The sequence below is a fragment of the Anopheles merus genome, chromosome 2R (genome assembly GCF_017562075.2).
Source record: "Anopheles merus strain MAF chromosome 2R, AmerM5.1, whole genome shotgun sequence".
In the NCBI taxonomy this organism is placed as follows: domain Eukaryota; kingdom Metazoa; phylum Arthropoda; class Insecta; order Diptera; family Culicidae; genus Anopheles; species Anopheles merus.
In genome coordinates, this window is record NC_054082.1 from 58,073,024 (window position 1) to 58,145,112 (window position 72,089).

Here is a 72,089-nt window from a genome sequence, read left to right on the forward strand (position 1 = left end):
GAATTAATGTTGGAGAAAGGATGGCTCCCTGAGGAACTCCGTTTTCGATTGTTTTAGTGCTAGATTTGTTCGCTCCAATCAGAACCTCGAAGGTACGGTCTGAGAGGAAATCATCGAGGAATGTGATCATGTTACCTCCGAAATTCGATCTGGCTAGCTGGCGCATGATTGCGTATTTCCATGTCCGATCGAAAGTTTTGGCCAAGTCGATGATAGCACAGTCGGCATGATGTTTATCGGATTTTACTTTGGCCAGCAGTTCTTCGAGTTGCACAAAGTAAGTTTCCGTGCCTAATCCGCATCTAAACGCATGTTGACTTATGCTGAGGAGTTTCCTGCCTTCCAGTTCTTGGGTAAGACGTCGGTTTACCATTCTTTCCAACACTTTTCCGATGCAGTTTAGTAAGCTTATTGGTCGGTAGCTATTTGGGCTGTGTTTTGATTTGTCGGGCTTTAATATGGGGATGGTTTAACTTTCCTTCCAGTGAGGAGGAATTTTGCCACTCTGCCAAATGTGGTTGTATAGCTTTAAGAGTAGGTATTTTCCTTCAGAAGGAAGGTTTTTTAACAGTGGATAGCCAATGTCGTCTGGTCCGGCTGAGTTGCCTTTGCACTTTGCAAGAGCCCAATTCAGTTCGGCTATGGAAAAGGATCTGTTGTAATGTATGTTGGGTCTGCTATTGAAATCTAGTGGGATGGACTCGGTTGTTGCTTTGATAGTCTTAAATTCTGGCGAATAACTATTTGTGGCGGATATGGTGGCAAAAAGAGTGGCAAGTACCTCTGGTGTTGACTCAACTGGGACTATTGTGTCGTCATCGGTTTTGATGATGATATGAGCGATGTCTTGCTTGCGTTCTGTAAGGCATTTTACATTTCTACACATGTCTTTTCCTGACATTTCGGGATTTATGCTATCTTTGATTCTATTCCATGATTCTTGTTTTGCCTTTTTGATTTCTTCTCTTGCAATGCGGTGGGCAATTTGAAATTCCTCGGAGAAGTAAGGGATATGGGTGTGGTCTTGATTTTTCTTGGCATTCTGCAGTTTTCGGAGCGCTTGTAGCGGGCGTCTCGATCCCTATTTATAAACATAAGACACACACCACTATACTAGAATAAGGTTAGATGCCGAACGACGAAGGAGCACGAAGTAGGAAATAAAATATAGTTAGTAAGATCTCAACCACTAAACCATAAAGAGTTAGAGCGTTACCAAATACGATCATCCGAAACCCATCGCGAAAGATAAACCTCCCAAACGCTTTACGTCTCCTTTTTATGGCTTTAGCGACAGTGTCATTCCACCAGTGAACGCTTCGCTTGCCAGGTTTGCCCTTTGATTTTGGTATTGATTTCGCTGCTGCATCGTTTATGATTTTAATGATGTTTCCTTCTGTAGGCTGGGGGTCTGAATGTAGGTGTTTTAGTACATTGATTTGGTATGGTGTCCAATCGGCATTTTCATATTTCCACTTTGGTCGTTGTTTGTTTTCCGGAAGCGATGGTTTACTTTTCACAATGATCGGATAGTGATCACTGCCATGTGTGTCCGCCAATACGTATAGTTTAAGTTCGTTAAGAAGGGAGAAGAATGAGATGATATAGTCAAGGAAGGATTCTGTACCTGTTGAGATACATAGTCGGGTTGGGTTAGGGTTAGAAATGAAAGAGAGATTATGGTTAGTAAAAATGTTATTGAGTCTATTGAATTTTCTGTTAGTTTGAGAGATTCTAAGATTTTTATCTTCTGCATTAAGATCTCCTGCTATTAGCAAAGGGTGGGAAAAAAGGTTAAGAAAAGAGTTAAGTTCGGATTGGTTGAAGGTAGCTCTAGGGTGCATGTAGAGTGAGACGATAGTCATGTTTATGGGAGACTTTATGTTGACTGCTATTGCGGAAATATTGGTGTTGGTTTTTATTAATTTGAAGGGAATAGATGTATGTACACCTATTGTAACACTGTGATGTGGGTTAGTTGGAGAAAGCTTGTAGGACCAATTGTAGTGGTTAAGTGGAGAATGGTTGGTATTAGGCGGATCGCGAACTTCTTGAAGTGTTATGATGACAGGTTTGTATTCGGTTATTATTAGTTGTAGTTCGTAGAGGTTATTGATCATTCCTCTTATGTTCCAGTTTAGTAGAAATGGTTTGTTGGTGTCATTAGTAATATTGATTGTGGAGAGCATGTTGATGGTTTAGGTTAGTAAATTATTGGGGTAAGAGGAAAGGAAAATAAGTTCAGTGGCGATGTTTTTTCTTCGATGGTTTGGCAGTTGGTGATCGTTGTTCGGAGGGAAGAGTGGGAGAAGCGATGGGCGAGATGACTGCGATTTCGTTGGATGCCATGTTTTTCACTGCATTTCTTAGTTCTTCTTCCGATGAGGCGTTTTCCAGGTTGTGGTTTCGTTTGCGGGATTGTGCTGAGATGACGGATGTGGCCGAATTTTCTGATTCTGTGTCGGATGTAGACATCGTTTCTTGATCATTTGTTTCGTTGTCGGTTTCGGGTTTTCCGTTGCTTCAGCATTGTTGTTGTTCTCGCATACATTGTTGGATTGGATCATGCTTTGATTTTCTTCGATTTGTGTAGTGGTTTCGTTCGTCGAGTTATTCTTATTATTCTGCAAATTTCCGTTTGGTTCTTTCAGTTTCTTCAGAAGAGCTTCGATGAGCTTGCTCTGGGTATCCATCTTTTTCATCTGTTCAAGGATCGTTTTCTTCAGTTCGTTCTGTTCTTCTTCGAGCCGCTTGATTTTTATGTCTTTTTCATCCACCGTTGTAGTTTGTTGCGCAAATGTGATTCGCTGCTGTACAGCACTTGTTCGCTGATGTTGGAGGGCCATTTGCCGAGCTTCTTTGTAGGTGCAGTTGTGGTCGACTTTTATTTTTATGACTTGTTCTTCAAATTGGAACGCAGGGCATTCGCGAGAGAACGCGCTGTGTTCGCCTTTGCAGTTCACGCAAGCGGGATGGGTCGAACATTCTCCGTTTGCTGCGGTTCCGCAGTTTCCACACACCTGTCCCTTTGAGCAGCGTTCATTCCGTTCCGTTCCGTTCATTCCGTTCATTCCGTTCATTCCGTTCCGTTCCGTTCATTTCGTTCTTTCCGTTCATTCCGTTCTTTCCGTTCATTCCGTTCCGTTCAACTCGTTCTTTCCGTTCACTCCGTTCCGGTCTTTGCCGGTTCAATATTAGCTGGTATCGCGAAAGAATTGGTATAAAATTAACAGTCGTTAAAATTTAACCAGAGTCGTTAAAAATTGCTAGAATTTGGCATCGCGAACGCATTGAGTTCATTTGTTAATTTTAACGACTGGTCCTATGCCGCCGTTAAACAAACGACTGTCAAGAGCGTATGCGATACAAATTAACAGTCGTTTAATTGTACTGCTCGAATTTTTTCCCCGTGTTTGCCTATATGCCATTTCGAGCAGTCGTTAACTGTTTTGACGATCGTTTATTTTAACAGGAATGAACAACAAATGAACTCGGTTAAACCAAAATGAACTTTAAACGACTGTTAAAAAGAGTTCATTTATTCGCGATGCCGGCTATTGTCAGCAAGGTGCTATCGTTCGTGCGTTCCGTTTTTTTTTTTAAAACCGGCTTTGTCCGGCTGTTGCTTGCTGCATGCAAGATAACTGTTTACTCTTTCTCGCACACAGTATTTGTTGCCTGTGCACTCTCCCATGCTCACAGGAATATTCATCGCACTTTGTCGCGTACCGTTTATAAAAATCGTGATAAGCGAGACCAAAAATGTTATTTGGTGTTATGGTGCAATTTGTAACATCTATTATACTTTTTGTTATTATGTAGCTTATCCTAACCAGACAAATAATTATTATAAAATTTAAATCTGTACTCATATGGCAGAACGGGTTGGAAGAGATGTATTATAATATGCGATTATGAACAACGAAAAATAAAATGTATTTATTTTTTATGCCACGATATCCGCTTGATCTTGGCACTCGGCATGATTCCAATATTAAGCCATTCGATTCCAAGCATTCTGTTCCATTCGACAACCGTTTGAGTGCCGTGATGTTGTAAACGATTTATGTGAAAAAAAAAAAAAACTATTTGTTCTAAGTAGTAAGTGAAATTCAAATAATTAGTCAATCTCGTGATACAATCGTCAACTTCTACCACTCAATAATATCGGCATGGGTAAAAGTCTCGAATGGATCGTGCCCCAATACGCTGGGATGATTATTCTGCTATGGGCATTTAAGTTACTGATAGCCAAGCCTATTAGTGGTACAGAAAGGCTTTGACCGAAAATGGTCGTCGCATCTAAAAAGTTTAAAAAATGCTAGATAATAAATGCATGCTTTATATTAGCACAGCTGGTACAGCTTCCTGGACATCACGTTGAACCCATCTGGATTTGGTGCCCTTTTCATCGCCACTGTTTAAATAATCTTTTCTGGTGAAAACACGAAAAAATAATTCACTGCTTTCAGTACACTGATGTACACAAAGGTACAGATTCGGGAAGGGGTCCCGCGGTCTTGAGATAAAGTGTGAAACCCTGTAAGACAACCGGAAGAGTTCAGGCCACACCGTTCATACAAAAACAATTGTGACACACTTACTGAAAACACTAGAAACACGCATAATAAGCAAATCAGGCGTTACTACAGCAAACTAGGTGAACCGAGAACGCATGGCAGCTTATAAGCTCAACGACGAAAACATCTATTCTTTAGCAACAATAGTTGAAACCTTCTTTCGCAATATAGTAAAACCGCAGCATAAACACACATCGACGAACACCTCACACCACTTCAATTTATAAACTGTTACCAATAACAATAACATTTAATTAGGACAAAAACACATTCCAAAACCAAATGTACGACCAACTTATTTTCAGTATAAATAAAACCTATTCCGATCATGGCAGATTAGATTCGTTCGGACTGCCAAGATAGGACGTTACGCTTCCTAATACTTCGTGCACCATCTTATTTCAAGAGTTTAGTTATGTCCCCCTACCCAAGGTATGGCTTCTAAACTTCAACATTTCCAGTAAGGGAAATTCCTTCCGGGTTTCCATGACTTGCACGATCAATTCAGTCCGCTTCGAACAGTTCGTTCCACCTCGGCTCATGTCAGTAAAAACTGACTCCCCGAAAAAACGGTGCTCGACGGCCCCGCGTACGTTCGATCACATTACAATATCAAATAATGATTATTTTTATAAAGAAACGACAACATATCATAATAATACATTAAAAAGCTAGATAATTGAGAAAACTCATTTCTTGCCGCATGCGGCGAGGTTCTGACATTACCTCTCTTGCGTGGTGAAGTTTAAAATAAATCAAAATAAAATACTTACAGCTTGTGGAAGTCATACGCTAAAAAATCGGAAATTGAAAGCTACGGTAAATTTCAGGGCTATAATAGCAATGAACCAAAAGTTCAGTTGCAGTTTAAAGTTGAACTTAATGGTTAAAATGATAAACAGATACTGCAGCGTTTGTGCACGAACATATATGTTCGAAAATCACACTGCACTTTATCATTTTGATTTTGTTTAAACTCATGGTCTGAACACAACACTGAATATTATTTTAATAAATGTATATGTTGCAAAGAATCCCGCCTTGTTTTAAACAAATGACATCAAATACGGTGTATTTTAAATTTTTAACTAAAATATATTGTATTTGCAGAATTTTGATTATCTGAAATGTATCTTTGTATTCGATAGGAATTATCTTAAATTAAATTTGTTTTGTCTTTTTGCTGAATTGGGATTTTGTATGTTTAACATTATCCATATAACCAGTGCCTGCAGAATATGAGCAATTTTATAAATCCTAATTCTTATTTTGTATAGTAATACATGCATTCAACATTGTTGTGCAACGAAACGTAAATGTGCTAGTGGTTTTGTTGAAATGCAACTGCACAGCTTTGGAAATAGCTTTAGTAAGAAAAAACGTGTTTCTCAAATAAACATTACTAATTCTCGATGCTCACTGCCTCATGTACATGGGTTAGCTTTAATAAGTCTATTATCAAATAGGAAACATTTGGTTTGTTTAATATCTACCAAAGAGGAACATTGGAATCTTTTGAGCTATTCATTTTTGTATGTGTTTCTTGCTTTGTATATATAGTTTATCCCGAATGGAAACTAATAGATTAATCGAGTAAATATTATATAGACGTATAAATCCTTATTCAAAAGACTAGCATGCGGCATATGGAACAAAACAATGCAATCATATTGTAGTTCAAAATTGTTCGTAATACCTCGAGTCAAGCAGTCATTAACCTGGTGGTCTTAAAATAAATATATAACTTCCATCCATGAAGTCATATAGTTTAGTGACTTAAAGAAAATGTAAAAGATAATTATATGACTGATAATTTTAAAATTACTCATCTATTAACCGTATGGTTGAATAAGACGATCAGCCCTAAAAGTGTTCTGATAATTTGCAAATTCTGTCGTAAATTAATGTCTTTCAATTGGTTCTAACTAATAAAAAGAGAGTCTTTTAGTTTTTGAAAAAGCATTTGTTCTACATAGTAATTGATTCACGACTGTTTTCATTGCTTTCGTTTAACGTAGACGTGTTCGTTGCTCCAGAGGCAGAAGGTATAGCTATTAACGTTGCTGTTGACGAGCTGGCCGAGGAGGAATCATTGCTGTTTATCAGGGAAGAGTGTTTGGGAGATTGGTTCTGTATTTCAGGAGGTATTAAACCTTCCTTCACTCGCTTCTTTTGTTTCATGCGCCTATTTTGGAACCAAATTTTTACCTAAGTGAAATAAAAACAAAAATTATTTCATGAACACTGATTACAAATATGCAGCTGCGTGAAATATTTCATTTCTTACTTGTGTTTCGTTTAAATGTAACGCATTTGCTATTTCTATTCGCCTTGCCCGAGTCAAATACTTGTTGAAATGGAATTCTTTCTCCAGTTCTGTTAACTGCTTATTGGTGAAATTTGTACGGCCTGTGCTGTTATTGTTTATCAGAAAACTTGATTGATGAGGTGATACAGTACTAGGGGCTACTGAAATGAAGAAAGAATCATTGAAATCATTATTTGTTGGTATTATAAATCCCAAGGAAGCAAAAAGTAATGCAGGCAGTGGCGGATTTTTCTATAAGCGGACTGAGCGGCCGCGGGGGCCCCGGCCTAAAGGGGGCCCCGAGCTAAACTTCCACATGTTAATTCACTTTTATAAGCGATTTATTTTTTGTTATTTATGCACAATGGACGGAAAACTAAATCATTCTCAAAGTAGTACATTCTAACAAGTAAGTGTGTGGAATGTGTTGATAACGTTTATAGCAATTAAAAGTTGTTACGAACTTTGGAGATAATTTTTGATGGCCAAAACATATTTTATATACCTTTGCACTCTTCCATATTAAAACAATAAATCCTCTCCTGATCTACTGAAGGACGAAAAGACTAAAAATACGTGCAGGATAATCATTGTCGGACGCTTGGATTTCAGGCACATTTTATTTATCTGTGAAACAGGAAATCACACAAGTTTTGTATAGTGGCTTTCACTGCTCATGTACATGAATGAGCAAACAAATGTATTGCAAACTCTGCTCTAAAAATACAAAAGTATAAGAAGTAAAATTCAGATTTTTTGTCAGGTTTTCCAGATAAGCCATTATCTAGATATGCCTAGATCTGTACTGAAATTCGGAAAGTCTGGAGTTTTGATAACTACAGTTTATCATTTTATTGTTCATTGATTCATTTCAATATAAAAGAGTCTTAGCTTAGTAAAACGACCTTATGCGTTCTTGTGTTGAAAAACTACTACATACAATGAAATGCTTCTTTACACCAAACACTAGTAACACTAGTATAGCTAGTATGTGAATATATTTCTTATTTTTGCACTACCGGAAACAACGATGACATGTTTGGTATTCGTAACAAGACATTAAAAAAATGCGATATAATTTTGTGGACTTTTAAGGAAACCAGGGGCCCCAATTATATCCCCCGCTTAGGGCCCCGAGAAGGATAAATCCGCCTCTGAATGCAGGCTACAAAGTTCAATGTGAAAAAATACTTCGTTGTCGAAAAACATTAAAAATACATTTATGTATATACATACCAACTGTCGTGTGATTAGGAACTCTTAACGGGTCGAGTACATGCGTAGGAATATGATATTCTGGTGTAGTTGATAACTGTAAAGACTTTGTCACTATAAAAGAATAAAAAGAAAAATAGCATTAATTTTATTAGGACTACTACTACTACTAAAAACTACTTATTTTATTAGGAGGCTTATTTATTGTTGCAATCGAGATGTCTTGACGTTGACTTAAATATTGAGTAGAAAAAAATGGTTTACTTTAAAACTTAATCCCACTTCTAATTAAGCTACGCTACTCAGGATTGGGATTGGGATTGGGACTGGGATTGGGATTGGGATTGGGATTGGGATTGGGATTGGGATTGGGATTGGGATTGGGATTGGGATTGGGATTGGGATTGGGATTGGGATTGGGATTGGGATTGGGATTGGGATTGGGATTGGGATTGGGATTGGGATTGGGATTGGGATTGGGATTGGGATTGGGATTGGGATTGGGATTGGGATTGGGATTGGGATTGGGATTGGGATTGGGATTGGGATTGGGATTGGGATTGGGATTGGGATTGGGATTGGGATTGGGATTGGGATTGGGATTGGGATTGGGATTGGGATTGGGATTGGGATTGGGATTGGGATTGGGATTACTACTCGTAACCCTCGCAATGTTTGACGGGAATGTTTGACGGGAATGTTTGCCGGGAATGTTGTGGGCAGCCGTGCATGCCGACCCCTGGATTGGGATTGGGATTGGGATTGGGATTGGGATTGGGATTGGGATTGGGATTGGGATTGGGATTGGGATTGGGATTGGGATTGGGATTGGGATTGGGATTGGGATTGGGATTGGGATTGGGATTGGGATTGGGATTGGGATTGGGATTGGGATTGGGATTACTACTCGCAACCCTCGCAATGTTTGACGGGAATGTTTGACGGGAATGTTTGCCGGGAATGTTGTGGGCAGCCGTGCATGCCGACCCCTGGACTTCCCGCCATGCAATTGACAGCGATTTGCGAGGGCGCGCGAGGGCTCGCACGCCATACAAGTTCACCGTCCAAGAGCCCTCGCATCAAAGAGCTTGCCAGCCTTGGTAGTTTTTTCACCCCTAGTTTTAGCAGTTATAATTATAGCACCCCGAGAGCAGGTATAACATTGAAAATTATAGCTTACTAAACACCTACATTTTGAGATTTTATTTTGCAAAAATCCACAAAAATTGGAGAAGTAATCTTTTCGGCGAATAACACCTCAACAACAAAAACTTATGTATGAAAAATAAAGATTATTTAATGACCTTATGATTTCGAGCAGATGATACCACTCCCAACCCTCGCAATTTTTGACGGGTTATCTAAGCGCAGTTATTAAGTAGAACGTCGATTATCCGGGGGCGGATTGACCGGCGGGTGGCTTAACCGTAGAGTTGGCAACCAGATTTACACACGTAAGTTGGCAACCGGTATACCCGGGTATTCCACACGTTTTGATGCAAAAAATTAACGATTTCATAGGTAAACAATTTTTCTATATTTTAATGCTGTAAGCAAGTAATGCCGACCATATATTCTCTTCTATTTCATTTATTCATTAAGTTTTTTTTCATTTTTTGATAAAAATAACGGTCAAATTGAAATTTGGAATCGCTTGAATTTGACTCGAAAATAAGCAAAGTACGAAAATAGGAAGAAGAGAAACGTCATTCTCCATACAAAATGTATAGAATACCCGGGTATGCTGGTTGCCAACTTACGTGGTAAAGTAAAAAAAAAAAATCAAAATAAAATACTTACAGGCTGTTTAAAATTACAATTTATGCACCAAAAAATCATAAATTAAAAGTTGGGAGGTTACGGAAAATTTCAGGTCAATAAAAGCAATGAATCAAAAGTTATAGCAGTTCGAAGTTGAAAAAAATACCCGGGTATCCGGTTGCCAACTTAAAGGTTAACCGTGCGCATAAATGTGACAGCTGGTCATACGTACAGCAAACATTTGCTGCGATAGTCAAGTGGGCAACCAGCTTTTTGTGCAGCTCTGTAGTGTCTAGTGGTGTTTTCGAAATTTATTTTTGTTGATGAGCAGTGGTTAAACCTATAGTTATTGATAAAAAAATATTCTACTAATGATTTATCGATTGATCAAGGTGAATTAATCATAAAACTAGTGGATTTTTTAAATTTTTATATCAATTTGACATTTCTTGGACCATTATTCGTGCAAATCGATTAACCGGCAACCGGCCGGTCCCGAGGTGCCCGGATAATCGACGTTCCACTGTATTACCATATTGTCCCAGTATTTTGAAATTTCACAGCATGTTTACATATGCCAATTTCGCCCTGCGTGTCAAAATAGCTTCTCGTAAAACGTCAACATTTATTTAACACTTTTTTCATCTTTTAAGTTTTTTTTTTCATTCTATGTGATGATTTTAATCCATAGATAAAGGGTGGAGGCATACATTAATGAAAGAAAAATTGTGTTTTGTGGCATATTCAAAGAAATATTCAGTAAACTGCATAACATGCTAATTTTGCCCAGCTTTCCTCTACCTCGCTGAGACGAGGATAGATCCAAAGGTAGATCCGAAGAAGGTTAATAAAGGATCTCCAACCCCTACACCAACTAAATATGTCCCCGTAGTACGGCACGGTAACATGTGGTAACCCTCTCAGTGGATGTACAGACCCGAATTGCGTTCGACGAGGTCTGCGCTTCGAAATAGTAGTACTTCAAGAGGTGTGCTAGAAAGGCGTGACGGTGCGCCAGTACCGTAGCAACTGCACGATCTACCAGAGCGGTGGTGAGACGTGCGAGCTCGGTGTATGGTGCTAGGTGCGATGCAACAGAGAGTGATCGGGTGGTGGCCGATCAACGAACGAATGTGCAGGATGAGGATTCATGGCAGATTTTTCAACCTGAGCGTTATAAATGTGCACAGTCCGCACCTTGGGAGTAACGATGACGAGAAGGAAGCCTTCTTGCAGTTGGAAAGGGAGTACGACCGCTGCCCAAAGCATGACGTGAAGGTCGTGATAGGAGACCTTAATGCTTTGGTCGGATAGGAGGAGGCATATAAATCAACGTTTGGATGCTTCAGCGTCCACCAGCTGGCAAACGAAAACGGTCTCAGGCTGATAAACATGGCCTCCTCCAAGCACATGAGCATCCCCACCTTCTTCCAGCATACACGCCGCCAAAGTTACACCTGGAGACACCCTAGCGGTAGTTAAATGTCTCAAATCGACCCCGTTCTGATTGACAGGAGGCACTTTTCGGATATTATCGACATTAAAACGTATAGAGGCACAAACGTCGACTCAGACCATTTTCTGGTCATGATAAAACGGAGTCTGCCCACTCCAATGCTCAACCTGGATCGGTTGAAGTGTGCTAATTTGGCGGAGGGATACGCGACACCGCTCGGGGAAACGCCACCAGCCGACAATAACATAGCCGCGATGCCGCTCGCAGACCATTGGCGTATGGTGGAACAAGCCATCAGCACTGCAGCCGAACAAGATCGTCCGCTTATAGACGAGTGAGGAAACAGCAAACCCTGCTCTTCCGGGCCAAACCGTGCCGTTTTGAAGAGTCAGATGAACAGCTGCTGGAGCAGCTTTCTCAGTTAAGGGCAGTGTTGTTAATTGTCGACATTTTTTATGACATTTAACGTCGGGGGGCCAACTCGACGCTAAATAAAACGGCCACGTGAACGCAGGGCCAGTCACCCAGTCTCACGGAATAAACGACTACAGAAAGCATCAGGGATTTACGAAACGGACCTAACGATACCGACCCTACGCAATGCCCCCGGACAACGATCAAAATGGGCTCATGGAACGTACGCACTCTTAGCAAAGCCCGAGCCTTGAAACAACTTGATGACGCTCTAGCCACACTGAGCATGCACCTCGTAGCTCTACAAGAGATTCGGTGGCTAGGGAACGGTGTGCACAACAGGCGTGGTAAGCAATGCTACGACATTTACTACAGCTGCCATGAACTCCACCGCGTGCTCGGAACGGGTTTTGCCGTAGGTCGCCAGTTGAAATCCGTAATCATACATTTCAAGGCTTTAAACGATAGGCTATGCACCTTGCGCATGTGAGGCAAATTCTTTAATATAAGCCTCATAAACGTTCACGCCCCTACCGAAGGAAAAGAGGAAGAGGAGAAGGATCTTTTTTACGGCCGCCTCGCTAGAACTATAGATGCTTGCCCCAGGCATGACCTCATAATCATCCTGGGGGACTTCAACGCAAAAGTCGGTAGGGCGCCAATGCACCGCCAATACACTAGCTGTCACAGTCTGCATGAGCACAGTAACGATAATGGTAGTAGATTGGCCCAGTTCGTCGTAGCGAACAATCTGGTTGTAGGAAGTACCAAATTTACGCGGAGGGTCATCCACAAAATGACGTGGGCGCACCCGGATGGAGAATCCTTCAACCAGATCGACCACGTGTTAATACCCGACTGTCGTCGAGTCTGTTAAATGTCAGAACATATCGAGGAGCCAATATCGATTCCGATCACTACTTGGTTGGCTTAGTGATACGTGATCTCTTGGGGACATTATGGTCCAACAGGAATTCAAAGCCGCTTTAGAAGAGTCTCTACTACCAGAAAACAGATATGAAACTACGAGCGAGAGGTGGAACGCTCTAAAAACAAAAATAATAAACTGTGCAAGAAATATACTCCCCCCACTCCCACCAGGCGGCAGAGAGCCTCGGGATGCAGATAAACGAGGCAAAGTGCAACTGATGGTGGCAATATAAGTAATCAAAATCTAAGTAGGCGTGATGTACAGATAGGTGAACGCACTTTTGAAGTCGTCCAAGAATTCAACTATCTTGGGTCAAAGGTCAGCAAGGACAATAGCATGGAAGCTGGGTTGCGCGCAAGGATGCTGGCTGCCAACCGGTCATTCTACAGCCTGAAAAATCAGTTCACCTCAAATAACCTGTCGCGACGGACGAAGCTGGGACTATATAGTACCTATATAGTACCGGTACTCACATACGCCTCTGAGACATGGACACTGTCCAAATCTGACGAAACCCTCTTAGCCGCGTTCGAGAAGAAGATGCTCAGAAGAATACTTGGCCCCGTATGCGTGGAAGGACAATGGAGGAGCCGCTATAATGACGAGCTATACGAGATGTACGGCGACCTCACTGTCGTGCAGCGTATCAAGCTCGCCGGACTCCGGTGGGTTGGCCATGTTGTACGCATGGAAACGGAAGACCCAGCCCGTAAAGTCTTTTTAGGGCGTCAACGAGGACAGAGGAGGCGTGGTAGGCCCAAATTGAGGTGGCAAGATGGCGTGGAGGCGTCCGCCATTAAGGCCGGGATAACGGACTGGCAGACGAAGGCGCGAGACCGTGAGCGGTTTTGGACACTCCTGAGGCAGGCCAAGACCGCAAAGCGGTTGTAGCGCCAGATAAGAAGAAGAAGAGACAAGTAGCTTGGTCGAAACGTGATGAGACACTAAGTATGAATAAGGTTGACACATAAATTATACCGACATCTAGTTTGCGCTGGTCGTCGCCAGATGCGCTAGTGAAAATAGAAATTACACTAGCGAGTACGGACAATGTCCCCCGGCCTTTAGACTGGCATTGGGAGTTAATGTGCCACCTCCTTTACACTTTTCCTCCAAACTTTTACACTACTCATTTTTGAAATTGTTATGGTGAATATTTTGCCTTAGTGAGCCATCCTGTATGCATCACGGCTCTACCTGATGAGTGCACGCATCTCGTGAGATGCCGTTAGGTTCGGGCTTATGACGTGATCCCCGAAGGATCACTCTCTCGACGGCGCGCCTCCAAATAGGATAGTGAATAAACGTTTTATATGTGTTAACTTATTCGCGTGCATTCGTCCACCTCTTATTTTAAATACATGACGGCAGACCTTAACAGAAATAGCTTGATATTTAACGATTATTAGTATTGAAACAATCGAAATTATCACATTTTTTTCCGCAGCAAAAATGAAATTGCTCGTTTTACGAGATTTTATTCATTAAGATGGGTATTTGTAGATCATTAAAACTTGCTCGTTATGCGAAAAATTCGTTATAAGGGGTACTCGTTATGAGCAGTTCCACTGAACACCCTACGGACAAAGAGCGGGTAATTTTTAACATGGTGTGCGTGCACCCGCAAAGCCACCCAAAAGGAAGACTTTCAGGCTATTGCATTCGGTATTCGAGAAGATCCACTCGCACGCTCATTATGTTCATTTTCGTATCGTTTTGCTAGCGACGTTCCGCTTCGAGTAACTCATCGGCAGATTCCAGTCGACGAAGTAAAAATCGGTTCCGTATTGCTTGAACAGGAAGGTGCATTCGAGAGATTTTCTGCCGACAGCACAAGCTGTCGGAAACGCGCAAATTTAACCTCACAAAGAATTTAAGCCACTGTCTACGTGTGTAATTAAGTTTAACATAAGTTTATCAACACTCTCATGACTCATGTTTACCCCATTTCCAACAAAATTATGGAAAAAATGATTTTAAAGAAGTGCTGAATCCGTTTGTTTACACTCACTCCGACCGCTGGTTACTTCGACCAACTGTCAAACACACAGATGCTAGAACAAAAATGTCCACGAAACCTTAATCGATTCGAATGGCGAAAACGATACCAATTTTTCTCCCGCTCGACTCGAGTGCTTCCGACGGAATCGAATGTCATTCGAGTGAAATAATAGGCCTGTAAAGCTAAACAAAAACACAAACACGCTTAGATTTTTTTTCACCACTTTATTGAAACTTTTACACATTTACATTACATAATTTCACACATTTACGTACGTTGACACACAATATTTTCCTTATAAAATAGATCGCTCTATCGGTGAAAACGTTGAAGTGGCCGACTAGCTGCGTAAATCTTGTTGCACACGTTGATTACTGTAAAAAAGGTACGAAATGAAGCTGCGCGATGTACATAACATGCATTACAAATCATTCGCGCAGCTTCATTTCAATGCGCACAACATTTGAACACTTCACAAAATTATAACACCAAGCGTCCAGGACTTAGACTGACACACGTGCGGCTGCTCGCTGCCGATCCTTGAGCTGTACTGACGATTTCGTGTTGTAGGAAGAACGAGAGCACACAGAGGAACTTTCGGTGCAGCGGTGCAATCGAGACACCGATACCAACACGCCGCTGCGAGCAGATCAATCTGAGCGCGATGGCGGAAAGTAAACGCACACATTTACACATTTGTAACTGTGTTAGTGCCAAAACTGTGTAGAAACCAAAACGCGCTCTCGCATCCTTGTGTTTCACACCGTTTCCCCTTGCTTCTACATACCCCTGGCCTGTAAATCGCGCTCTCGTTGTTGGTAGGGCAGTCTTTCCCCGAGTTACGCGAATAATGCGTTCCGGAGACATTCGTGTTACTCGGATTTTCGCGTAACTCGAATATTACGTTTTACAGCCAAAATATACTTTATTTAGCTTGATTTTTGATTGAATTTAGTTCATTTATATGATTTATTACTTATTTGATGCAAGTGGTGTAAAAAATTTATTAATTTGTCTTGTTTGTGATCTAAAACTTTTGAAAAAAAAAAATGCAAATTATTGTTCATTTAACAATTGATGGAGAAAATTGTACTGATTTGACACCTGAACTGTAAAAAATAGCGTAACTGGAATTCGAATGTCGCGTAACTGAGGCCAATACTGTATTGTATTGGTCTCCCGTTTTAAACGGGTAACCAATTTGAAGCAATACAACCAAGCAATGCAATCAATGTAGAACACGATGCGTTGTGGATTGCATACGCACAGGCTAAAAACTGTTATAGGCGTTTGCATTGCAGATTGCGTTGCTACCATGTAAAGTACTCTTTAGGATTTTCTGCACGAATTGTTTCAGATAAATGATAAAGTGTTTAAGAATACCACATTCAATCTCAAATATCCAGAAATCCAGAATCCATCTCAAATGTATTTTCTCTAGAAATGTGTAATTCGAGTTACGCGGATTCCTCGGGAACGTTAAACCGCGTACCTCGGGAACATACTGTACTTCACACGGTAGCAACGGATTTAGCAATGCAACCGTTTGGAACAGTGTTTAGCCTGTGCGTATGCAATCCAGAACGCATCGTGACGTTGATGTCAATTGGACATAAATCGAAGATGCGTTATTCAAAATTTACTTATATTCAGGGGTTATTGATTGCATCGCTTATTGCGTTGCTACCGTCTAAAGGGCCCTTTATTGTTTATTTGTAAATGTTAAGTGATTGGCCATAATTGGCCTTATCACTAATCTTATGAACTAAACTTATAATAACATAAAGCATCACGGTACAATGTAACATCAGCACAAAATAAATAACAAAGAGTATCACAACAAGAAAAACAGGTTAACCTAGGGAATTCCAGTCGAAAGAGTCATAGTGCGCATTAAATCGGATAGCCATCGCAGTCAAAGGTTCATTATCGCTATATGCACGTCTAGTTTGGTCAACTCTTAGTAGCCTAAAGTTTCTTAAAATACGAGCAGGTACGTGGAAATTAACTCTAGCTAAAAGGTCCGGTGAATCTATCTCTCCTAGGATGATTTTTTTCATGAACAATATTTGCGCCGATTCGCGACGAGTAGCGAGAGATTCGAGTCCAAAAATTAAACACCGGGCATGATAACTAGGTCTCGCTGCTACGTTATGCCAGAGTGTGAACCGTAAGACCAAACGGGTGATTTTTTTCTGCACTGACTCAATCTTATTCGACCATAACGACGACGATGGGCACCAAACTACTGAGGAGTATTCTATGATGGATCTGACTAATGATTTGTAGAGTGCGACAAGACAATGTGGGTCGGAGAATTCTCTCGACTGCCTGCGTATAAATCCTAGCATTCTGTTCGCTCTATCAATAATTTCGTTATGATGCACATGAAAGTCAAGTTTACGGTCAAGAGTAACTCCTAAGTCTTTTACTGCACTGTGTCGTTGTAATTGTGTACCGGAGATGCAGTAGTTAAACACTATTGGACAATTAGAACGGTGAAACGACATGGACAAACATTTATCAACAGAAATTTGTAGGTCGTTGTTCAGGCACCAGTCGAAAAAAGAGTCGATCGATGCTTGCAGGACAAGACAATCACCAAAACACCTCACAGGAAAAAAAAGTCTAAGATCGTCAGCATACAATAAACATTCAGATTCCCTTACTACAGTAGTAACGTCATTGAAAAATAGAGAAAACAGCAAGGGTCCAAGGTTACTACCCTGTGGCACGCCTGAACAACTCACGAATTTCCTAGATGTCATACAATCAACTTTGACGCGATATCGACGATTGGTGAGGTAAGATTCGAACCACTCCACTAAAGGGGTAGAGAATCCAAGACGAGCAATTTTCGCCAACAACAAGCGATGATTCACCCGATCAAAGGCAGCCTTAAGGTCGGTATAGATGACATCCATCTGGGCTCCCGAAGCGAATGAAGCATGGCAGTGAGATACAAACTCCACCAAATTGGTGGTCACACTGCGGCGAGGGAAGAACCCGTGTTGGCGTGTTGATATCAGCGAGCGGCAACAGTTCAAGAGCGAGTTCTGGACGACGACTTCAAAAACCTTAGCACCTGCAGGCAAAGTAGTAATGCCACGGTAGATTTCCACTAAGCTCTTATCCCCCTTTTTATGCACAGGAAACATGTAGGACGATTTCCATGCTACTGGAAACATACGCTGATTGAGCGAGAGTGTGAAGATACGAGCCAGAGGTCCGGCCAAAACTTCGCTGCATTTGGCAAGAACTGCGGTTGGAATACCATCAGGTCCAGGGTCCTTTATCAAAGTTACATAGACAGGGTTTCACACTTTATATCAAGACCGCGAGACCCCTTCCCGAATCTGTCTTATCCAATGCCAAGACTGCGGTGTGATGCTTGAAAACGTTGATGATACCTGAATTCATTGGATGCAATGCTGAATCTGCGGCACATTTCTTGAACACGCTGTTCCGCGCCGAGGACATGCGGTCGAATATTTTTTTACACGTATAACCTTTGTGTACGTCAGTGTACTGGAAACACCTAATTAACCTTTTCGTGTTTTTCACGAATTCAGAAAACGATCCGATGAATTCAGGTATCATCAACGTTTTCAGGTATCATCAACGTTTTCAAGCATCATACCCTTGGCATCATAGTCTTGGCTTTGGCTAAGACAGATTCGGGAAGGGGTCCCGCGGTCTTGAGATAAAGTGTGAAACCCTGTAAGCTCTGTCCCTCTTTACGGCCATCGGCTTTGCATACGGGCGTGGGCAGGCCCGTGGGCGTCAGAGAGCGCACCGTATATTTTGTATGGAAGCGGGAGAGTACTGGTTCAGGCCCTCACCCCTTATTTTAAAACACTCGGATAAAGTCTTCCTTTTAAGTGAATTTACAGGTGCACGCACACCATGTTAAAATGTTCCGCTCATTGTCTGTAGGGATGAAATGGTATTATGTTAATTTAACAAATACACAATCTTACATTGCGTTGTTCTAAGCGTTATGTTGCCATGCCTTTTAAGCTGTTATTTGAAGTGTTTAAGCCAAAAAGCAGCGCTAAGTTCATTTATTTTGGGCCAATGATCTTGTGATTTTTTAAAAAAATACACAAGCGTTTCAAATTTGCAAGTGATTCCGTTTTTTAGGTAGTATCACCCGCGGCAGACTCAAACTTAATGATTGAATTGTGCTCGCTCAATTGTGTAGAAACGTTGTCTAATGAAAAATTCACTCATACATCCATACAGGAGATCCTAAACATAGGATGCATTGTAGTTAAGACGATTTCCAGATACAACGGATGTTAACATTTTATAGTTAATATATTTGGAACAACAATTGTTGCCGGTCAAGGCCTGCCTGTACCTCTAGTGGAATTCAGAGACTAACGGGGTTTTCCAAGTTACAAATGTAACTAATATTAAATTGGAAAATGTTGTCCAAATCCTATGCCCCGAAAAAACGATGACAATAGACCGTTTTTTTCTTTATTTTTATAGAGAATTTGAGCCACTTTCAAATGAAAACATAGTTTTTCACCGCATGGAAGAAATTATTCCAAATCTCTCTGATATTTTATTTTTATTTAAATAATTTTTAATTTCTTCTACATGATTTTCAACATTTGAACGGGTGATGGAATCCGGCTTCAAACCCTCTGTGACAATATGATAGTCGGAGAAGACCCATGAAGTGTTTCGAAACACTTACATTCGTACATACTTGCACTGTACATTCGAAAGTGACTTTGAAAATCCTGTAAGTAATTCATTTGATTTCATCATTGGATAACAGTCACATAACCACTGTACCCGTCAAACATTGCGAGCCCGTCAAACATTGCGAGGGTTGGGAGTGGTATCATCTGCTCGAAATCATAAGGTCATTAAATAATCTTTATTTTTCATACATAAGTTTTTGTTGTTGAGGTGTTATTTGCCGAAAAGATTACTTCTCCAATTTTTGTGGATTTTTGCAAAATAAAATCTTAAAATGTAGGTGTTTAGTAAGCTATAATTTTCAATGTTATACCTGCTCTCGGGGTGCTATAATTATAACTGCTAAAACTAGGGGTGAAAAAACTACCAAGGCTCGCAAGCTCTTTGATGCGAGGGCTCTGGGACGGTGAACTTGTATGGCGTGCGAGCCCTCGCGCGCCCTCGCAAATCGCTGTCAATTGCATGGCGGGAGGGTTGGGAAAGGTATCATCTGCTCGAAATCATAAGGTCATTAAATAATCTTTATTTTTCATACATAAGTTTTTGTTGTTGAGGTGTTATTCGCCGAAAAGATTACTTCTCCAATTTTTGTGGATTTTTGCAAAATAAAATCTCAAAATGTAGGTGTTTAGTAAGCTATAATTTTCAATGTTATACCTGCTCTCGGGGTGCTATAATTATAACTGCTAAAACTAGGGGTGAAAAAACTACCAAGGCTGGCAAGCTCTTTGATGCGAGGGCTCTGGGGCGGTGAACTTGTATGGCGTGCGAGCCCTCGCGCGCCCTCGCAAATCGCTGTCAATTGCATGGCGGGTAGCCTCCAACTGTTATACTCCATATAAAAAAACTGACTTGAATTGCGAAGGGCCCCTATGTTGGAATATTCCACAGTTATTTTCATTATTTTAATTTCATTTAGTTTTGTAATTCTTTTAATTTCACGCAGTGTAAGTTTGCAATGTGAATTAATCATTCCAGAACTGTCTGGAAAATCGTATAACACAAAATACAAATGACACAATACACAAATAGCACACATATTCTATTTTTTATATGACTCTAGCGATATTTATTTCAATCTCAAAGCCAATTAGTTTATCATGGTATGATCAATTTTACAGATGGTGGTATTTACTGTTTAACAAATGCTTGATGCTTGGATTAATTATTTCATGAAAAAGGCATAAATTAACTGTCTATTATGAATTGAATAAAATAAACCAATAATAAAATGTTGTTTGCGTTAATATTTCACCTATTGTAAAGGTAGCGTCAAAATGGGCCTTGACTACGATAATTGTGACGTAATGTGGCCCGCGAACCTAAAAGTTTGGAGACCTCTGGTGTAGAGTACTTACAGGGTTTTCCAAGGCGCTTTCAAATGTAAACATTGTTATTCACCGCGTGCAACATGTTAATCCACATCAATCTGATATTTCGTTTCCATCATCATAATTTTTAATTTCTTCAGCATAATTTTCAATACGATTGGGTTTGACAGTTTTTTGTTGTGTGTTGAAAATCATGTGATGAAACTGTAATTTCATTTTGAAGAAAATAAACCATTTGACTGCTGTTGAAAAACATCTTGGATGCAGTAAAAAAATATGGGCACATTGGAAAATGACTTGGAAACCCTGTATGATTAAATTCAACAAAAATCCGGAATCGCCTCCTAATAACTCCGCCAAAGCGGTTCCGCAAGGAAGATGTATTTACTTTAAAAACAAAAATACCCGCCATGCAATTGACAGCGATTTGCGAGGGCGCGCTAGGGTTTGCACGCCATACAAGTTCACCACCCTAGAGCCCTCGCATCAAAGAGCTTGCGAGCCTTGGTAGTTTTTTCACTCCTAGTTTTAGCAGTTATAATTATAGCACCCCGAGAGCAGGTATAACATTGAAAATTATAGCTTACTAAACACCTACATTTTGAGATTTTATTTTGCAAAAATCCACAAAAATTGGAGAAGTAATCTTTTCGGCGAATAACACCTCAACAACAAAAACTTATGTATGAAAAATAAAGATTATTTAATGACCTTATGATTTCGAGCAGATGATACCACTCCCAACCCTCGCAATGTTTGACGGGAATATAGAATCAAAGTGTATGTAGTCCAGTTGGTCTCATAGGATGTTTTTCATAACCAAATTTGAGCATCTCTTTTTGACAGGACGGGTGAAAACTTTTGCTCAAACAAGCTTTCCGGAGGCTTGATGAACACTCAAAACACTCTTAACCTCTTCATTCAGAAATAGAAGCGATAAAGATCAGCCTTCTTAATTCATACATCTTGGGATAAGCCCATTTGTATATTATACCCCCTTAGATAGCTGCTCGAAAACTGCTATACAATGCAAACAGCTGACAGCCTGAAATTTCAGCCTGCGAACTTAAAAAAGGAAAGGTCCCCATAATTATAAATTATTCAATAAATATATTAAAGCAATATGCTTGAAAGGAGTAATACAAGTTATTCCAACATTCTCAACTAAAACATCGCTTTTTTTAGGGTAAATCTACAATTACTAAAAAAACATGGTGGTATTATTTTTTGGCGCAGAGTAGAGCAGCTAAATGCAGTGATCCGTTATATGGGCATATTCAAGAGTAAATAGGGATTTACGAATTATTTGGTTGAATTACAATTATTGTATACAGCAAAGATTGTTGGTGTGTGAAAGCAAAAATATTGGCGAATCTCTTTTTGCCACTTGTTTCTGGTAGAAGGGGAAAGATTCGCGAAGAAAGAAAGATTTTGAGAACGTACCTAAACTTTCTTCTTCATCTTTCTTCAATATACAAAACAATAGCACGGAAAACAAATCAGATAAATCATCAATTATTTTGTGAATGATAAATAACAATAAAACAAATCCTTGAAACTAATGGGCACATGAAATTTAATATTATCAACAGATAATTATTCAAGTCGATCTGTCACACCGAGTGTTATAAATGACGTTCTTAAGCTGCCGGGCAGTGGCCTGCTGAAATCAATGGCTCCTAGTCAACAAACCATTACACGTAATCAAAAATAGAGGATGCTAGTCAAGAATTTATTGTGACGATGCAAAACAAGTATGATGCAAGTCTTAACTCAATTGAAAACCCCTGTAACAAAGATAAACATAGAAAGGCCGCTATAGAAATTTTATTTTTTCGCAATATTTCATTGAATTTTAATCGGAATATTGCTCATCGTAAACCAAAACAAAGGAAATAAAATTCCCCAACTATTGAGACATTAAACATGTTTATGCAATGAATTTAATGCGTTTCCTTATCATTCCCCGCTGACCATTATTTTTCACCGTGAACAAAGCGTGAAATTCTGAATGGAGCGAAATGCATGTCATATAGGGTTTCGAATCATATAATGGACTACTTGATCTACTCGGTGGAATTTTTCAAAGGGTTAGGGGATATTTGCAACGTTGCTATGGAGGTTTGCAAGCATATAGGGGAATATGTCAAACGCTTAGGAGAAGTGTACAAAACAGCTATGGAGTTTTACATCCAACTATGGAGCGCTCGGTTGTAGCGCTGTAGAAATTAAACTAGCGCTGTAGATTAAACACATGTTTCTGGTATTGTCATGTAACATAACAATTAATTTTAAATTGAATTTGCTATTTAAACATTCTTCTGTGCTACATTCTCCACTCTACTATTTCTTCTTTGCGGCAACATTTTTCCTCATATTTAAACATGAATATTTAAATAATGTTCATCAGAGTTCTCCTACCTAGTAATCAAATTACCCCGTTCTTTAATCACACGCGTTAAATTTAGAACCAACTAAGAGCCAGCATGAAATTCCAGAAAATAGTAAAGACTATGTCAAACGATTTCTTTTAAAACTTTGACAATACCCTCAAGAATCATTACTGTTAAATACGTATGAAAATGTTGATGATGTAAAGAAATAGTAGAATAGGGTGTTGAATCGGATAGGACGTAGTGAAAATTTAGTCCGAATAAATATTATTACGGATTAACCACTATTTCCTTATAATGATCCTAAAACATGTGATTAATCACCCCAAACATTTAAATCATCACGTGGTGCTTTTTTTTAAATTGAGATTAATTTCTACAACGCTACAACCGAGCGCTCCATAGCTGGATGCAAATCTCCATAGCTGTTTTGTACACTTCTCCTAAGCATGTGATATATTCCCCTATATGCTTGCAAACCTCCATAGCAACGTTGCATACATCCCCTAACCATTTGAAACATTCCACCGAGTGGATCAAGTAGTCCATTATTTGATTCGAAACCCTGTATTGATGAAGTTCAAGTTTACCGTCTCGATCGGACGAAACATTTGAAATTTACCGTTTCACTCTCCGAATGTTCTATCTTTTTGGAAAAATATTTCACCGTGAAAAATGTCAACGGATATAATCCATATGGTTCAACGATTGGTTTCTTAAATTATTTATAAGCAAATCAATATAAACTGAATAATACTATTAAAATATATTTATAATGATATTTTACTGTAAACTTTTATATTATTATTTATCATTTTATTCATTAAGTTCATTATACGAAAATAATTAAATAATATTGATCTGCTATTACATGACATAAGTTCATTAATACAGTTTTGAATGATGAAAAAGCAGAGCGACTGAATTCGCCAGATTTTTATGTAAAAAATAAAAAGTCATCGATTCACCATGCGATTTCACGTTCACGTTCATAACGTCTGCAAAGCGGCCTTAAGGCCTTCAAAAATTTTCGGTAAATTTGCTGTCAGCCAGAGTAGTAAAACAATGAAAGTATAGTTTTATGAAATATTACATGGTTCCAGAATTTATTCTAGCGCGCTTGAAATTTTAAAATTACGAAAAACTGGCTGCCGAAAATACGTACATAGTAAATGTTGATATTTCACCGATCAATGCTTTGGGCTCCTGCCGAAACTTGAAATAATAACTCGAAACAATAGTCGAAATACGCACATAAAAAAATATTGTATCAAATATCAATTGTTTCACACCAATTTCATATAAAAGTAATAATTTAAGTATTTTTAAACACCAATCTTAGGAAAGTGACAGTGTAAAATTATTTTAAACATTTTTATCTACCTATTTGTATTGATTAAAACATTTTCCGACCCGTATTTGCGTTGCCGATAATAGGAGCATAGCCTTCCGAAAATAGGAACAAACAGCCAAAAATAGGAGCAAAAACAGTGTTTTAATTTTCACGAATATTTCTAAAAAATAAATTTAAATGTGCAAATAAAAAAAAACACTAACCTGTCCAATACAGGTACAGTTACCCTATGTTAAACGATTTATTAACAGTTACTCGCAAAAGTTTTACCCATTCCCATAAATACATTGACATTGTTCTAACATTTTTTAAAACATATAAATCTAACGATTTTGAACAACGCGAAATGCGTTGTTGAATAGGGTAGACGTACCTTAAGTGATGGTAGTATCAATAGTGGTGGTATTGCCTGACTGGAAAACATTGAAATACTTTGAATGTGTAAACATTTTTCCAAAATCCTTAGGATTTCATAACGAAATCCATTTTTTGTTTATTTTCGAAATGACCACGTAGCAACGCAATTACAAGTTTTTTTAACATAACTATTATGAAATGTTATTCATTAACTAAAATTAATTTCCTTTTGACTTTATTTTTGAATTTTTAAGCGTTTTTCGTCATAGTGCCATTATAGATACACAAAAATAAAATCAGTAGAAACAGGATACCTTAATTTTTTTTAATCAGAGGATATTTTTAACATGTAGTACTGCTTTCACTAAAATAAGCAACATAAATGAGGTTTCTGTAAGTAATTTGCCAAACAAAGGCCAACATTTAGTGAATGAAAAATCGACTTCGAATTAAGCACACTCCTCCGAGTGTTGGTTGATGACAAGACATTTCATGAATCACATTTATACATTTTTACGATAAAATTACGCAAGAAATCAATATTATGGCAGTATTCCTTTCTATTCATACGAAAATTGCTTCAAAACTAAGTGCCATTGATATTATACACTGGTTTGAAGAAACTTTGTTTACTACCACTTTAGGAGCTAGTGATGGGAATAGTTCCGAAAATTGAGGAACGGTTCGAACCTGCCAATCTGGAGAAACAAAACGGAATGTGGAACGCAGGTTCAAGATATCCTGCTGTTGGGGTCCTTTCCGTTTAAAGGTCGTAGGCTGAAATTTCAGCCTGTCAGCATTGTATAGCAGTTTTCGAGCCTCTATCTAAGTGGGTATAACATACAGGTGAGCTTATCCCAAGATGTATGAATTTAGAAGGCTGATTTGTATCGCTTCTGTTCTGAATGAAGATTTTAAGAGAATTTTATATATTCGTCAAGCCTCTAGAGAGCATGTTTGAACAAAAATTTTCACCCATCAAGTCAAAAAGTGATATTCAAATTTGGTTATAAAAAGACCACCTGGACTACAAACACTTTGTTTCTGGATTCCATCACCAGATCTCTTTAATGCACTTTAAATGATAAATGAAAACACCACCTTGTTTTGCCGAGCAGGTACTCGAATCTAATTCTAGCTTTGAGGCTAGAATAATCTACACTGAAAATCGCAGGCTAGTTTTTTGTGTGGTTTTGTATGGAGTGTTTACATGATTTTAGCCTCCAACTGTCAAACTTCATACAAAAAACTGACTAGAATTGTGAAAGGCTCCATTGTTACGCTTTTTCAGTTGCTAATTTTATACGTGGATAACTTTAAATATGTATGAATTCTTTTAGTAAAATTAATATACTACTTAAAGAATAACGCTTAACCTAAGTAACCCGCTATACAGTGCATTTTTAATGAATTAGTTAAGACATTTTTAGGATTCATTTTTAAATAAATTCAAATATAAATAGCATCTAATAACATCGATCTATACCAAATATATAGAGTTTAAAGCCGTAGAGTTGACATTATACTGTACGGTGCACTACCGGAGTGTGCGGCAATGCACTTTAATTGTCTATAAGAATAGCGCTATTCCACGGGCCAATAAACGGTGTCCAATAAGTTATTGCAGAAGGCTAAACTTGTCGTGCACCTCAAGTATTTAGTCACACAATGAAGATCTCATGTAAAAATTCAAGTGCGTACATTGAAGATGCATGCCCAACGAAGTAGCTTAACACCCAACACATAGCAATTCATTGATTGCCACAATCCAGTACACATAACGCACCGATACCAATAAGATGTATATGACAGAGGAGAAGCAATTCATTCATTGCGTTTGCCTTTAGCTGATGATCTCTTTAAAATTTGGCAATTAACTTCTCTCCTCACCAAAAGTCTCTATCCTTTTCTGGCTTCATGGCGCTGGTGTTGTACCGTTATCTCTGTGATTGAGAGAGTATGGCTTGCGCTGTTATCAATCACATATACAGAATGTGTATGTCTATCAATACTAGAAACCAGCAAAAGAGAAGCGTAGAATATCGAGCGTTCTAGGCCGGATAGCAAAGAGCACTGAGAGAAACCGGTCCAGCACAGATTGTAGATGAGAGCAGGCGGTTCAGGTCGGATCGCAAAGAACGGTGGGAGCAACAGGTTCAAGTTGAGCCTGCATGGGGTAAACTTAAGGATCACGGTCCAGATGCTTGCATGCTGGAACGGATCGTACCTGGCAGGTTTGGAACGCAACGAGCATCATTAATAGGAACACGATACGACGAGTATAGGAACCATACCACCATTACAGGTACAATGAAGCAGTCACACAAATATGTATTTTTTTGTAAATTTGATGTGTTTCATGGTAAAAATGCTTGTAAAGATAAAAAATATTCGAACTGGTATATGTTAAAATATTCATTTTAAAAAAAAATAAAATACCTTCCTGACTCTGTACATCCATAAAAACACATAAAGGGTGTGCGGCAAGGACCGTAAAGATATCAGGTCAAGTTATAAGCCCGTTTTGACAGCTAGGTGGAAGAAGAATCGGCGAAGAAAACTGACAGTTAGTTTTCCGCGTTTGGCGAACGCTTCAAGTTCTCGAAGGAAATACATATACAAGCGGAAAACCATCTGTCAAAATCGGAGCCCAGGGGGGGGATCGCCAAAAGCTCTATAACTACACCTCATTATACATTCCACCTTGGTGTTCGGGCTAAATTTGACACCTGGCCTTTGGGTTTATATCTCATGGTTGAGTTGACGTATCGAAATGATTGATTTGTCATTCGATTGCTAAAAGTTGTGCGAACAAGTGTAAAAAATGTCTAGCTCCGTAAATATGGGGAACCCGTCCGACTTGTACAAGCGCGTAGCGTGTGTTATGATGGTTCGTGCCAGCCATACGAATGCCGAAATTCGGAAGGCGGCGATGTGTTCGCTGAACACCGTAAAAACAATGGCGGTGACCAACGAGCAGCCGTACGTTTGGCAGCAGGATTCTGCACCATGCCATACGGCCGTAAAAACACGCCAATGGCTCACTGCCAATTTCGACCGATACACCAGCACCGACGTTTGGTCACCCAGCTCCCCTGACCTTAATCCTATGGATTACTTTGTGTGGGGTACAGTTGAGCGGGACACCAACAGGGCGTCCTGTAATACCAAAGCGGAGCTGGTGGCCAGAATAAAGGCCGTGTTTGCGGCCATCCCCAGAGACATGGTTGTCTGGGCTTGCGCACTACTTCGGGGTACTTCGAATAAAAAATGCGGCAAACATGGTAAGCTAAACTTTGCAGATTTTTTTTTAAATATTTAACATAAATTTGAAAAAAAAAAAATCCTTTCCTATTCCCTCAGAAACTGTCAAATTTATCTCGAACACCCTGTATGTACTACCACAAATTGCACCACTATTGATACATTACCCTAGCTCAAATAAATTAATTGAATCCAAATAACTTCGGAAAGCTAACAATAAATCGTGAGATGGCCCAAACACAAATTGGAAAATATTCAACAAAAAAAAACCCCTCCGGAGTTGATCCTGGTTTGAATCCGAGGGCAGGTGGATTCGAATCAATCCAAATCTACCTGCAGGCCTTTTTAGGACATCACTATAATGCACCATACACATACACACACACACACGCCCCAAAAAGAAGAAAAAGAAGAAGTAACTTCTGATGCTTATTTATATGTGTATATGAAAATTGCATTCGTCTGTAAATTTTGTCGTAAATAACTTTAGTCAATTATTATTATATTATTTTCAATGAAATTGCTCTTATGTTCTAAAATTTCATTGGTTGATAGCTTTGATAATAATCAAGGAAATATAATTACAAATAACATTTTTAATCGAGGGGTCGCGGGTTGCACCAGATGATCTCAAAGGCAGCAGGTGGTGGCTAGCTTTTATTTAGTAAGATTTTTTTTTCTTCAGTTGCAATATCCGATAATCTTGATTTCGACTTTTCAACTTGAGGCGTGAACAATGTATTGATGGATATTTGACACACGATTATTTCGACTTACATCTTGTTCTGCGACATTACTAACTACTAAATACCAAAAAACATTGTTTACTTGTACTAAAACTCGGAATAATAAACTTTCAATGTTGCAAAATTGCTATTATTGGATTATTGTTTGATTATTGTCTAAAATATTTCTTGATTCAATTAATTTTTCGTGTCAAAAAGAATAATTTGTATTATTATATAACACATTCCTATCGTTCATAGAGCTATCATCTAAATAGCAGAAACGAAATATTTGTAGGTTCTTTTTGATCATTTTGAATTTATTTTGGAAACTAATTATTCTACTTTATTTGAGCTGATAGCAAAACAGGAATCTCGAGCTGGATAGCAAAAAAAGTCAAAAAAAGATTCGCGAACTGTTTTGCATTTCCATGACAAGATTCTTCTGTGGATTAGAAAATGGCGCTTTTATGAACGGATACATATTAACACTTGTTTTAATTCATGGATATCACCAATATCAACTCGTACGACTTAACAACATGTCCGTCATGGGTTCAAGCCCCAAATAGACCGTGCCGCCATACGTAGGACTGACTATCCTGCTATGGGGGGAAATCAATAAGTCACTGACAGCCAACCCCACAAGTGGGTTGGCAGGCCTTGACCGGCATCGGTTGTTGAGCCAAAGAAGAAGAATCACCAATAACGTTTAAAAGAATGTTCTCCCATGCGGAGCGATCCCAAAAATAAGTTGAAATACCAAAATTTACAGTTTAATTTGCATCTGCCAAAAGATTATAAGCAAAGATGTGTGCCAATTGCTATTATGCTGCAAAGATGTGTGCCAATGTGATGTTGCAAAATTGCTATTACCATTGAATCAAAGAGCCCCATTTGTAAATAAGTTTACATTTGTCTAATAGGCCAGCTTGCTTCTTTGGCACAACAACCGCTGTCGGTCAAGGCCTGCCTGTACCCACTAGTGAAGTGAGCTTGGCTTTCAGTGACTTATTGTTACCACAGCAGGATAGTCAGTCCTACGTATGGGGGCACGGTCTATTCGGGACTTGAACCCATGACGGTCATGTTGTTACGTCGTACGAGTTGACGACTGTACCACCAGGCCGGCCCATAATAGGTCAGCAATTATATACAAATGCAAAAAATTGCAGCTGTGCTACAGTTGACGTTTAGAAGATTCTGCACCATCCTCATAGCAAGACTAAGTGAAGTGCACTAATCAGACTATATGTTTTACTTAAGGATGCTATTTTTCATGTTCAACATTTTATTTAATTAGTAAAGTACAAATATATATCCAGATACATACAAAGTGATTAGTTTTCGCTTTATCTAAAGTACTTTAATGAAGCTGTGGACTAAAATGGGCTTGCGATAGAATTTATACTGTTACAGTTATCTAGACACAGAACAATTCTAAGTTTAGCACCCTACCATCGATTATAACAAATAACGCGGACAGGAAGCTTCACGAACGTTATCTTGATATGATGTCAATCGGATACACGAAACACCGATACTTCCTACAGTCGTTGTCACTATCTGAACAAATACCCTGACTAGGACGGTATACCTGAACATTTGTAAGATTTTTTGTCATTACTCTAGCTTGCGCATCGTGTTTATCTATAGGAAGCACATCAAATATTTGGTTCACTTTATTATGTCTTACTGCAATGTGACGCGGTTGTTAGCCCTCACTGTTCATAGTCCCTAGTACCAAGTTTGCGATTACGAGTATCTAATGTGACAAAGTCTTAACCCTTCCTCAAACCTGAAAACTGTCTGCATCCATGTGTGGTGCTGCAGTTGTTGCGATAAACATTTACTTATTGATAAGCCTTGGTGCTACTGTTTCGAACACGATGGGTTGATTCTCAGCGCTCGTGTATTTTGTTCATACGCTGATAGTGCCATATCGGGCATCCAAAAGTGATCATACAAAACACATTAGGAACGATAAACTTAAAAAAATGGTAATAGGTTGAGCAAGCATTAGGTTTTGGTCTGTGTATGTGTTGTGAATGCGATGGCAGAGATACTATAGACAAATATAAATCAAAGGAAGTGTGTAGATTGCATTGTTAGAAGTTAATTTAGGCTTATTTTTCATAGAGATCAGAGTTAAAAAATGATAACACTATTGATTTTGGAAATAGCTAATGAAATCAATAAAATAACAGTTCTCTAATTTTAAATCAAAGAGTTTTGCGTAACAATAAGCTCCCACATTCGATAACTTCATCAATTCTTAGTGGGCATTCACACGTCGCGAGCTAGCCCGATGTAATATTTTTCAACTGAATCAATTTTAGTTTTCCGTCCGACTGGCAGACCCTAGCGTCCTCTCATACCGTACCATCGAATATTGTATTACTTTAACGCGAAAATATTACATTCTTTCCCTTTGTAAATATGTGATTCACTTTGTGATATATAAGCGATATATAGCACGAATTAGCACATGACAGGGCCTCCACACGTACCAGGCTCGTGTAGTGTACCGTACAGTCAAACTTTGCATGCAAAAAGGAACGGTACGGTACGCTAAGCCGTGACGTGTAGAGGTCCGCTCCCAGGGCCATCGGAAAATCTCGGGAGCCTGTAGAGGCAGAAAGAATAAAAATAATACAAAAATAATACAAGAAGAATCAATAAGTCGGGAAATGTGAAATCTGGTATAGTTTTAGGGTTGGATACACAATTGTAACAACCCGTGATACACACCGTGCCCCCATACGTAGGACTGGCTATCCGGCTATGGTTACCATTAAGTCACTGAAAGCCAGGTCCACCAGTGGTACAGGCACGCCTTGACCGACTACGGTTTTTGCCAAAATAAAGAAGAAGGTTGAAAATTTACAATTATTATGATATAAAGGTAACCTGCAATTATTGTAGTTAGCATGCAAATGTTAATAAAAAAAAGGAAACTAAAAATTCTCTTTGAATTTGTAAAACGTATTTACTTTAGTTGAATTTTGATTAGTATCTAAAATATTTCTTGAATCAAGTAATTTTTCGTGCCAAAAAGAATAATTTGTATTATTATATAACACATTCCTATCGTTCATAGAGCTATCATCTAAATAGCAGAAACGAAATATTTGTAGGTTCTTTTTGATCATTTTGAATTTATTTTGGAAACTAATTATTATACTTTATTTGAGCTGATAGCAAAACAGGAATCTCGAGCTGGATAGCAAAAAAAGTCAAAAAAAGATTCGCGAACTGTTTTGCATTTCCATGACAAGATTCTTCTGTGGATTAGAAAATGGCGCTTTTATGAACGGATACATATTAACACTTGTTTTAATTCATGGATATCACCAATATCAACTCGTACGACTTAACAACATGTCCGTCATGGGTTCAAGCCCCAAATAGACCGTGCCGCCATACGTAGGACTGACTATCCTGCTATGGGGGGAAATCAATAAGTCACTGACAGCCAACCCCACAAGTAGGTTGGCAGGCCTTGACCGGCATCGGTTGTTGAGCCAAAGAAGAAGAATCACCAATAACGTTTAAAAGAATGTTCTCCCATGCGGAGCGATCCCAAAAATAAGTTGAAATACCAAAATTTACAGTTTAATTTGCATCTGCCAAAAGATTATAAGCAAATATGTGTGCCATCCAGCCTGCGAATAGCTGCGTTCAGACACGGCATATTTTGCTAGCAAATAACTGTCAAACACACTTGCTCACTGAGGTAGGAGAAGTCTAGCAGTCTGTGGCGAATCTTTTTCGAGCAATCCAAGCTATCCATCGCGGAATGGATAATAAAAATATTTGCTTGCTATTTTTAACAGGCCGAGAGAAATATCGTGTTTTTTGTCTTTAAACATTAGTTTTCGATTGCTTCCAAGTCCTAAATGTTCTAAAGGTTGCATATTGTGCATTTCTTACAACATGAACCCGTGTTTAACGAAATATTTTGTTAATTTACGATAACTGAATCCTGCTAAGATTCGTGGTGTGTAAACGCAAAATATTGGCGAATCTTTTTTTGAAACTTGTTTCTAAAGGAAGGGGAAAGATTCTCCAAGAAAGATATGCAGTGTCTGAGTTTATATAATAAGATTCACTGAACTCTGCTCGATTTTTCGTTGCCATGGGAAACGGTGATTTTGACAGGAGTTTTTATGCAGAAATCGTTCCGTCGAAACGCGGCTTTTCTCTTCACAAAAAATGTTCAAATCTAAGGTGTAAGTCCAAAAAATCGCAATTGGAATATCTGACAACAGTTCATAACGGAAGTTTAAGAATCGAAACCTACAATATTGTGTATTTTAACGGTATCTATAACCAAAAATACACCTTTACTCATATAAGCTCCAACTTGGATAGGAGATACAAGTCATGCAACAATAAATGCATCTTTACTATAAAAAAATGCATTTACTATTTTACTATTTTACGTTTGTATGAAAAAAATATTTATTTTTATGCTATATCTTTATGATGTATGGCATTAAGATACATATATTTAATGCAGAATAAATAGTTCAACTGACACTAATAGATTGCCATATCCTATTCACTATACGTGGCTAAACACTTCAATTTATACCAGTTAAGAAACATATTTAGAGCTAAAAATCTGCTGGAAAATAATCTATATATATATATATATATATATATATATATATATATATATATATATATATATATATATATATATATATATATATATATATATATATATATATATAAGTACACGTAATGCTACAGCTATGATCACAAAAACTTACGACTAAACGGAAACCCGAACCTCTTATTATATTTATTAGTTATCTGGGTTAATAAACAAAATCATTAATTTGTTTAACATTATATTTAACAAGTCATTTATGATAAATAAATATTCAAGCTTGGATATTTGGGATTCTTCATAAAAGTATATGTGACTATTATAATTAAAAATAAAATAAAAAAACAACCAATTTCTTCCAAATGACAAATTTTAGCTATAAAAATCATTGTAATGGCGTTAGTTGTAACCCGCATGGGTCGTATTTTGAAGGTCTCCTGTGTACACCAAATAAGATTTAAATAAAAACTGCAAAAAATTTTCCCAAAACAGAATTAATAATGTGATATAAGCTTGAACTTTTAGATTATTACGCATAAGAAGACAATCTGTCACTTTTCAAAACTCGATCGATGATGAACGATAGTTGCAGTTGTCATGGTACAATGGTTACTTTATTTTATTTCATCAGTGCCCTGTTCAGCAATGCCTACAATATGGCATAATGCTCCAAAACATCCAAGTAAACCACAATTTTATATCATTTTTTACAACCGCTTCGATCGTTCCCGCTATTTGGCATTTGATTCATACAGATTTTAAATTTAATTGGAGTAAACTAATTTTAGCAGAAAATTCATATAAAAGCTTCATATAACATAAGCATTAGACGTCTTTAGATCCCTTTTGATAGTTTCTCTTGCATGTGGCGAATCTTTTTCCTTTCATGTCAAAAATGATTCTTGAAGTTTTATGCTTATGCCCTTATCTCTATCTAGCATTGAAATCAGTCCAGGAATGTTTTCATTGATCACTGAACATCACTATAAACATTCATAGCCTATTTGTACAATTTCGTTTTCGATTTACGAATTATGTCATTTGAAATGCCCTCAAGTTTTGATGAAATAGTTTACTACCGCTTTAAAATGAACCATAAAATCTACATGAACTAAATGCACTCAATCTGATAGCAGAAAAACATCAGTTTAAAAACTGGGTTTCTTGTTTATGCTACGATAGAAATTGTCTCGCTTGCAAATTTTACAATTTCCCGAACAACCCACTGACATGCGTGATACCTTTTAACCAAACCATAAACAAACAAAAGTAAGCTAAAAGGGTGTGCTAGAAGGGAGTTGTGAACTTGTTGAAGTTTCAAACAAGCGCTAATTTACGAGCCGGCAGTCAGATAGGTCGCACGACTCAACCATCCCGCGGCGACCCAAGTGCGGCAACTGACAGGCTTAATTAATAGATTATAATGTATAATAGGGATGTCTGGCGAAAGTTAGGATTATGTCGAAGATGGACGTTGATGGTGGATCACTCCCACAAATAACGGAGAATGAGGTAGGTTAGACAAGGAGAATTCCTTAAGCAAGGAAGGTACAACATGGAGGTTTAACTTTTGCCCATTTTAATACACATCTTCAAGCCTTCTTTTATGTTGTAAGGAAGTTGGAAAAGTGAAAACGCGTAGAAGTGATATATTTTTCTGACCTTAATCATGCGCATAGTAAGGTTTATCAGATGTTTGTGTTAAGATTGCAGGATGAACTTTGACATGTTCGATTGCTCAAATGTATCAATAATAGGAATGGGGGAAAATGCACATGTTTTTTTTTTGTTGAACGGTACTAACCGAAATGTTTTGGTTTAATTGTACACAGCATACGCAAACAAAATGTGTTGGATTGAGAATAAAAGTCTAAAAGCGTTTCTTATTTGTACAGTAATAGATACCTAAAGAATATAGATACGGCTGTATCAACACGGTAAACGTAATCTTTGATCGATAAAGGAACTACTGCTAAGGGATAGGGAATAAAAATATTTTTTTGATGGGCAACGGTGTTATATGGATTGCACATAGGTAAGCGTAATCCTTGAAAAACGATTGCATTCTGAGGTAACTGTATTCCACTTAGACATTTGTAAGAGAAGTCACAGCACAGTGATTCGCTTAGGCACTTGACTTGCTGATGAGAGACTGTGATATTGAATGACGATCTATGATAAACAATAAACCCGTTCGTGTCGCGTGTTGCTTGAACTTACCCAAAGCGGTTAGGGGAACGAACTGTGTAAGTTTTCTAGAGTTTCGGTTACGTCATGTGATCGTAGGATTTTCATCAACATAATAGAGAAGTTGTTGACAGAATTTCAACGTTGGGGTACTAGTGCGGTGTAAATAAAAATGTAACATGACCGACAAGCTATAAGATAAAATATAACACCATGTATGATATAGAATTACCACGCTTGTGGCTGCTGTAAGACAGTCTATATTCGTACCGCTTTAAATCTTGAACGAATGATACGTTCTCATTGCACATTTTTTCACGATTATAGATTTTTTTCTTCTTCGATACCGAAAGCAAAATAGTTCCAAAATATATTTACTTTAATATAAAATTATTTAGGGATAAATTATACTCAATATTAGAATTATAGTCCATTGTATAACTCATGAAATGAGCAAATTTATACGTTTTTAAATATGTTAACGTTTACACTGTCTCGCACAACTGTAATTACACTTTGTTTTGTTTTTTGTTTTAAATTAAAAATGTTATTTGAGGTTCATTTTAAAAGTTAACATTGATTTTCAGGCTACGGCAGCATAGGTGTAGTTAACGGTACTAACTCTAATATCCCTGATCAGTTTCGCAAATACATTAATTCATCATACGACAGGTTCCAGCTCTTTCAGCTCACAATTTAAGTATTAGAGTAATATACTTTGAAGGCATGCATGGTGATCTATAGTATTAATAAACCGGAAATGACATAATTTAATTTGTTGAACAATTATTGTAATCTGTTCCAACATTTTGCAATGACACGTTCGCTGTACTTAGAATATTATAGAAAATGATTATCAATGTTTTATTGTTTTTTTTTTTTCAAATTCACATTAGAATGTTACACATATCTCCATTTCCTATTTCACAAGTTATGTAACTATCAAATATAAGAAAGGCCCAATTAAGTGCAACTCTTTTGATTTGCAAAGTTTTACCAATTTTTTGCACGGTCTGACAAAAAATCTGGCTTTTTATAAGTAATCGAATTAGTAAATGAGTAGTAAAGTGGGTTAGTAACAAAGAAAGTGAGTAAAACAAGTTATTACTATTATTTATCATTTTAATGATAAACTCCTTATTGATGGTCAGTCATTCATTTATGCTGCAGTCTCTTTTGTATTAACTCCATCCGTATATTTTTCAAGAAAATTAATTATATTTGATTAATTAATATTTGATATAGAAAGCCCTAACAATTATTATACTGACGATATTTTTCGACTCAACTCGTATTGTTCATTCTTCAAACATTTTGCTAATATATCGAAGTTATTTTTAATATTAGGATACATTTTACGGTTTTAAATACCAGCGGATACTGCTACGCATCTAAGTAAATTTGTTAAAGGCAATTAACACATTTACGTTTACGCATTACCAATGGCTCTAATAACTTAATTATAAACTTAAGGATAAGTATGGAGAGGTTTATTCCATTTTGCTACTAAATATTTAGGGTAAATAATAAACTGCGCAAATAATTCATTCAATTTCGGAATTCGTTGCTACATTACAGAAAAAAAATCAATTTAGTTTTGTCCGGTACGCCCTGCATCGTTATTCATAATGTAAAGACTTATGTGAAATATAAAAATGATGTTAAGAAAAAATTAAAATATTTTTTTAAAATGTTGTTTGATATGGCCTGTTGTAAGTAGATAATTGCAAATGTTTTGGTCTGTTAAGGAAGTAATACGCTAATGACTTGAATATTTCATGATTGATAAAAAACACTACCAAATTAAAGAAGGGAGGTCTCTTGGTACTTTCGTCATACTGCACAATATATCCGTCATTGGATCAAGCTGGCTAGGAAAGGGCTTAACAAAAATTTATGAAATAAACAAAAAGTCTACAGGTACATTGATTTAGTATCCGGGAGTACACAATCAGGTATAAATTTATTCTTGTAGGATTAAATAAAAAAATATTCAATATAAAATAACCTAAAATTAACCTCATCATCATTGCATTACTGGAAGGAAATGGTTTTAGATTGAATATGTGTAATAAGAAGTTCAGCTCATGTTACATGACTGACCAGTCTAGTAAGAGCAGTAATATTTATTAAAAGAAAAAAAAAAGAAATAAGTTTAAGAAGTTCTGCACCGAAACATAATTCGTACGTTAATAAATGATAAACGTCAAGGGTGTCGTTGGCATCTTCTTACTGTAGATTGTCGACCGTATAGCACCGATTCATTAGCTATTGTCAAACGTATTGAGACGTTTGATACAACAAATCATGAAAACATGTTTGGTCAGTTAATCAGATATGACGATTTTATGGTCAGCGTCGTCTGTAGCTACTGATATATCATTAATTACCGCTAATGAATTTGAAATTTTCGACATCGTAGAGTTGTAGTTGAATGTTTATTGACTGTTGTTTCTTTTCCTAAAAGTTATGCCTGTAGGAGATTAACATCAACAATAGCGGTATGGATTAGAATAAATGTAAGTTTACTACGTATATTTATTTTGGGAAAAGATAAAGAGCTAGTTAGGATATATGTCAATATATGGCATATAACAATTTAAAATGTGTGAGTAATTCAAATTATACAATGGTACTTTAAAGTTACTGTGTGCTATTATGTGTTAAAATAGTTTAAATGATATATCTGAAATTGTAATTTTTTATGAACTAACTGGCATTTCTTATACGTCAAATACAATCGCTTAAACTGGCATCGCCTAGAATTATTTTATTAATGTAAAACAATAGATACTGTAAAAATGTTTGGTTTGCTGTAATTATTAAAGAAACCCCGAAGGGAGAGGTTTCACCGATTGGTTGCGTGTTGTCTATTGTTGTTGTTGTTATTGTTGTGAAAACATTATAATTATATGTTGTGATAAAATCTATTATGTATACACTATGGGCCATGCAAATTGAGTTCTAGTGAATGTTCGAATACAGTTACTGGCTACGACTACAGGCCACAGTGATGTATTTGCATGTATTTCTCAGTTAGGTAAATGGAACCTCAACATGTGAAAAGTGACAAGTTAAAAAAATATCTTTTGCTATGCGACAGATATTTTTAATTTGACACTATGAAAGCATTGGAATTATAGAAAGGATGAGTGTTCGCAGAATGATTGAATGAAATCAAGTCAATTTGGTAAGTAGTGAAGTGTGGAGTAGTGATACCCACAAATTAACTTGTAAGCCGGTGGTTGTATTATACTAATTTCAATACTAATCTATTTTGTTACATATCCAGCAAGTACAGTGAAACAGCGCATGCAGAGGCATGCATATTAATATTGAAATAACAGAACTGTATCAATAATGTAGTGTCTACAAAGGGGGAGATTTGAATCTAATATTTGTTTTTATTATCTATGACATTCAAATTACTGCCTCGTGTCTTTTCTCTCACTAGCAATTGGGTGAGCTTTGCAGTACAGTGCAGTTTGTGACATTTTTGACAGTGGACAATTAGCCAATTGAAAGTAAATTGAGACCCACCAACACGTCTGCAAAGGGTCGTTGGTATTGTAATATCGATCGTAGGCGTACTTTTTTTTGCTGTTGCGTATTATTATAGAAGAATTTATTTCAGCCACCAAAGAAGTTGAACAGGGTAGAGAACGAAAAGAATTGTTTCTATGCTAGCATAATCCACTTTCGTTTTCAGTCATCGCTCCGTCGTTTTTCGTTAGTGACCTTGACGGCATCGCAGTAAAAAACGTCTGTCCTCGACACGTTTTTGTTGGGGTCCACTTACTTCTGGACGATAATGGCAATTTCATTCAAATGGAAACGACCCAAGTCACGCACGGTGTACAACCTCTTTGACCCGTAACATAGACTAAGAATAAGTGAGCGTTGTTGTTATTGTTGGTGGTTAAAATTGGTGAGTTTGTTAACCTCACCAGCTATGGTAGTTTTTAATTAACAATATCGGGTTTGTTTTGCGTTGTTCTTGAAACAGTATGTGGTCTAGGCATAATTTTAATGTTTGGTATGCTGAAAAAGCTTATGGGAAGGATCGAATTTTTTTAAATCTATTTCGAGAATAGCGTAAATGCTTTTATATAAAATTGTCTCTAAATTAAAAAAAAATCATATGGAAATCATAATGATATCACGTAGTAATAAGTCAGTACTTTATAATACGACAACGATATCTGATTAACGGTAATATCTAACGTCTGCTAGAATTCATATTTACTGTTTTTGTCCTCTTTGCTTTAAAGCAGTCATATGTATTATTTATCAACATGCAAACGATAACGCTCATGGCGAAGGTAAGATGTTTACGGAAAATTTGAATTATTACACCTTTATCAAGACTGCCATTAGTGCAGGATTGAAGATTTTATTAGCAAAATTTATGACTCTACTGGTCCAGTTAGATATATTTTTATAGTTCATCACGGGGATAAACTATGAAACGCGTATGAATTTTTGATACTGATAAAGGTAGCTAACCGAATAGGTGCGTTTGATATTTTTTACCGATATAAAAGAGTTTTTTTTTGTCGTTGTATGTGATTGCTGGATAGAAAGGAAAACACACAGACAAAAAATATAGCCTCCATTGAGAAAGCAAACCCTTTGGGACTCAAAGTCCCTGTGGGAATTGTATCGTTTTATGGTGAGATCGTAAAGCAAGCTCAGTGTGACGCTATCCACTGTGGGATTGTGATAATCTGGAGATAGTGCGGATTGTATCATCAACAATACAACTTTAGCTAGAAAAATACTTACATGGAGGCTTTGGCACGTTTCGTTTTACTTGCATCCACTTGTAGGTAGGTGCATTCTGTTGGTTCTGGTGTTGTTGAGCGTGCTGCTGTTGTTGTTGCTGCTGTGTTTGTTGCTGCGATTGCTGATTCGCCGGATGCTGCTGCGCTTGCATATTTTGCTGCAATGTGGCATGGTGATGGTGATGATGGGGATGGTGATGATGTTGGTGAAGGCGCGAAAAACTATTAGCAACACTACCATTACTGTCACCATCGTCTGATACACTCGCACTCAGAATTACATGGGGCGAGTCCAGCAATGCGGAAGAAACATTAGGACTGCACTGAGCCACCGTATGCTGGTTAAGAGACGGCTGCAGTTGCTGATGTTGTGACTGAGGAATGTTATCGGAGTAAACTTGTCCCCAGGTAGCTCCACCGCCATGTGCATCATTAGGGGATGTGGAACTGTGCTGATGTGAGATATGCGAATGCTGATGAAGAAGATTATGATGATGAGGATCCCCATCAACAGTGGCATCGGACGCTACAGTTCCAGGAATGGCTCCATAGCGATGTAGATGTAATTTGTTATCTTGATGATGCGCCAGATAACTAGGATCTGCGCATTCCTGTGCCTGATGGTACATGGCATAGTCCAAATTAGTATAGCTCAATCCGTTATCCGCGCTTATGATACGGTTTTCTTGAAAAGGAGCCGCCGGTGTTGGATGACTAGGGCCGTAGTATATAGCACTCTGGCTATCGCCTTCAAAGTACAAATCAGTTGGGGGAGAGCTAGAGGTAGTTATTCCGTATTCGATTGCGGACGGACTGTATAGGTGAGATGCGTGAACATAGGAAGTCTGATGGATATTGACTGTGGGCGGATTAGAATTGTTGTTGGAGCTGCTATTAGAGGTCACTACGGTATTACTAGTGGTATTATTCACAGGTGTGCCACTAACAATGTTAGTAGCAGAATTAGTAAGCTGTTGTTGTTGCACGGGTTGCCTTTGGTGCTGGTGGTAATGGTGGTGATGATGGTGACCTGCTGTAAAATAAGGGTACCCTCCGGACCCAAGATCACTGTTCTGAAAACCATTTGTGTGCGAAGAATGATTTCCGTACATACTTATGTCTATCATATTGGTGGTTATATTATCGAATTCTTTTACTTATTTCCTATTTTTTTCAATAAAATCAAATATTAATTCATCATCACTTGTATTAAACTAGCACTGTTCACCAATCACAAACAAGCACAAAATTCACCATATTTCATCTCAATATCACTACGCACGATGATAAGAAGCACCTAAAAACACACCAACCTAAAACATTCGGTTTCGACACTTAAACGATTTAGTTTTTTTTTTCAAAATGCAACCCAAATAAATCCAGATTTCACTTAAAACTGGTTTATCATATATTTCTCCACAAGACGGCTCGTAAATATTAATCTATTGCCATCAACTTCTAATTTCAAATTGACCACGAAATTCAAGTTTCAGTGTTAATTTTGTTGGCTGTCGAGTGAATAATGTTCATGAGTGAATTATGCATCGGACTGTCTCTTTCCCGTGTTGCTCTGCCCCTTTTTAATTAATAATTTACAATGGTGTTAGCTCCTCCCCTTTTCTGTGATACACATGAACGCACTATGCTTGCAAAGCGGACAAAGAAAATACTGCATTGTATAAGTTGCAGGAGAGCAATGCGCACGCGCACAATAGAATACCCTTGAATGTTACAATTCATGCTTTGGTTTCAATTCGCATTCTCACGTTTGAACAGTTGCGATATCTTTATTTTTATCGTGCAAATGATCATTAAATGTTTTATTATTAAACCTTTGACATAACTGGAATATTGCAAATCCCGATCGTAGCACTCGCGGATCGTGTAGCTTAAGATTAAATAATTATATTAGTAAAACAAATGGTTAGTCCATATTTTGTTACATACAAAAAGAACAAATGACAAAATTTAAACAAGTGTATGAACACATTGGAATTTCTTAGTACATTAATTCATTAATCGATTGATTAATCTGAGAGTAGTTAGTTAATAAATATGATTCATAAGTTAGTTCATTGCAATATGACCATTAATTTTGGCAATGTTCAATATAAGTCATATAAGCATATGTTCATATTCAGGTTAATTGTTGTAAAAATCTGATTTTTGGTATGTATGTTAACCACCATAAAATAGAATAGTTTTATGTAAATAGTAGGATTCCTCGTTTAATTTTATTCAATTTCAACACCCAATATCTTTTGGTTCGACTTTCAATCTTCGATTTAAGCTACAGTGTTTGGATTTTTCTGTTATTTTGTAGTAACATAAATGAAATTAATAAATAAGTACGCAGATGTGAATAAATTAACAACAAAACAAAACTCTCTCTCATTCATCTTCAAACAAATAACGAGGAGAATATACTCATTTCAGCAAATAAATTCTTGTAACAACTTGAGGTACCAAAGTGAAAACAAGAAACAAATGATCGCGTCTTGTAAAAATGTGCAGTTTAATCTATATGGCATTTATTATTTAAGAAAATATCTAAAATAAAGCATTAAACACGCTAGAATAAAAATAAGGTGAATAAGGCTGAAATCCCATGAATAAAGTTGCTGTGTAGGTGAAAGAATGCAACCGTACTATTTAATGATTTGATTTTTGTTCATGGTGTATGCTGAGAGGTCTCCTGACCAACTGTACAGAGGCAGTCCATGATTTTTGTGTATTGGAACTGAATGTGATCTTGGATAAACTGATATGTTTTGCATGTTAAATAAAATTTTATTCGTTGATATGAATGGCAGTCAAGTTTGTAATGCCATTCTCGCAACCGTGTAGGTTTTGTAATGCCCAACCTATTGGTACAACCCTGTCCACTCATGAGCGACGAGCTTTCTTCGGCGAACGAGTTTCTCAATACTGCTGAATGTAAATATTATCAATACTAACTGTATATTTTTTTTAACGAAATCCAACCCCAAAAAGATCAAAATCCTACCTGTGGGTAGTTAAAAGCCATGATAAAAAAATCCACATGGGGAATCATTTCTTCTTTGATTCGACTATGAAAGTGGATTGATTTATTTCAAATCTTCAATAATACTTTTCAATATTGCAATGTTTGCTATGTATCTGTTTTGATGAGTTCTGGCTATCTGAAGTGGCTAAATTATTCTTCTTCTTTTGACTCAAAACCCGTTGTCGGTCAAGTCCTGCCTGTACCACTACTTGTGGGCTTGGCTTTCAGTGATTTATTGATTCTCTCCGTAGCAGGATAGTCAGTCCTACGTATGTGAGCACGGTCTATTCGGGGCTTGAACCCATGACGGGCATGTTGTTAAGTCGTGCAAGTTGACGACTGTACCACCAGACCGGCCCAGAATTACAAATAGAATTACAAATATACATACTTACAAATTATTGCTTTAATTTTTACTGTGACTCATTGTGCGTGAGCAATGCTGATTAAAACTTGATGGACTGTCAATTAAATTGCTCCAAATAATATTTTGAACAGCTAGGTGCTACAATTGTTTCAAAAGGAAAGTAATGATGATTTCACGTTATGAGTGAACATCTATTTAATAACGAATATAACATAATAATTCGTCACATTTCGTAGGCGCTACTCTAGCAAAGAAGTCACAACGGATTCGCAGTTGTTATCTGCTGCAAAAAAACAAGTTGAAATAGTCCATGTATGATGAGGGATAAAGTTGGAAACATAAGGCGATGAGCTGGATTGGAAGTGTTCGTGAGCATAACATGTGAACGTGCGAAATATTGCAACCAGTCGAACAAACACCATCGGATGGACAGATCGAGTGGATACGGGAACGAGTGACAGATTGGGATAGAGCCAAAGCCGATCTACTGCTGTTGGATGGAAGGAAAGGGTCCAGCAAAGAAGGGAAAACAGAAAAATTGGAATGAACCTTTACAGCAACATGAATATGTACGCATTTTGAATATGAAGGTGACATGACAGCGAAAGATGGATTGGTGTTTTCCTCCATATTTTTTTTGTATGTCGTTCAATGCTTGCTGAAAATGTCTGTTTCAATCCTGCTAGTTGACGGTAGAAATAGTCGTTGTCTACAGCAGCATCGGAAGCAGAAACACTAACAGAAACATCAACCAGTATGCGAAGTCAATATAGGTCGGGTGAAGAGAGCTGCTTGGTGGTAAAAGCGATGAGGTATTTACAGATCCTGAGGAACACATAGAATATGGTATTTATGGTGGATGAAAGTACCGTATCTAGTCATATAATCTGACTTCTTTAGGAAATCTTGCCTTGACAATCAACTAAAATTCTAGTAGCCGAAGGTAGGAAAAGTAGAAAAATATTTAGCTTTGACTGTGCCGATCTAAAGGTAAAAAAGTCATATATTTTGTCGCCTTTATGATGGTCAGCAGTAATATAGTGCTATGTAAAGAAGGATTGTCACAAATAAAATAAAAACTATACATTCTAGGGCCTTGCATATACAGTAATAAAAAAGAGAGATAATCAGTTGTCCGGTCAGCTTGATTTCCCCATATCCATGTCGTTGTTCAAAAATTCTCTGCAAATCATGTAATTTGAAATGTCCTAATCTTCAACACAAACTTAAGATATCTGTTAAATACATGTGTGTGGATGGAACAGTAGATGGAATAATAATAATTATAAACAAATAAAAAACAAATAATATGTGACCTATTTGGTAGCATACATACCTACTCCTACTTTGGCTTGAGACCGCAAACATTTATGTTAGGTGTGTTATGTATTATGTTTCTACTAAAAAAATAGTATATATATTCAACGAAATCAAATTGTTACACTTATAAACACTCAAAATTCTATTACTATATACCTATTTAAATTAATTATTTTATTGCTATTATTAATTATTGTACACTTTCTGTTACACTGAAATCGGATCTGGTGGTACAGTCGTCAGCTCTTACGACTTAATAACATGGCCGTTATAGGTTCAAGCCCCGAATGGACCGCGTAGGGCTGACTATCCCGCGCCAAATAGGTGCTGGTGCCTAATAGTGTGCTACAGGCAGGTCTTGAACGACAACAGTTTTTGTGCCAAAGCAGAAGAAGAAGAAGAAGAAGAAGAAGAAGAAGAAGAAGAAGAAGAAGAAGAAGAAGAAGAATAAAAAGAAAGAGGAGGAGAAGAAGAAGGAGAAGAAGAACAAATATGATGTTTTTCTATCAAACAGTGATTAGGACAATACGACATGTTGTTACATTACATGAGTGTCTTAAGTTCAAGCCAGGATTCCGTAAAATAAGTAGCAAACTTGCACCTGCTGCCGTACGCCAATGGTAAACAAACCACTGTTATAATGATGGCATCATCAAGGTGGATTTGAAAATATCAGGTGGTGAACTCTAGTGCATTTTGACAATTCGTCACTTGACGTAAGGTCCCCAGGATTCAAACTTTGTTTACATTTATTAAATTTGTTCATTTAATTTATCTACCCCATTTTTTCCTTAAATTAAATATTCCTAAAAATATATTTTGGGCTTTTTGAGTTCTTATTTAACATTAAAACATCGATTAAAGTGTATTATTTTGTGATATTCCACGAATTTATTCTAAAATTCATTGGGTTTTCGAAATTTTTGATGATAAAAACTAAGAAATCATTTTTTTTTATTTTCACATTATTTCCTCATTATCTACGAGCCGCATGGACAATCTACGTGAGATTAGAAGTCTTACTCACATGATTTTAAATTTCGTGCATATACAAATCATCAAATCTTTTGTTAATATATCTCATTTTTTCGATAAAATCAATAGACACACAAAAATGCACATAATAACAAAGAAGTCTGTTCTATTTGCTAAGCTTTGTGTGCGGAAACCAATGGTTATTTTTTTTAAATGACGTAAAGTCCCTCAACTATGGCGACCCCCCAAAGACCCTGATCCACCACCTGATATTTTTAATCCACCTTGGGCACGGTGAAAAAATGAGGCTTAAGGCTGTGCAAAATAGGTTTGAATAGATGTAAACAGGTCAAAATGGCAAAATGAGGGAAACATTTTTGTTGTTGTTGTAGAATTTTAGGGGTTTTGAACTTCGTGGGTCTCTTTTTCTTCGCCTCTTTTTTGGCAAAATGGGCATCATTTATTTAAACATTACTTCACAGCAAGGATAAATTCCTAGGCACTAAATGTAATACAAGAAAAATACAAAATAAAATTTGGTAGAATATTGATGTAATTTTTACTACTTCGACCACATGTTTACTACTAAGCAATGTCACAGAGATGCGTGGAAGAATTGAAAGAAAACAAAGAAAACAAGACAATTTAATGCGTATTTATATTAATATTAAAAAAAAACATAAAATTTCTTCAATTGAGGCAAAATGGGAAGATATTTTGTCCACACAACAATGCTAACAGGCACAGCTTCAAAAGAATATATTTCATTGATTGAAACGTTTTATTCAACAATTGTTTAATTAGAAAAAGTAAAAAATTTGCTTCCCAACCGTGAGCACAAATTATATTTGTTTGAATTCAATTAAAGTATACAGTTCGCTTGTTCTTAGCGTGAAAAAACCTTATTTTGTGGTACACAATTGGAACCGGTTTCACCTATGAATTCCATTCGGTTTGAACGGTGTATTATTTTTATTTGTGTTTAAAATCTTCTTCTTCTTCTTTTGGCTCAACAACCGGTGCCGGTCAAGGCCTGCGCCTGCCTGTACCACACTACTTGTGGGTTTGGCTTTCTATGACTTATTGATCCCCCCATAGCAGGATAGTCAGTCCTACGTATGGCGGCACGGTCCATTTGGGGCTTGAACCCATGACGGGCATGTTGTTAAGTCGTACGAGTTGACGACTGTACTACGAGACCGGCTTAACGTGTTTAAAATTGACTTATGTTTAAAATAGTGCTCTTAAAAAATGGATTATGCGACAGAAATACCCAAAATGTAAGGAAAAATATTAGCTTTCAGCAACGTTTTATAAATAAATGAAAAAAAAAACAACAAGTTTATGCATTGTTGTACACCACCGCACCCAATTATTGCGGTGGTGTGTAATTGGCAAACTACCATATTATAACTTCTGGTGTAACGTAACACGTACGAAGCCATATGTTTTTGGGTAGTGTATAGCAATCATGCATAGTAAGAGATTCTCGATACACACGATTGCTTTTATTTTGACAGATTCTTGTGCTTTGGATAACATTCTAGTGTTTAAAACTTCAATAATATATAAATTAAATATTTTTCCAAATTAACGCACGTCTTCTCTGTAAACATCTTCAATTCTTCTTCTTCTTTGGCACAACAACCGTTGTCGATCAAAACCTATCTGTACCCACTAGTGAAGTGAGCTTGACTTTCAGTGACTTATTGTTACCATAGCAGTCCTATGTATGGGGGCACGGTCTATTCTGGTCTTGAAGTCTTAACGCACAGTATAGTAAGTTTGGTTAAGAATGTCGCGTGATGCCAGTCAAACTATTCTAAGTTCTATTATAATTCTAATAATAAATTTTTCCGCCCAATAGAGACATTTTACATCCTCAATACCCAAATGCTTTATGCCAATTTTTGATGGACAGTCGAATCTTTTTTCATTGTCAATCTTTTTTACCTCTATCTGACCATCTTGTGGGTGACATGTATTTATGAACCAAAGATTATCGCATCAAATCCCCAAAGGAAACATATTCTTGCAAATTGTGATGAAGATTGTCTTTACCTGAAATGATTTACTTTAGACTCCCTGGACTCTTACAATAGATCATATCTAGAAAATGACAGAAATTGCGAGAAAACCTTCTGTTGTTTTCTCTGAGAAGGTGCTTTTGTACATTAAGCTTTTTCTTTTGAAGTATGATCATCATAATAGGACGAGCTATTCTTTAACTAAGCTCACATTACATATTTCTTGTCTGAGCCACTCAAAAAGGTCAAAAATATTTTTCTGCAGCTAATCCTTGCGTTGTGTGCATACAGGAGAGCAGATAAAGATTTTGTCACTGCATTTACCAGGATAAATAACAGATGGCAGGTGTACAATTTTTAAGACCTGAAGTCAATCCTTTCTTTTCCTTGGGAAAATTAAGGGACAGGCAACGCGTGTGATTTATGATTTTTTACTCATTAGATTTGTGTCCAGCTGATACTCCCACAACTGTTGTTGGAGCAAAGTGCAATAATGCAGAAGCAGTCTCAGTTATTTCGAAACATACGCAGTAGAAGAAAAACATTGTCTTGTAAGAGGAAATAGAAAGAAGTTCGACAAAAAGTAGTAAAAGATTGACGAGGATAATCTCTTAAACATATAAACACGTCAAGCTGTCGTACCACTGTCGAGACGATTGGCTTAGCATTAATGGACAGGAGGAATAGCAGGAGGTAAGAATCAGGAAAGTGGTACATTTAACGGATGACAGCATCCTAGATATCGTACTGTTGGCTATATGGAAGGATGAATGAAGAAGGTGCATAAAAAATTGTTACCATTGATGAACTTACAATGCTGCTTCATCACGTTACGGTGAACGAATCCAATTCATCGAGAATAGACGAAAAACAAACAGTATGTTAAATTACATTATAGCACTTTTTTGCAGAGTAAAGAATAATTTCGTTATGTTAATCACGAATCGTATTGAATTTATAAATTGAATTGTGATAAATTTGGATATTACTATTGTAGTGTTGATATGATAAATGTTACAATGCATTTAAAAATATACCTAAAGTGTATATTATTGCTAAAGATAAATGTTTGGGAAAAAGGGATTTAGTTAATGTTTTATGGTTACACTTTGTATATAAAAGACATAAATTAGGGATTGATGCTGCAAATTACTTTTTGATCTAATTAGATTATCTACTCGGCTTTTTTTTAGTATCTTGGTTTTTCGTTTTGCCTTCTAGGGAAAAGAAATTATTATTAGCAAACAACAACCAAATTATTAAATAGCAACTATCGGTTTAATGGCCTTAACACTTTCCACGAACGTGAATAATTTCAACCAAGGTAGATTCCGGTATAACATGAACATGTCAACTTTGCTCGTTGGTAAATACCACTGAATTGTTTATCCAATTAACAGCCTAAGTGGTACGTCATCTGTTCGGTATGAGATGAACATAGACAAAATTCAATTAAGGAGGTATGAAGGCTAGAAATGATAAACCGTTCATCGGTCATTCGACGACAGCAAAAACAAAAAAATGTAGCATTCAAAGGATCAGAAGCATAAAAGCGAAATGAGTGTTTAGTTGTTTGAGTGAAACAGAAACGGTGAAATACAGGAAGTTCTATTCTTGTTTGACGATGACTAACAGTGCAGCATGAAAACTGTAAACCCACGAAACTCTCTTAACAGAAGTTAAAATGATTTCTTATAAAATCTGTATCTCATCAAACTAATCTTGCTCTTCAGATGGTTGGATGTTATGTTGACGCTGAACTCGGTCAATTAGCGAAACTACAGTGACCATATTCATTTATTATTGGATCGAAACAAGGCATCAGCTCTAAGTAAACCGGTATCTCCGTAACACAGATTCACCAGTGATGTTTGGACGCTTTGGAAGCAGTAGTGAGAACGAAGAATAAACTGGTTACCCGCTGGGTTTTGATTTCGTGTGATTGACCGATTCTTGTTCGTTGCATATCGTATCATGTCCATGCAATACCAATGAGTATATCACGTCATTCTCAAGTCTTCTCAGCGAACAAGAGATACAAAGTGACACGTAAGAGTATATGCACACGTCCATCCTCAGCTTACACATTCGACACATTTATTTCGATGCGTTTGAATTAGATCTTGGAGGATGGAGAATTACGAATTGAAATTGAAAAGATAATATGTTTGTGAAACTTCCTCTTTTAATGAGCCTTCCTAGCATGACATTTGTTCCTCTGAAATATTTGTTCCTTTGTGATATTTTTTATGTTTACTGAGGAAGGCTTTAGCACTATGTTGTGTGTGAAATACGTGGCTTAAAATTAATTCCGTCTTACTACCGCATCGCCAACACAGCACATCATTAGGAGGTATGTAAATTCATTCGTTTTTCGTTGTACAGCAAACATAGCACTGTAGTTTACGCACAACATTTTTAATGTAGGTAAATGCAGTAAAATATTTATAAAAACCGAGAACTCTCTATGTTTGGCTCATTTATTTCCCAAAAAATATTTCTTTTACAGTGGCATCCTATCACTTGAAAAGGAAATCCCAAAAGAAGATTAAGATATGATATTCATTTATCTTTATTCAAGAATTAACTCGATACTCAGTAAGCTGAAAGTGATGTCCGTACTATCGTCGACTGTCGATCTTTTCTTGATTTAGGAGAGCGTAGAAATATCACAGAATCAATAACAAGAGCCCAATGTTGTCTGGACAGGTGTCAACGGCGTGGAATATTTGAGAAGTGACTGCGTTCAACGTGTAAATATGATGATCACTCCTCTCTTTCGTTGCGAGATTGGCTAGTCATTCTAGATATTTTACAGCAATATTCTAAGAAAGAATTAAACAAGAGTAAGTTGCAGGAAGAAATAATAAACAATATCACATTTAAAAAATATTTTGCTTATATATACTGTTAATCGAATACGCATGACTGGGATTAACATTTCAAATATTTTATTATTTAATAAAATAATAATATGTTGATTGCTTTATTATAAAAACTCCAACTTCCAACAATTTCCCGATCAAAAAGGAATATGTGAAACTTTGATAATAAATAATATTAGTTTCGCAACCTTTTAATATACTTACTCTACCCCTTTCAAAAAAGACTATTTCGACAATTCAACCAGAATAGTTCTATACAAGATACGAAAGTAATCTTGGGCATTTGTTTTTTGATTTCAGATGATTGAATTTAATAACGGTTTAAAAAAGCCTCAAAAGTATAATGTAAACACGATTTGATAGCAAACTCACGTCCCCAGGTTGGATTGTCACAAGTAACGATGGAAAGTGAAACAAATGAAGATGCATTGATTAGTCCACAAACTGATTGATTAGTCCACGAAATCAACACGTCCTGTGTAGGTAAAAAAGTAAAAAAAAAAAACATTTAATTCATTGTGATACCAATAGTACCAATCGCTTTTTGGTCAAAATATGGATAATGATAAGAAATGAAGGGAGCGTACTTTAAACACGTAAACGATGCTCTAGAAAGCAAAAATGCGTGGCTTAGATAAAAAAAAGAATAGAGCTAAATCGCGTAAGCCACCAGCTTGGCCAACAAAAAAAAGGAATTACGAGTGTGTGTTCATGTGTAGCTTGAATGGTAGCTCGATAAAATGTGTTTGATCATCTTCTTGCTAGTTTGCGCTGATAAGAATAAGTGTTGTACGATAAACATTAAATAAGTGTTGCTATATGGTACGGAAAGGTGAGTACTTTCGAGTATATGTGTCTTAGATCGAGTATAATAGTCACTGTGGAGTATGTTGTAACTTAAAATTTAAGCGGAATAAAGGAAATTATATATCAAAAACGATCCTTGGATCTATCAATCGATCAAATATTTCACCAAAATCCGAATGCTCAAAACAGCGTATCTTGAAACACGCCTTGAATGAGGAGAGGCTATTAGCGTGATTAGTTTAGTGGTTTGGTAAAGTATGTTTATTCACGTCAGAGTGGTTTATGGTTTTTTTTCTATTCTGATTTGATAATAAATTCATGCCTGTTCAAATTATGCAACACTTTACTACGGAAGGTACCCAGAAAATTAAGTTCGACACGTAGTCTGCTAGATCTGTCGGCAGTGCTAGCGTGATTTTCGTCTAGCTGTCTGATTTATCTCACCATTTAATGAATAACGATGTCGCGCCATAACGGCTCTTGAAGTCGACGGAGCACAAGTTGAGGAATAACAAAAAATTAGATTGTTTCTATCGTGTTATAATCGAATGAAACTAACCGTTATCAATCCTCTCACGTGTTTGTTTGCGTTCACGCAGGTCTATTTTGCCTGATCTGAGCTTTTGTATCTCGGGCAAGATTCATCCCTCAGATCCATTGTTCTTGTATGAATAATGGTAAGGAAGCTCGAGTTGTGAGTACGGCATATTGGTAAACGTTCATTGCTGTTGCCTTACTGTCTCTTGAGCCTTTTCGCAGTCTAATCTGTTACTGATGTATGCCTACGTATGTAGCTATGTTATCTTGGTTTTCTTTTATGAGCTGGAATATACAGAAATTACCACAGTATCGTACTGCTGTTTCAGCGACTTGATGAATCTTTTTCTATTCTTTTTATTAGGTCTGTGAAGCCAGACATGGCTCTTTTCGTAACGGCAATATTTGTGGAAGCAGGAACCACACACAATAGCGGCGAAGAATAATCAATCTTCGATTTTCATCGCTGTTGTCAAAATCAATATTTTAAGGCTGTTTTGTAATGCATTTTTTGCTTCTGTAATGCTTTTTTTAAACCCATGAAGCTAGTTTAAATGACTGAGAAATGAAAAGAGCAATAAGTTGACTTGAATATTGAAACTAATATTATGTCTAGAAAAAATAATTAAAGAAAATTGTCAATAGTTAATGTAATATTTAAATAAACATTTAAATTATCATAAGGATAAAAAAATCATTATTGTAGTACAAATAAATATCTAAATGATAAAACTAGTAAAAATAAACAAAAAGTAATAAGATATTTAACAATAAGCCAAATAATAAAACTATATTCAAAAAATTAATAAAAACAGATAATAGTCATTAGAATTCGTTAAAACGATAGCTATAGTAATAAATATTCTAATCCCAAAAAAGCAAGTAATAATAAATTTGTTAAAAAAAATCCATAAAAAAATAATAACACTCATAATATAAATAACAGTAGTGGGTAATATTGATAACAATAATATAATTTATACTATTTATAAATATAACAGCCCTTATTATGAATAGCTGTACGACTTTAACAACATGCCCGTCATGGGTTCAAGTCCCGTATAGACCGTGCTCCCATACGCAGAACTGACTATCCTGCTATGGTAACAATAAGTCACTGAAAGCCAAGCTCACTTTACTAGTGGGTACTGGCAGGCCTTGACCGACAGCGGTTGTTGCGCCAAAGAAGAAGAAGAAGAAGATTATGAATAGCTATTTATTTTCCGCTAAAAGTAGGTGACGGCTAAAGATTAAACGATCGTCGAAATTAACTACTCAAAAAGGTATAACAAACGCATTGCAATAAGCGGTCGTTTATTTTGAAGCTATCGAATTTTAGTTCTATCATTTAAAACCTACTTACACAGGCCTATCATGTTGCGTTCGGCATTCAAGAAAATTCAAACGTTAATTTTGTTTATTTTGCTATCATTTGACAAGTTGCTTTTCCGCCAGCAGTTTCGAGTTGATGAAGCTTAAATTGGTATCATATATTTCAATCGAGTCGGGAGATTCGAATGACTTTCTCCCGACGGCTCAACCTGTCGGAAACACGCAAATTTAACCATTAAATGAATTGTTCCGCTGTCTACATTTGTAATCATATTCAACAAAAGTCTATAAAAACACTTTTATCACTCACATTTAACCCGTTTGTAATCGAAATATATGAAATATTGATCTAAAAGAAGTGCTCAATCAGTTTGTTTACACTTAGTCCGTCCGCAGGATGTTTCGACCAACTGTCAAGCACGCTGGAACAAGAACAAAAAAGTCGACGAAACATTCATCGATTCAAACGGTTATTTTCCAATTTTTTCACCAATTTTTTCAGTTCGATGCTGGGATTTCCTACGAATTGGAGAGTCGTTAGACTTATATGATAAGGCCAGGGATGTACCAAATCGGGTATTTTAAAATTCGGGAAAAATTGCTGGTAATCGGTGGTAAAACGGTATTTTCCCGGGTAAATTTGGGTTGTTCAATGGCACATTGGCAGATTGGTTCAATGGCAGATTTTTTCATAATGAATAGCACTAAACACGTTTACTAATTTCTTAACCGAGCTTGACGTAAACGTTCCCTGAATGTGGCATGAGGTACATCGAAATCGTATGATTCAATAATCAACTAAAAATTACGGGACTTTGGTGTTATGGGATTATTTTCACCATACCGCGAATTGCTGCGCTCGACCGAGAGAAAAACGTGAAGCCGAGAGTGATCTGGGTACATTTATATATATTACAGGGTTTTCATAGCCAATTATATTGTAAACTAGTTATCGGTTTTCATCGAGTGTGACTTTGGCGTCGTAAACCCTCAATTGAACGCAGTTAACTCTATACAGATGTTTTGATACAAAGTTACCAATGAGTTGTTTGTGTGTTATATATGTAACTGTAAATAAAGTTAAATAACATAGTTTTATTATTCATTTTTAAGTTACATGTAATATAAAAGCTATAAACATATGTTCTCGGTAACACATGAAACAAGCAGCAAAACAATACAAAAATTAAAAAAATAATATAACAGATACATATTTTTGTGTATATAAATACGAAAAACTTATTACAAATTATAAATATGTCATAAATAAGCTAAGCCGGTCTCGTAGTACAGTCGTCAACTCGTGCGACTTAAAAACATGCCCGTCATGGGTTCAAGCCCCAAATGGACCGTGCCGCCATACGTAGGACTGACTATCCTGCTATGGGGGGATCAATAAGTCACTGAAAGCCAAACCCACAAGTAGTGTGGTACAGGCAGGCCTTGACCGGTAACGGTTGTTGAGCCAAAAAAAAAAAAGAAAAAAAAAGTCATAAATAAGCTACATACCTAAATGTATAGCTCATTTTTTATTTTTTATCATACATGTATCGTTTTACTTCTTGTTTAATGTATGCCGGCAACGTTGGGTTATAACTTATATATTTCAAGTAACTAATTATAAGTTAGTATAATTATATATTTTACTAAAATAAAATTATATATTTTACTCAATTACAGTTTTTTAAATAATACGCGAACAATTATTCTTTAGTTTTCTTTATACAAAACAATAAATCCCTAGAAAATATCGAGTACGTCGGATTCAAACTTGACAGCGACCGTTTCATACTTTACTAGGTCAAAAAAGAGATGCTTGTGTTTACCTTTACTTTACTGTGGGTTTACCACGTCAAAGTCACCTTTGACGAATGCCGATAACTAGTTGACAATATCGAATTGGCTATTAAAACTCTGTAATGTATACCGGGAACATAGGTTTATAGCTTATATACTTCATATAACTTAAACATACACTCAAACAATTCCTTGGTAGCTTTAAGGTTGCAAAATAATACTCAAACAATTCCTTGGTAGCTTTAAGGCTGCAAAACATTAAAATCCTAGGAAATACTGAGTACGCCGGATTCAAACTGGACAACGACATTTTTATACTTCACAACATAAGAATAGAGTTCACTACGTCCAATTGAGGGTTTACGACGCCAAAGTCACATTTAACGAAAACCGACAACTAGTTTACAATATCGAATTGGTTATGAAAACCCTGTAAGTTGTTCAAGGATTGGCAAAAGTAAGGCTCAGCCCTCTACGTTACATAGGAGAAGCGTTACATGCCTTGAATTATTCCCAAGCAACATTTTTATTATAGTTTTGTCATCCATGCCACCGATCATAGTCTATTTTTCAAATAAAAAATATTTAAAACTACGATCAAAATAATAGTTTTATGTTTTAAGATTAACCAATATCAAGGAAATTTAATTCTGAAATACAAGTATTATACATAGTTTATGAAAAATAGTCAATAAAAGTTGAAAAAAACTCTTGAAGCTTTAAATTGGAGTACCATTTCCAAAAGTAGAAAATAAAACAATGTGTAAAATATATTTAATTAGGTTAAATATATGACATGTATTTATTGTCTATGAAATCTAAGTTTCTGGCCAATTTAAATCATAATTACATTTAGTTTGAAGGCACTATTATAAGGGCAATGAATTAGGTTAATAAATAAAATTGCACATTGATTATAATTTTAAAATCATAGTTTTACACCAACAGTGGGCTTAGAAATGTATAAGCATTTTAATATATTAATCGTTTTAAAAGTAAATATTAAATTAAATTAAATTAATGAATATCAAATATAGTAAGGTAATAGGCATATTATTTTTTTTATTTTAATGAATTATCAATGAATCTAAACCTTATGAATGATTGCTGAACATTCATAAAGTTTCGATTACAGTCATTATCCGATATACGCTATCGTACGGGACCGAGCGCAATAGCGTATCTCGAGTTTTCGCGTATAGCGGATTCCTATGGAAAAATAGTTTACACTACCGGTTCGAGGGTTGAAATATGTCGCCTCAGAGTTTTGCATTAAAGTTTTTTGTTATACAATAGGTATCTTTTGCACAAATTTAATCCAAAATGCATTAAGAACATTAAAGAAATTCAAAAAGAGCATAACATATTTCAAAAAATTAAAATATTAGCGAAAAACACATGGAGCTGTCAAATTTAGAGGAATCGCGTATTGCGAATTCGCGTATATCGAGTATCGCGTACTGCGGATAATTGCTGTATTAGACATTATTATCTATCAATTTGCTCATCTACGACGGTTAAAACAGGCGTTCAAAAAATGCTGCTTGGGTTTGTGGTAAACTGGCGTTACGCGTAACGCTAGCGTAACGTAGAGGGCTGAGCCTTACTTTTACCCAAGGATTCGTGGAGCTTCAATAGATGAATTTAGGGTAAAAGTAAGGCAACGCCCTCTACGTTACGCTAGCGTTACGTGTAAGGCCTGTTTATCCCAAACCCAAGCAGCATTTTTGAACGCCTGAACGCATTTAACAACATGCCCGTCATGGGTTCAAGTCCCGTATAGACCGTGCTCCCATACGCAGAACTGACTATCCTGCTATGGTAACAATAAGTCACTGAAAGCCAAGCTCACTTTACTAGTGGGTACTGGCAGGCCTTGACCGACAGCGGTTGTTGCGCCAAAGAAGAAGAAGAAGAAGATTATGAATAGCTATTTATTTTCCGCTAAAAGTAGGTGACGGCTAAAGATTAAACGATCGTCGAAATTAACTACTCAAAAAGGTATAACAAACGCATTGCAATAAGCGGTCGTTTATTTTGAAGCTATCGAATTTTGGTTCTATCATTTAAAACCTACTTACACAGGCCTATCATGTTGCGTACGGCATTCAAGAAAATTCAAACGTTAATTTTGTTTATTTTGCTTTCATTTGACAAGTTGCTTTTCCGCCAGCAGTTTCGAGTTGATGAAGCTTAAATTGGTATCATATATTTCAATCGAGTCGGGAGATTCGAATGACTTTCTCCCGACGGCTCAACCTGTCGGAAACACGCAAATTTAACCATTAAATGAATTGTTCCGCTGTCTACATTTGTAATCATATTCAACAAAAGTCTATAAAAACACTTTTATCACTCACATTTAACCCGTTTGTAATCGAAATATATGAAATATTGATCTAAAAGAAGTGCTCAATCAGTTTGTTTACACTTAGTCCGTCCGCAGGATGTTTCGACCAACTGTCAAGCACGCTGGAACAAGAACAAAAAAGTCGACGAAACATTCATCGATTCAAACGGTTATTTTCCAATTTTTTCACCAATTTTTTCAGTTTGATGCTGGGATTTCCTACGAATTGGAGAGTCGTTAGACTTATATGATAAGGCCAGGGATGTACCAAATCGGGTATTTTAAAATTCGGGAAAAATTGCTGGTAATCGGTGGTAAAACGGTATTTTCCCGGGTAAATTTGGGTTGTTCAATGGCACAGTCAGATTTTTTCATAATGAATAGCACTAAACACGTTTACTAATTTCTTAACTGAGCTTGACGTAAACGTTCCCTGAATGTGGCATGAGGTACATCGAAATCGTATGATTCAATAATCAACTAAAAATTACGGGACTTTGGTGTTATGGGATTATTTTCACCATACCGCGAATTGCTGCGCTCGACCGAGAGAAAAACGTGAAGCCGAGAGTGATCTGGGTACATTTATATATATTACAGGGTTTTCATAGCCAATTATATTGTAAACTAGTTATCGGTTTTCATCGAGTGTGACTTTGGCGTCGTAAACCCTCAATTGAACGCAGTTAACTCTATACAGATGTTTTGATACAAAGTTACCAATGAGTTGTTTGTGTGTTATATATGTAACTGTAAATAAAGTTAAATAACATAGTTTTATTATTCATTTTTAAGTTACATGTAATATAAAAGCTATAAACATATGTTCTCGGTAACACATGAAACAAGCAGCAAAACAATACAAAAATTAAAAAAATAATATAACAGATACATATTTTTGTGTATATAAATACGAAAAACTTATTACAAATTATAAATATGTCATAAATAAGCTAAGCCGGTCTCGTAGTACAGTCGTCAACTCGTGCGACTTAAAAACATGCCCGTCATGGGTTCAAGCCCCAAATGGACCGTGCCGCCATACGTAGGACTGACTATCCTGCTATGGGGGGATCAATAAGTCACTGAAAGCCAAACCCACAAGTAGTGTGGTACAGGCAGGCCTTGACCGGTAACGGTTGTTGAGCCAAAAAAAAAAAAGAAAAAAAAAAGTCATAAATAAGCTACATACCTAAATGTATGGCTCATTTTTTATTTTTTATCATACATGTATCGTTTTACTTCTTGTTTAATGTATGCCGGCAACGTTGGGTTATAACTTATATATTTCAAGTAACTAATTATAAGTTAGTATAATTATATATTTTACTAAAATAAAATTATATATTTTACTCAATTACAGTTTTTTAAATAATACGCGAACAATTATTCTTTAGTTTTCTTTATACAAAACAATAAATCCCTAGAAAATATCGAGTACGTCGGATTCAAACTTGACAGCGACCGTTTCATACTTTACTAGGTCAAAAAAGAGATGATTGTGTTTACCTTTACTTTACTGTGGGTTTACCACGTCCAAGTCACCTTTGACGAATGCCGATAACTAGTTGACAATATCGAATTGGCTATTAAAACTCTGTAATGTATACCGGGAACATAGGTTTATAGCTTATATACTTCATATAACTTAAACATACACTCAAACAATTCCTTGGTAGCTTTAAGGTTGCAAAATAATACTCAAACAATTCCTTGGTAGCTTTAAGGCTGCAAAACATTAAAATCCTAGGAAATACTGAGTACGCCGGATTCAAACTGGACAACGACATTTTTATACTTCACAACATAAGAATAGAGTTCACTACGTCCAATTGAGGGTTTACGACGCCAAAGTCACATTTAACGAAAACCGACAACTAGTTTACAATATCGAATTGGTTATGAAAACCCTGTAAGTTGTTCAAGGATTGGCAAAAGTAAGGCTCAGCCCTCTACGTTACATAGGAGAAGCGTTACATGCCTTGAATTATTCCCAAGCAACATTTTTATTATAGTTTTGTCATCCATGCCACCGATCATAGTCTATTTTTCAAATAAAAAATATTTAAAACTACGATCAAAATAATAGTTTTATGTTTTAAGATTAACCAATATCAAGGAAATTTAATTCTGAAATACAAGTATTATACATAGTTTATGAAAAATAGTCAATAAAAGTTGAAAAAACTCTTGAAGCTTTAAATTGGAGTACCATTTCCAAAAGTAGAAAATAAAACAATGTGTAAAATATATTTAATTAGGTTAAATATATGTCATGTATTTATTGTCTATGAAATCTAAGTTTCTGGCCAATTTAAATCATAATTACATTTAGTTTGAAGGCACTATTATAAGGGCAATGAATTAGGTTAATAAATAAAATTGCACATTGATTATAATTTTAAAATCATAGTTTTACACCAACAGTGGGCTTAGAAATGTATAAGCATTTTAATATATTAATCGTTTTAAAAGTAAATATTAAATTAAATTAAATTAATGAATATCAAATATAGTAAGGTAATAGGCATATTATTTTTTTTATTTTAATGAATTATCAATGAATCTAAACCTTATGAATGATTGCTGAACATTCATAAAGTTTCGATTACAGTCATTATCCGATATACGCTATCGTACGGGACCGAGCGCAATAGCGTATCTCGAGTTTTCGCGTATAGCGGATTCCTATGGAAAAATAGTTTACACTACCGGTTCGAGGGTTTAAATATATCGCCTCAGAGTTTTGCATTAAAGTTTTTTGTTATACAATAGGTATCTTTTGCACAAATTTAATCCAAAATGCATTAAGAACATTAAAGAAATTCAAAAAGAGCATAACATATTTCAAAAAATTAAAATATTAGCGAAAAACACATGGAGCTGTCAAATTTAGAGGAATCGCGTATTGCGAATTCGCGTATATCGAGTATCGCGTACTGCGGATAATTGCTGTATTAGACATTATTATCTATCAATTTGCTCATCTACGACGGTTAAAACAGGCGTTCAAAAAATGCTGCTTGGGTTTGTGGTAAACTGGCGTTACGCGTAACGCTAGCGTAACGTAGAGGGCTGAGCCTTACTTTTACCCAAGGATTCGTGGAGCTTCAATAGATGAATTTAGGGTAAAAGTAAGGCAACGCCCTCTACGTTACGCTAGCGTTACGTGTAAGGCCTGTTTATCCCAAACCCAAGCAGCATTTTTGAACGCCTGTTTTAATTGTCGTGGATGCGCAAATCGACAGATAATCATGTCTTAAAATTGATTATTTTTATGTGATGATGAGGATAGTATCAATTTTTAACAAAAATAAAAAGAAGTTCAGCTATCGTTTATAAAGATTAGATTCATTGATAACTCATGAGTATGAAAAAAGTTCTGATATTGGGGGCTTTCACGATTCTAGTTAGTTTTTTGTATGGAGTTTGACAGTTGGAGACTGAAATCATGTAAACACTCCTTACAAAACCACACAAAAAACTAGCCTGCAATTTTCAGTCTAGATTATTCTAGCCACAAAGCTAGAATTAGATTCGAGTACCTGCTCGAAAACACGGTATTATTTATCCCAAGGTGCATTAAAGAGATCAGGTGGTGGAATCTAGAATCAAAGTGTATGTAGTCCAGGTGGTCTCATAGCATTTTTTTATAACCAATTTTGAACATCACTTTTTGACAGAACGAGTGAAAACTTTTGCTCCAAAAGTCCAAAAGAGGCTTGAAGAATACTCAAAACACTCTTACAATCTTCATTCAGAAGTAGAAGCGATAAAAATCAGCCTTCTAAATTCATTCATCTTGGGATAAGCCCACTTGTTTATTTTACTCACTTAGATAGCTGCTCAGAATCAGAATCAGAATATATGTTTATTGATATTTTTCTATTAAGTTCATGTGTACATTTGTTTTGCGAGATTTAGCGTAACGCTCGCTTTTCACCGCTGTATAGCATTTTGCCAAGAGGCAGTTTGTTTTGGTTTTAGAAAGCATGGTGTTAGGCCTAGGGCCTTTTGTTACGCTATCTTAACTTAAACTAACTTATCTACTTAACACTATTAGATTAGGAACAAGACAAAATAAATTCAAAAATATGAAGGAAAGAAGGAAAAAAAAATATATATATAAAAAGTGAAAAATTCAAAAGAGTGCCCTTAGAAGGGGTGAACCTGATGTTGCGCATTTTGCTTTAAGGCGTTCTGTTATCACATATCCAATTTCATCTATTGGATATGTACTGGTTTTTTCATATAGCTCCTCTAACCTGGTCCAGTAGGGAGCATTTGCAATTAATCGCAAAAATCGGTTCAACCCTATTTGAACCCTGCGGATGTTGGTTGGGGCGCTATTTTTCCAAACCGAGATACTATAGGTAGCCATGGGAAGAACTATTTGTTTATAGATCGCGATCTTGTTCCTGTAGCAAAGGCGAGAGCCGCGATTAACTAAGGGATACAATTTTTTAAGCAGGACATTGATCCGTGTTGCCAGCTCTCGGGTATGGTGATGATAAAGCAGCTTGTTGTCCATGAGTAGTCCCAGATACTTTACCCTTGACAACCAAGGGATTGTTGTTCCTCCCGCAGTTAGCTGGTGGCCAATCGGGTTTAGTAGCTGGTGCCTTAGCCGGTGTGGGACAATCATGGCTTGTGTCTTTGCGTTGTTGATGCGGATTTTCCATTCAGCAACATAGCCTTGTAGTACGTCTAAGCAGCGCTGAGCGCCGCGTCTGAGTTCTGCTGGTGTTCTGCCCTTAGTTGCGATCGCCGTGTCGTATGCAAACAGGAACAACTGTGCACCGCTAGGAAGAGCAGGAAGGTCCGCCGTGAACAGCAGATACAGAAGTGGGCCCAGAACGCTGCCCTGCGGTACGCCCGCCGGTACATGCTGCACATCCGAATTATATGGGCCGATGACAACACGGAAGGTGCGGTGCTGCAGGTAATTCTTGATCAGTTTGATCAAGAATAATGGGAGCTTGTACTGGTACAATTTATGGACAAGCCCATCATGCCACACGTTGTCGAATGCTTTTTCCACGTCAAGCATCACTACAGCAGTGGATCTTGCTCCTCGTTTATTTTGCTGGATGGTGTTTTGCAGTCGAATCAGTTGGTGTGTTGTTGAGTGTCCGGACCGAAATCCAAACTGTTCTACCGGAATAATTTGTAGATCGTTAACCGAACTTCTTAGTCGACAATATATTATTTTTTCGAACAGTTTGCTGAAGCCGCTTAGCAAGCTTATTGGACGATAGCTGGATGGAAGGGTGGGATCCTTTCCGGGCTTCAGGATTGGGATCACTTTTGCGCTCTTCCAGGCTTGCGGGAAGATGTTGAGTGAGAGGCAGCTATTAAAAATCGCAACAAGTAAACTTATAGCTCGATTTTGCAGATGTTTGATGCAAATATTGAAGATTCCATCAAAGCCTGGGGCCTTCATGTTTTGAAGACATTTGATGGTACTTTCAACCTCCGCGACAGTGATGCGCTCTTCGGGTGGTAGAGTTGGAGGTGCGTTGTCAACTGTGCTGTTGGTCGTTGACACTTCTACGTCGTGAGGACTAGTCATTGTAAGACCAAGGCGATGTGCCTCAGCAAATTGATTAGCAAGTGCATTGGACTTTTCGATGGGCGTAATGACTGCATGCGCTGGTAAGTTGTTCTTTAATGGAGGAATCGGCCGGGGTTTGTCTTTTAGAATGTTCGCCATTTTCCAAAAGGCTGGCGAGTGGGGTGGAAGCTGCTCAACTTTGCTTGCAAAGTTAGTGTTGCGAATTTCTACTACGCGATCTGAGATGATGCGTGAGAGATTAGCCGCTTGTCGCTTTAACAGCTGGTCACCGCTTCTCTGGTATTGGCGCCTGAGTGTGTTACGATGCTTGATTAAGTCTTGGGTATATTCGTCTAAGGTGACAATTTCCCCCTTAATACGCACCTCGGGAACGCATTCGACTACTGCAGTATTAATGGAGTCCTGCAACATTTTAATGGCTGAATCTATGAATCTATGGACCCCGAGCATGTCGAAACTTGAATCCCCAATGATTCGATAATAGTAGTATCGAATCGCGGGAGCAGCATATGGTGAATACCGTGACGGACTGCTATGGCTACTCCACCTCCTAGATAGCTGCTCGAAAACTGCTATACAATGCAAACAACTTGTTATTTATGTTTATGTTTATGTTTATGTTTATGTTTATGTTTATGTTTATGTTTATGTTTATGTTTATGTTTATGTTTATGTTTATGTTTATGTTTATGTTTATGTTTATGTTTATGTTTATGTTTATGTTTATGTTTATGTTTATGTTTATGTTTATGTTTATGTTTATGTTTATGTTTATGTTTATGTTTATGTTTATGTTTATGTTTATGTTTATGTTTATGTTTATGTTTATGTTTATGTTTATGTTTATGTTTATGTTTATGTTTATGTTTATGTTTATGTTTATGTTTATGTTTATGTTTATGTTTATGTTTATGTTTATGTTTATGTTTATGTTTATGTTTATGTTTATGTTTATGTTATGTTTATGTTTATGTTTATGTTTATGTTTATGTTTATGTTTATGTTTATGTTTATGTTTATGTTTATGTTTATGTTTATGTTTATGTTTATGTTTATGTTTATGTTTATGTTTATGTTTATGTTTATGTTTATGTTTATGTTTATGTTTATGTTTATGTTTATGTTTATGTTTATGTTTATGTTTATGTTTATGTTTATGTTTATGTTTATGTTTATGTTTATGTTTATGTTTATGTTTATGTTTATGTTTATGTTTATGTTTATGTTTATGTTTATGTTTATGTTTATGTTTATGTTTATGTTTATGTTTATGTTTATGTTTATGTTTATGTTTATGTTTATGTTTATGTTTATGTTTATGTTTATGTTTATGTTTATGTTTATGTTTATGTTTATGTTTATGTTTATGTTTATGTTTATGTTTATGTTTATGTTTATGTTTATGTTTATGTTTATGTTTATGTTTATGTTTATGTTTATGTTTATGTTTATGTTTATGTTTATGTTTATGTTTATGTTTATGTTTATGTTTATGTTTATGTTTATGTTTATGTTTATGTTTATGTTTATGTTTATGTTTATGTTTATGTTTATGTTTATGTTTATGTTTATGTTTATGTTTATGTTTATGTTTATGTTTATGTTTATGTTTATGTTTATGTTTATGTTTATGTTTATGTTTATGTTTATGTTTATGTTTATGTTTATGTTTATGTTTATGTTTATGTTTATGTTTATGTTTATGTTTATGTTTATGTTTATGTTTATGTTTATGTTTATGTTTATGTTTATGTTTATGTTTATGTTTATGTTTATGTTTATGTTTATGTTTATGTTTATGTTTATGTTTATGTTTATGTTTATGTTTATGTTTATGTTTATGTTTATGTTTATGTTTATGTTTATGTTTATGTTTATGTTTATGTTTATGTTTATGTTTATGTTTATGTTTATGTTTATGTTTATGTTTATGTTTATGTTTATGTTTATGTTTATGTTTATGTTTATGTTTATGTTTATGTTTATGTTTATGTTTATGTTTATGTTTATGTTTATGTTTATGTTTATGTTTATGTTTATGTTTATGTTTATTTATGTTTATGTTTATGTTTATGTTTATGTTTATGTTTATGTTTATGTTTATGTTTATGTTTATGTTTATGTTTATGTTTATGTTTATGTTTATGTTTATGTTTATGTTTATGTTTATGTTTATGTTTATGTTTATGTTTATGTTTATGTTTATGTTTATGTTTATGTTTATGTTTATGTTTATGTTTATGTTTATGTTTATGTTTATGTTTATGTTTATGTTTATGTTTATGTTTATGTTTATGTTTATGTTTATGTTTATGTTTATGTTTATGTTTATGTTTATGTTTATGTTTATGTTTATGTTTATGTTTATGTTTATGTTTATGTTTATGTTTATGTTTATGTTTATGTTTATGTTTATGTTTATGTTTATGTTTATGTTTATGTTTATGTTTATGTTTATGTTTATGTTTATGTTTATGTTTATGTTTATGTTTATGTTTATGTTTATGTTTATGTTTATGTTATGTTTATGTTTATGTTTTGTGTTTATGTTTATGTTTATGTTTATGTTTATGTTTATGTTTATGTTATGTTTATGTTTATGTTTATGTTTATGTTTATGTTTATGTTTATGTTTATGTTTATGTTTATGTTTATGTTTATGTTTATGTTTATGTTTATGTTTATGTTTATGTTTATGTTTATGTTTATGTTTATGTTTATGTTTATGTGTTTATGTTTATGTTTATGTTTATGTTTATGTTTATGTTTATGTTTATGTTTATGTTTATGTTTATGTTTATGTTTATGTTTATGTTTATGTTTATGTTTATGTTTATGTTTATGTTTATGTTTATGTTTATGTTTATGTTTATGTTTATGTTTATGTTTATGTTTATGTTTATGTTTATGTTTATGTTTATGTTTATGTTTATGTTTATGTTTATGTTTATGTTTATGCGTCGCTGACGGCGTTGAAAGCACGGCACATGAGAAGGAACGGGTCAGAGGAGCCAAATAGCGTTCTACTGTCGTCGAGGACCAACATTGCCCGAGTCCGGAGCGGCCTGGCAGGAACGTACGTTAATGTCAACCAATAGTGATGGAGATTTAATACGGCTAATGCTTCTGGCGGATGTGTTGCTCCGTCGCAGCGCCCAACGCCGGTGCTTTACACCGAGTCGGGTATATTTTTCCTTTGTCGACCGGAGAGTGCCTCCGACTATTAAGAAACGAGCGATTCTGAAGTTTGTGTTCGAATGCGCTTACTTTATTTAGGTTCTCATCTCGTATATGCTATTTAGTTGCTGACCGCATACTAAACAACTATGACTATTTTGATAACAAGTTTTATTTATACTTAATGCTGTAATATGTAATAATAAGGATGTTTGGGAATCACTTTGGAGGTTATGCGAAAGCGGACTGAGAGCACGTGTGGAAGTCGGATTGATGGAAACGACTTGTTCGGTTGGAGTTCAGAGTATAAGAGAGAGCATTTTTATTCCGGTTGTCTTAACGAGCTGCATAAGGACGATTCCTTATGCGCTCCGTTTATGCCCACGAGTTGGGCTGTTCGTGGTACTGTCGAGCAGTTTCCTAACTTTCTGTTTCCTGCTATCGAGCAGTTCCCTACATCACTCCCCCCTTTAGGAAAAAAATCGCGGTTTATTTATAGTTCGGCCGAATCGAGTGGTGTACGGTTTTTCGGCGGGGACTGTCGCAGTACATTCTGAGAGAGGATCTTCTAGCGCGGTTGGTTTATCCGGTGTGTCTATGTGTGCGGCTTTTACGCGATCGATCGACACTTCGACGTTCCGTCCTCTAACACTAATGACGAAAGTTTTTAGTTTTTTACGCACGATTTTAAACGGTCCGTCGTACGGAGGTGTTAGTGATGGGCGCACGGAATCTACACGGAGCGAATCTACACATGCGTGCAGGATTGGAGCTGTGGTTGTACATATGGTTGGGCTTTGTTGTGGTGCTGCGTTTGGGTTGCTTTAATCTGACTCATGATTTGCTTCAGGCTTTCGACGTATTCAGGAGTGACTTTGGCTACAGTTTTGCTTGTGTCAAAGAACTCGCCGGGTAAATGCAACGTTGTTCCGTACGTTAGCTCTGCCACGGTTGAGCCGATATCTTTTTTAAGAGATGACCGTAAGCCTAGTAGAATGATAGGCAGTGCGTCGATCCATCGTTTACGGTTGTGGCACATTATTGCGGATTTCAGTTGTCGGTGCACTCTTTCTATTTGCCCATTAGCTTGCGGATGATATGGTGTTGTACGCAAGTGATCTATTCCTAGCGTTTCAAAAATTCGTTTGAATAAATCCGACTCGAATTGCCTGCCTTGATCGGTTGTGACTTTAGAAGGCACGTCGAATCTCGCTACCCAATGCGTAACGAAAGCTTTTACCACGGTTTCTGCGGTCATATTCGCTAGTGGAATCGCCTCTGGCCACCGAGTGAATTTGTCTATCATTGTTAGACAGTAAAGATTCCCTTCTGATGGTGGAAGTGGCCCAATTAAATCGATGTGCACGTGATAAAATCGGTGGTCTGGTACGATTATGTGGTTTATCGGCGTGTGATTGTGGCGAATTATTTTTGTTTTTTGGCATGCTAGGCAGTGTGTTACGAAGTGCTTGCAATCTTTCCGAATAGAAGGCCAAACGAATCTTTCGGAAACCAAATGAGTGGTGGCTCGTATTCCCGGGTGTGATGTGTTATGCAGTTTCTCTATAATTTGGTTCCTGAAGTGCATGGGTACGAATGGCCTTATGTTTGCAGTGGAAGTGTCGCAAAAAAGTGTTGTTTTTGTTCCAGGCATTACTAGCTCTTTCAGTGCTAATGTTGAGTTTGCAGGTGCTTGTTTCATGTATTGTATCGTTTCAGTGTCAGTGCGTTGAAGCTTCGCCATGTGTTCGTAATCGATCGTATCAGTGTTAGTGCGTTGAAGCTTCGCCATGTGTTCGTAATCGATCGTATCAGTGTTAATCGCGTCAACCCGACTAAGCATATCTGCGATTTTGTTTTGTTCACCAGAAACGTGACGAATGTCTGTGGTAAACTCGCTGATGAAACAAAGTCGGCGCTGTTGTGTAGGATTGGCTCTTTCCGGGCGTTGTTGAAACGCGGTTACTAGTGGTTTGTGGTCAGTGTACACACAAAATTCTCGTGCCTCTAGCAAATCTTTGAAGTAGCGTATGGATTCGTATATGGCATACAATTCTCTGTCGTACGTACTGGCTTTCTGTAGACAAGGAGAAAGACATTTGGAGAAAAATGCTAGAGGCTCTGGACCCTCTTTGCCAATCTGTTGTAGTACGCCGCCGATAGCATGATTCGATGCGTCTACATTTAGAGCGAGCTTAGCGTGCGGTGAAGGATGCGCAAGGATTGCGGCATTTGCCAGATCTTCTTTGCATTTCGTAAAGGCTGCGTTTGCTTCATCATTCCAGACTAGCTTTGTTGAATCGTTCTTCTTGTTTCCCTTTATCAATTTTTGCAAAACGTTTTGTTTGTGAGCGGCGTGTGCCATGAAACGGCGATAAAAGTTAATCGCGCCGAGAAATCGTTTAAGCTGTTTAGCTATCGTCGGCTTAGGGAAATCGATTATGGTTTGAACTTTTTCTTTTTTTGGACTTATGCCTTCGGCAGTTATGCAATGCCCTAGGAAATTCACACAAGATTGTCCAATTTGGCATTTTTCTGCGTTGATCGCTAAGCCATTGTCGCGTAAGCGTTGGAAAACAGTTCTCAGGTGAGCTTTGTGTATTTCGGCATTTTTCGATGCGATACATATGTCGTCAATGTATGGGAAAACAAAGTCTAAGTCTCCAATCGCATGAAGGTGGCGTTGAAGCGTTTGCCCTGCGTTTCCAAACCAAATGAACATAAACTCATACAGGCCGAACGGGGTCGTTATGACCGTCTTCGGTATGTCATCTCTCGCTACAGGTATTTGGTGGTACGCTCTCTGGAGATCGATACACGTAAAAATGTGAGCACCGCTGAGTATGTTACTCACGTCCTGTATGTTCGGGACGGGATAGCGATCGGGAATTGTAACGGCGTTAAGACTTCGGTAGTCTCCACACGGTCTCCAAGTGCCATCTGATTTTTTTACCATGTGCAACGGGCTTGCCCAGTTGCTTTTTGACGGTCGACAGATACCCTGCTTCACGAGGAAATGAAACTCAGCCTTAGCCTCCTTCAATTTGTCAAAAGGCAACCTGCGCGGGCGACTGAATACTGGTGGGCCCGTTGTTAAAATCTGATGCTCGACCTTGTGGCAAGGTTTTTCAACTGGTTTAGCTTGGTGATATCGCTGTACTCATGCAATATTGGGACAAATGGATTTTGGGTCGAGAAAGCTTTAATGGTAGGTGAATCAGCTGCATTTATGTTGAGAATCTCGCTTTTCGTTCTATTGTCTACTAATCTCTTTCTTTTCACGTCGACGAGCAAATCAAAATGGCCGAGAAAATCTGCACCGATGATTGGGCTGCCCACATCGGCGATTACAAACTCCCACGTGAACTTTCGTGCTAACCCAAGGTCAACAGTTAAACGTTTTGTGCCGAAAGTTGCTATCGTAGTGTTATTCGCGGCGAATAGTGTGCGTTTGCTTGCGTGTAACCGTTCACGCATAGTAGGGGGAATAACCGATATTTCGGCGCCTGTATCGATCAAGTATCGATTGTAAGAACTATTGTCCACTAAGTGAATTCTTTGAATATGTAAGGGCGCTTCGGGGAGTGTATGATTCGGAGTGTTACCGTGAGTGTCCTTTGGAGTGTTACCGGGAGTGTGCTTTGGAGTGTTACCGAGGGAGTGGTTAGTGTGACCTTTCTTCTTACTAATAAATGTGTTAAAATTATTTGTGTTAAGCGGTTTTTTCGGTTTACATAGAGTCTCGAAAGAAAATGTTACGCGTTTGCGGGTGGCACTACTTACGGTTTGTTCCTGGCTTGAACCGGTATGCCTTCTTCGAAAAAAATGCACTGGATGGTGCTGTCGCCTTCCTTCTCCTTCTCGCATTTCTCCGCTTTCGCTCCGTGCCGGTAGTGATACCAGCAAATCCATCTGCGGGACGAGGACGGCTTCCGATGATCACGTGATGAGTGCGTAGGTCGTTGTCCTCTCCTGTCCCTTGACCTTGATGTGTAGCGGGAACGGGATTTGTGATGAGCTGCGCGTCGATCGACCGAGAGAACTTCGTCCAGTCTTCGGGAGAGTTGCTCGATCCGTTCTTCGAGTGCTGCGATATCCGATGATGTTCTCGGTGTGTGATGCGTGTGGGAGGCCTCTCTTCGTACAGGTGCAATCTCCGTGCGTGGCGCCTCCATGATTTTGTCAGCCACGATCGCCTGCTCGTCGAGTGTAGCGGTGGGCAAGGCGGAAACGATGGACCGCACTGTGTTGGGTAGTGCACGAAACCAGATGTTAAGAAGAACGCTGTCGGAGCATCCTTCTCCGCCCAGTCTTCGCATCTCGGAGAGCAGCATGCTGGGCTTGTGGTCACCCAGCGAAACACCGGAAAGGAGGTTGGTTAGCCGCTGGTTTTCCGAGGGTTGAAAATACTCCAGTACGGCGTTTTTCATTGTGATGTAACGATCGTTATTCTCACTTTTGTTACACTTTGCAATGGCAGTGTAAACGTATTTGGCTCGGTTGCCGAGCGCCACGATGACCGTATTAAATTTCTGCTTGTCCGATTTTACGTCGTTGACGTTGAAAGCTGCTTCCAGGCAGAGGAACCAGGTGTCCACATCATCCACATCGAAATCAGGAAAACTGATTTTTGAAACCACATGCCTTTCCTCGTGCTCCGCTTTGATGTGTGCCGGTGGCGCGTGGGGAGTCGTCTTCGGCGCGATGGGGGCACTTCCTTCGGGATTCATCTCGTACAGCGGTCGCGAGCACTTTTATTGTACAAACGTTCGCGGACTGGTTAAAAACGAGGTTTTTGCGTATCACTTTAAACTGTCGGGGTCACCACTTTGGGAATCACTTTGGAGGTTATGCGAAAACGGACTGAGAGCACGTGTGGAATTCGGATTGATGGAAACGACTTGTTCGGTTGGAGTTCAGAGTATAAGAGAGAGCATTTTTATTCCGGTTGTCTTAACGAGCTGCATAAGGACGATTCCTTATGCGCTCCGTTTATGCCCACGAGTTGGGCTGTTCGTGGTACTGTCGAGCAGTTTCCTAACTTTCTGTTTCCTGCTATCGAGCAGCTCCCTACAGATGATAGTTACGGTCGCCATGTAATGTGATGAGCGTACATACGGTACATACTGTACATCGATCAATGTCGCGGTAGGTCAGTTTTTAATGACATGAGCCGAGGTGGAATATTACTTTGTTCAAAGCGGACTTTTCAACACTTGATCGTCCAGGCGATCATAGAAACCTTTAGGAGGTTTCCCTTACTGGAAACGTTGGAGTTTAGAAGCCTTACCTTGGGTAGAGGGACATAACTAAACTCTTGAAATAAGTTGGAAGGCGAAGTATTAAGAAGCGTAACGTCCTATCTTGGCAGTCCAAACGTATTGACTTGCCATGGTCGGAATTGGTTTTATTTATACTCAAGATATGTTATGGGTTTCGTACATTTGGTTCCGGGTTGTATGTTGGAAAGTTATTGTTTTCACTCAGCTATTTACGTTTGTCTTTTGTTGACAAGA

General features: G+C 37.1%; 2 protein-coding genes across 4 annotated transcripts; both read right to left on the bottom strand.

Annotated features, from left to right (window-relative positions):
- Positions 1-5,668: 5,668 nt before the first annotated feature.
- Positions 5,669-41,857, bottom strand: LOC121603281 (homeobox protein Hox-A1-like). Of its 3 annotated transcripts, XM_041931961.1 has the most exons (5): positions 41,710-41,857; positions 40,398-41,560; positions 8,125-8,217; positions 6,868-7,049; positions 5,670-6,788 (listed from the first exon to the last, which is right to left on the bottom strand). In XM_041931961.1, the coding sequence occupies exons 2-5, from the start codon at positions 41,521-41,523 to the stop codon at positions 6,549-6,551; spliced, it is 1,641 nt and encodes a 546-aa protein (XP_041787895.1). In that variant the 5' UTR covers positions 41,524-41,560; positions 41,710-41,857; the 3' UTR covers positions 5,670-6,548. The 3 variants fall into 3 exon arrangements, with proteins under 3 accessions (XP_041787903.1, XP_041787895.1, XP_041787892.1); XM_041931969.1 differs by having other exon boundaries at positions 5,669-6,788; positions 6,868-7,046; positions 40,398-41,857; XM_041931958.1 differs by having other exon boundaries at positions 40,398-41,857.
- Positions 41,858-70,352: 28,495 nt separating this feature from the next.
- LOC121600513 lies at positions 70,353-71,303 on the bottom strand. Its single transcript, XM_041929175.1, has one exon. The coding sequence runs from the start codon at positions 71,301-71,303 to the stop codon at positions 70,353-70,355; it is 951 nt and encodes a 316-aa protein (XP_041785109.1).
- Between the last annotated feature and the right edge of the window lie 786 nt (positions 71,304-72,089).

Coding starts and splice junctions, on each gene's coding strand:
- LOC121603281 (XM_041931961.1), bottom strand. CDS start 41,523: ATGATAGACATAAGTATGTACGGAAATCATTCTTCGCACACAAATGGT. Junction 8,218..40,397: donor AAACGTGCCAAAGCCTCCAT/GTAAGTATTTTT, acceptor ATTCTTTTATAG/TGACAAAGTCTTTACAGTTA. Junction 6,789..6,867: donor TACATTTAAACGAAACACAA/GTAAGAAATGAA, acceptor TATTTCACTTAG/GTAAAAATTTGGTTCCAAAA.
- LOC121600513 (XM_041929175.1), bottom strand. CDS start 71,303: ATGAATCCCGAAGGAAGTGCCCCCATCGCGCCGAAGACGACTCCCCAC.